Here is a 72089-nt window from a genome sequence, read left to right on the forward strand (position 1 = left end):
AGAATAACACAAGAACCTAAAAGTAATGGCATGTAAAATACTAACATCGAATAACAGTTATTCAACTGAAGAGTTAGTGAATAACAACGGTTTTTAATATGAACAATATTTAATAATAATTAATTATAAGTTACCAACATATTTACATATACATCACTATCATTGAAGTCATCATTGAATTAATAATTAGTCTAATATCACGCCAATAAATTTACATAACACACCTTCACGCTCACAATCCATCTCGGCGCCCAACGTAACCTCAACTCCCTACACTTCAACAACAAGAGTTACGGCACAACTCCAAGGACGGAAAGGCGACACACTTTCCCATAGCCCAAAGCCTAACACCCTGAAACGACAAGAAAATCTAGATCTAGCGATGCCGCTACAAGAAAGAACTTTTAAATAGCGACACCCGTACCGAAAGATCAGCCTACTTAATAAAATTATGTACTTACGTACCCTTACAAGGGGAAAACAAACAACCAGCTACCTAGCTCACAAAAGAAGCTCTCTCTCTTGCGGGAACTAAGGATGACGTAAACACAATATTCTAGACAACAAAACGCACTTAAAAGAAACTACTTCCTATACGCTAAAACACCAATATAAAATGCAAAGAAAACTTCACGCGCGCACGACAATACTTAGGCCGACCTCTCTCCAAAGCTGCCAAGAGTATTCTATGCTAACGTTCATTACACTTCAATATCTAGTCTTGTTTCTTACAGAGCTTAACTCAACTCACTCTGTCTGTCTGTATGGTAAACATTGTAGACACGTTATTTCTCCCACGCCCAATCTCGGATCAAGCTGAAATTGTGTACATGTATTTCTTTTACCCGAAAACACAAGAATCATTTTAAAAAATAGTTAATTAACTATTGGTATTTTGAACAAGGGAAAAAAAGTACTTGACAGGTGGTGGTACAAGTACAAGGACTCTTGAGCCCTAAGTGACCATTTTTATGCTTAAAAAAAACGATCACAAACATTCACAAATATAACCTTCTTCTTCCCTCCCCCTTTCCCAACTGGTCCTGGCAAGTAATAGGATCATAGGGCATTGAGAAAACTAAAGGCTAATTAAAAAAACAATTTGGTAAAAATATTTCTATCAGACAGATTTATTATGTCTAGGTCAATTTAATTACATGGTTGATCCAAAGTAATTGATATACCATTACATTTACTATAAGCTTAGCTTTTTAAAAAAGTATTTTCTTAAGATTTTATTTTTTAATAGGGTTTGTTCCTGAACATAAAAATTCTATATGTGTCAGACGCAAATAGCCCAATTTTCAGTAAAAGAAATTACAAAAGTCATTTCTCTATAGAAAAAGTTACGAAGGCTATATAAAATACAACCACAGACCTATATATACTACAATAAATATAGGTTTTTGATTGCTAGTTACGATTTAAGTAGGTAGGTGCTGTTTTACTATTACATACCAAGAATTAGAGTTTAGAAAAACCCAGGTTTGTTTCATGTGCAACGCTATTAGCTAACACCTCATATCATCTCTCCATTAGTATATTTAGATCTATAATCTAATTCTAGTCTAGATCTATATATAAAAATCGAATAGATCTAGTAATAGTATAGATTCTATCTTGAGACTAGATTGCCGAGTCTAGCCTATGCTATGCCTATAGTCAGTTTTATTAGAAAAAAGTCTAGATATTAATAAAGACTTATAATAAAATTTCGAATGATGTCTCTAATGACTGATTATTTTTTTTTATAATAATAGGCCTACTAAATCTAGGTCTAGAGTCTAGACTCTACTTAAATCTAGTCTAAAATAATGACTGTCTAAGACTCTAGATGATTGAGAAGTTCACATAGAGGTGTTTTTAATAATACGGCATGTCGGCTGAAAGTATATAAAGTGCTTTTTTTTGTAAAAATAAAAAAGAGGCTCCGGTACTCAGTGATAGATTGCCTAACTTTCAACTAATAAAAAATTAACAATTAACGTTGAATTACAAGAAAAGTAATCATTTTTACCGACATTGAAAAAAGGTGCCGGTACCCCGTACCGGTGCGTACAGTCACAAAAATATATGTATATCTCAATCTTCTTTCATTTAATTTTTTGCGGGGTTATTGCTACTTAATACATTGATACCGGATTGTTTAAATAGGGTCTAAGTATACAAGCAGGATTTCGAGCATTGGATACATTTATTTTTTTAAGTACAAAGTTTTATGGAAGAGGCAATATATTAGTTGTTTGAAGTTTGTAACTTCTTAAATTCAGGCTAAAAATATCAAAGCCTACATTTATACAATCATTTCTAAACAATTAGAAGAGATGAACTGATTCATAGTGTAGCTTTTGTACATCTGCAAAAACACAAACTCAGACTTTCAAAACTATTAAAAGAAAAACTTAGTGATTATTTTCACTGTATAATTCTATTATTATTCCTTTTTAGAATTAGGATATAAACAAAAATTTGACCTATGACTTTATCTAATAGAAAAAAAATAAACTTAACGTCTATTTATGCGGTTATTTATAGTTACCTAGTAATATAAAATATATTGAACTAACACGTACATTCATCATAATGCAGCCATGCGATTTTTCGTTTATAAACATAGCATTATTTAGGACCAATATTTTACAAAGGCTGCTTGGAGAAATCAGGTATATCAATTACTCAAGAAAAATTTAAGAAACTAGAACAGACACAAAATAAACAGTGACATTCATAACAAAATAATATTCAAAATTGATTAGAGTAACACCTTTTTAAGTAATCATTTAAAGTTTAAAATCACTACAATTTTTTTCAACAATTATTTTGTGTTTGAAATTGTGTATCGGAAAATGCCATGTACATGAAATAAATTAGTCCTATAAAAACAACACAGATCTTGGGTAAAATACTCATCAAATAAAGTACTGTAAATGTGTAGTTTCACGCGCTAGTTTCAGGTCTTTTCTTTTTATAGCCTCTATTGGGTTATATCCCAACTACCCGTATTTTTATGCAGAATTCTTTTCTCTATCAGGTACACTTAAAATAATAGCTTAATAATGTCAGTTTAATTTAAAAAAACTGAACTGAAAAATACAAAGATATATAAGGAAAAAAGCGACTTCCGACCCAATACTTTTAAATCAAAGAAACGAAACGGACTAGTCCAACAAACCCTATTGTCGCGTCACTATCGCAATTTAAAAACCTTACCCTTTTGATGAAACCAATAACCTTCAGCACAAATTTCCTAATCGTGTCCTAACACTACACATCAACTGTTTCTGTAACTTTCATTGATATATGCAGATCACCACGTTATTTCTGCATATCATTTTCTCTTCATTTTTCAATTGTATACGTTCTGCTTACATGGATATTAAAAAGTAAAATGTAAAGGAAGAAAAGTTTACTGCGATGAACTTTTAGTGTAATATTTTAAATTCATTCATATATTTTTTTTACGTGTCTGAACAGATATGTTTCCAGCTCTGAATGTGTCTCCGAGCAACATAACGTTAGGTCTGACTGAAACAATGCGTTTGGAATGTTCCATTAAAGTTGTCAACAAGAGTCTGATAGCAATCGTTGTCTCACATTCCAGGGACACTGTTCAACCAACTTTCACATATATATCGTCTGTAAGCAGCTTTCAAGGAGTTAACAATTATATCAGTGATACCAGTATGTACGTTACCGGCGCAATTAACAGCACTGGGCTGTCCTACCTGAACATAACATGGAGTTACCCCCAAGAAGAGTCTGCAGGTTTGTATAAATGTGAAGTCAATGAGATCGATGAAATAGGGAAACCTTTAAGAGTGTCCAGCACGGCCACTGTATCGGTAGCTTTGCCAAGCATTGGGTCAGTCATCAGTGAAATCAATCATTTAAGGAAAGAACTCAATGAATTAAAATTCGAGTTTTCGTCTTTGAAAAACGTTGTATCTCTAGAAATTTCAAGCCTAAAAAATCTTTTTAACAATGTCGACAACAAAACTGAAACCTTGCAACAAAAAAATGAAAATGAATCAGCACATTGGACGGCTGTTGACAATCAAAATAAAATCAGATTTGCTAGCATAGAAAATAAAACAAACTCTGTCGTTCACATGCAAGAAAACTTTGTCAGAACGATAGCTTCATCAAGAGATGAGTTATTTATTTCGTCGAATAATTTTAAAGGGAAAAAGTATTTACTGACCAAGGAAGCTGCATTTTTCTACCCAAGTCTCGCTCAAGCGGTTTGTACTCTGTTCGGAGGCTATCTGGCCGAGATGGACACCAGTGAGGAGTTTAATTTTGTGAGAACTTTTGTAAGGTCACATGGATCTCAGTTCATGCAAGTAATGGCTGGGGGATCAGATGAAGGTCACGAAGGTCATTGGACTTACAGGCACAGTAAAAGTGCTGTAGTTTCATTTTGGGGTCCAGGAGAACCAGACAATTACAATGGTGAGAATTGTCAGAACTTTTATCGAAACTTAGATTATAGAATGGCTGATGGTCAGTGTATCGCTTTATCTTCAACTTCAGTAGGTTTTCTTTGTGAAGTGCCTGCATAGACTATACAGTCAGAAAAGAGAACATTAAAAATAGTAAATATGTCTTACAATATTATATAATCTATCACCTTTATCTATCTATCCATCCATCTATCCATTTATTTGTCGGTTTACCTATCATCTGTCGATCTATCTATCTATCTATCTATCTATCTATCTAACTTTCTATTTATCTATTTAGCATTATAATACAGCTTATAGTGAGCATAATAACAGAAGCCATGTCCTATGATGAAAAACAAATGAAATAAAAAACACATTTGTTTCTTCAGTGAGTACGTGCCAGTCACGCCTTCATTTTTGTTTCGTTGTATTATTAGCCTATAGTTTTATAAAGTCTGAAGGTGCCTCTGTCACGTTTAGATATTTTAAAAAGTAGAAGAGCTTTAAAAAATAATTTCATCACTTTTTGAGGCTTACAATTGTAATATTTGTGTTTTTAAGTGAAGAATAAGAGTCCTTGTAATCAAAAATTTCCAGTTAACAAGTCTTAGTCTTTACAAATTCGTTGTACACTTTTGTCGGACATTTTCCGGGTTTTAAGAAGTGACTGTGATCACTAAAATTGTTCCATGTTGAGGCTTTACAAATGAATTGTCACCCACTTCCAAACACCTAGTGACCATCTCTTCCAACATAAAAAAATGCCTTTAAATGCAGAAATACTTTAATTCGTTATTAAAATTGTGTACAAAAGTATTTCTTACATCCATGTACATTAGTAAGTGATAAATTAATAAAACCTCTTGGTAAACTAGAATATTTAGAACTATTCCAATTTCTGACTTTCACTGTTTGCTGTAGTGCTGTTTTACAATTTATATCATTTATATGTCTGCAATTTTTTATGATTTTTTACAAATTAGTTATCTACTTCATGCATTATATTTTTAATACTTGTGTATGCATAGTCTAGATATTAATTAATCATATTTTTTTTCTATATAAAGGTTGTTTTAAAAATGTGAAACTGTTATTACATTTGTTTTTCTACTTGAAATGTTGATTCCTACCTAAACCTGTAGAGCTCCCGTTATGTTAACCCACTGTGCACTCAGTTCGTTTTATCCATCACTTTAAAGTTTAAACCCTGCAGCGCCACTGCTATCTGGACATGTGCTGGTGGTGTTAGTATATTTACAGGAGTTCATACCAAAATTATTTCTACTGGCCCATTTCCCAACTAAGAAATGTCTGGAGCAGTGGTGGGGTTGGCTGACTATAAAACAATAAAGTTAAAGTTTCCCCTTTCAGACCTTGGGATATATGGGGCTGAGGATATAAAAGTCATCTGTTTCTATGGCCAACGGTTAACGAGCAGGGTGTCATGTGGCCAGCACACCGACAAACCGCCATTATTTTCCCAAACTAAACTAAAGTCAGATAACCATAAGAGATGGGTGGACTCCACAAAGATCGGTCACTGGCGATCACTGTAGCCTCTTCCCAACTGGTGTTCACTGCTCTGAAGTCCTTCATAAAAGTGTGGTGCCAAGTTATACGAGGACGTGATCATAAATGATTTCTACAATTGAAACTTATAGCATAATTCGTTGGCTTATTTCAATGATTTGGAAACTGATTCGAAAGCTGTTTACACATGTTTTATTATAATTGCATAAGAGCTGAATATAATCAAATATTATAACGCTACTTTGATTCTTGATTCAATTTTTGAAGGTAGATTTAAGTCATGATATACTTAGCCACTTAATCTACAGTTTAAAAACAACACACCGAAAGTAGAATGATTATCAACCTTATTTCCAGATTGCATAGTTACAACATTTATCTAACCAATGTCATAGTAATTGATATAAATTGTAACACGTTTTATTTTGTTGACTTTGGACTTTTTAAAGAAAAAAATATACTCACGTATGTAGAATATGTCTGTAACCAGAAAATCACTATTTTAACTCATTTTAACTCATTTAACTCATTATGTAGCAAATCTGAAATAAAAAAAAATCCGCAACTTAACAACCCATCCTTTTGAAAGAAACGAAGGATACAGTAAAAAGTCGAAATGAGCTATCTAAATAAAGTATCTACTTCTAATAGTTTGACTCGAGTATCACTAGATTACACAACATGAATCTAAAAAGAGATTCGAAAAACGTTTTTTTTTCCAGTGGTAAATAATAAATTAGTGTGGCGAGTAAAAATGTGGATATCAGCACTCGTGAACCAAAAGAAAAATTCTCTATGTCTGACTTGTTTTAAAAGTAAAAATGGTATTGTTTATTTATTTGTATGGTTTTATAAACATAGCTTAAAAATATAGCTGTAGAAACAAAAAACTGCAATTCTGTACGTATCAAGTGTTTGGATTTGATACAAACTTGTGGGTCACACTAGAGAGTAATGTTTCTCAACTTTAGAAATCAATTCATTCCATTCAGCTGCGTTATGATAGCTGACTCTCAAGGATCCCTTCAATTGTAGCATTCTATTGTTTGACGTAAGCTAAGATATATGATCTACTTATGAATAAACATTACATCTGATATAGGTGAGTGTTGTTCTATATGAAAGTGACTAAAGACACAAATTACATTCTTGGACACGATACATGGCCGCATTTCCTATATCAAGCATCGACACGCTCAAGTAACGAGTGTTTTTAGTTACCTCAAGGCTTAGAGCTTAGAAATTAGGGTTGGCTGAACGCCAATAATAAAATATATGTCTATGTTTTGTAGGAACGTTACAGTTTGACATTAACTTTCCAATTTAAATAACAGAACTGTGTCCTACTTTTATAAAATTACCTTCTCTATAGCGCATTTTTCATGCAATACAAAGCTCAGTGTGCCATGTTCCACTCTTTGTATGCCTGTAGATAAAATAGAAAGATTCCGTGATGCCTTTAGGCGCTCAGTAAATACAACTCAGTACTCTTGATTGGAAATGAGAAAAACAAAACTATTTGATGTCAACAGCTAGGCGTTACCTGATAAACACATTCTTTGATCAGCAAGGAATCCTTTTTATTGAATTATCCTCACAAGCTGTGTGATGTGTAATCATATAGTTTTCGTCTCTTCATCTATCAAATGATGTTTACCTAAAATGTTTTTGTCAAAGCTAGGTCTTACATTTAGTGTTTCTATAATGAAGGACAGCTATTTATTCATCAGCGCTTTGCATCTTTCTTTATAAATATGTGTTTACAAAGGGATGTCTCATTCATTGAAAACGTCTTGCGCTTGCAATATTTATAACTGGACAGTGAAAAAATAAGTCCCCTCTTTCAGATCTTGCGATCAATGGGGCAGATGATGTAAAGTTCATCTGTTTCTGTGGCCTACGGTTGACGAGCGTGTCATGTGGGCTGCACAACGACCAACGTTCTTTACTTTTCCACAACTAATGTCAGGTACGCATAAGAGCTAGATGGACTAGAAGGCGCCCTAAATATCATGTAATAAAAAATCTTCACCAGGATTCAAATCCAGGACCCATTGGTACGGAAGCCAAGCGTTGCCTCTCTCTGCCACCGCGCCTCCGATATGAACAGACAAAATAGATATTGTTTATAAAGAATTGGTTGGAAAGATGAAGCACCGATGGGAGAGGAACATGGATAGAAACAAGAAAAACAAAAAACAAAAAAACATCATTTCAAATAAAGACAATACACCTTGAGTAGACAACGTAAAATGGAATAAAATATGTTTACAAAAAAATTACCTTAAATTGGGTTTCAAACTCGTGATGTTGACACCGTCAGCTTCTTGATCAAACGATTCTAACAGCGATCCTTGAATAAGATAACTATTATTTATTGGTATGTTTATTACACGTAAAATTCTTAAAATATTGTTACGTATTTCTGAATCTTCTGGCTAGATGTATTAGTTGGCACACAAATAAAAACACAGCAAAGAACTTGACGACTAAACTTTCAGTTGCATATAAATTTAATGACTATTAACTCTAACATTACTGTAACATGTAGCGTAGAAGACTGTACAATATCTGTCAGTTTACAGTTAGCTATACTTCGTTGCACTGCATCTCTTCACTTCGTTGCACTTCATCTCTTCTCAACTTGCATCGAGCCGTATTCCACAGAACAGACCAACGACACACTTCCCAGTGTCGCTCCAGGTCTCCCAAAGCTGAACCAAGTCGTACTCAAGTCTACCGAATCAGAGCCGCACACGTCTTACATCGACTGTATCGACTGTAACGGCTCAAGTCCACTGTAGTTCACTGTATAGACTTTAACGACAGTAGTCCACTCCAGTTAACTCTACCCTAGTTAACTTGCATCGAGTCGTACACATTTCTCTTCCACAGAGCCGCACACGTCTTACATAGTCTGTATCGACTGTAACGGCTCACTCACGACTCCATACGACTGACTTTAACATTAACTCTCTGGCTTATATAGAGTCCCTAATCGCTTGTCCAAAGTTGCACAAACAGGGCTAGTATCCTCTGAAATAACACGTGAGGAAACGTCACATCCTGTCTTTGTTTATACATGTAGATTCCAGAAAACATCGGCTGCAGTGTCATCAAGTTGGGGTCACACGTAGTGACCTCTATCTGTCACTGTTCATTAGTAACTGTCCCCCTACTTAGATCTGTTCGTCCCCTGGAACAACACGTGAGGGCACGTCACATCCTGTCTTTGTTTGTACATGTAGATTCCAGAGGACACTCGCTGCTGTGTCATCTCGCCGGGGTCATACGTTGACCTCTACCTATCACTGTTCATTTGTAACACTGCCCCCTTCTTAAATCTGTTCGTCCCGAACAGATTCTACTTCACCACGATACTGATGAAATCGATCGACGATCAAGTAGGAAGCTTTGGTGGTTGCCCCCTTCTCAGAGATGTTCTTTCAAACTGGCAGTTGTCCATCTTCTTTCCATAGAAGAATAGGAGCCAAATCCTCATTTTTCAGCAGTTCCTCACAAATGTTTTCATCAATCTTGGTATGGAAACATCGACCTTCAGATGACGACATAAGGCACTCTTGTCGAGAAAATTCATCAGCATTCTAACGAGTTCGTGCTTCACTGGCTAAGTTTTACATTTTCAAGCATCTTTTTACAGATGGGTTAGGGCTTTTTCCAGAGCTTCTTCAGAGATGACCAGGTTCATTACAGTACAGCAATATTCACATGTTCTTCTTACAACAGCAACTGACTTTGGGTTTGTACGATGCCTGTTGGGTTGATCTTCTCGCACAGTTTTATTTGTACAGTTCTATCTCAGATGGTTACTCACTTCACAGTTCTGGCATCTTAAACTAGTTCTGTCCTTCTTGCTTCTGACTTGATTATCGTTCTTCTAAAACCTCTGTTATACTTCATCAAACCTATTCTAATGAGGAATGTTCTTAGATTATTCTTTAGTGGCTTCACACTTTCAACTGATTCGTAAGGCTTTCTTCTTTGGTCTGATGGTTCTGGACAGAATCTTTCTAACAACATGGGCTATGGAGTTTCGTTAGTGAAAGGTGGGGGTCTATCAGTGGGAGAAGTGGTGGGCTTGTTTTCTAACAACATGGGCTATGGAGTTTCATCAATGCAGGTGGGGGTCTATCAGTGGGAGAAGGGGTGTTCTTGTATCTTGATCTTGTTGGAGCCATCCACGTTGCACTCTGCATATGTCGCTTTCTCCGCCTCCTCAATTTGATATTTCTTTGGTTGCGTTGATGTCGTTGTCGTTGGCTTGCTTTCTTGTCGATCAATGCTGATGGCAGCCTCTTAGCACATAGGAAGGTATGGCATTTCATAGCTGTAGTGATCAAGACTGTTGATCTAACAAGTTGCTTCGGCATTATTCTTCGATGGGTGCTTTGCGAATGAGCTGCAAGTCCACTTGAAGGCAAGGTGTCAAACACGTCATCACCTTCATCCGAGTCTGGAGGACTCGACTGTGGGGCAGGTTGATAACATTCAACGTGCAAAGGTCCATCAACTTCAGCATCAGATTCTATTGTGTTTCCTTGACTTTGACCAGGGCTTCTCGCGCTGATCTTGACAGCTGGACAAGCTTCTGTTAAGTCCAGACCTTGCTGGTGTATTTCTTGGCATTCACAGTCTTCTTCTAAAGCTACGTACGTACAGTTCTTGTCAAACACATAGTTGCAGTAATCAAGCTTCGAGTTCCTCTCGTAGACACTGGCAGATAGAAGACAGAAGTCTTTAAGGCCCACAGCAACAGGCTTGGACACAGACCCAACGTTGTCTTGATCTGTTTGGCTGGTTGAGGTACTCATATCAGGTTTATCTGTAGCTAAAGCTTCGGTCAAACTATAGGTCTCTTCTATTGTTTCTTCAGCGGTCTCATTCTGCTTTTCGTTGAAACAGAAACAGCTATCTTCTCTTTTCATTTCTTGTGGGCCACATTCGTTTGGTTTGCTATCACAGTAACAGACAGCACAACCATCACTAGCATCCCTATCGTAATTGTCTGTATCGCCACGTCCTTGGTTGGACAATTGTTCGCTATTCATCAATGGTGTAGCTCTTTCATCAGTCGACTCAATCTGATCCTGCAGGGTGTTCAGCAGCTCATTCATCATGATTCTCGTTTGATCTTTTATCGTATCTCTTCGTTCTACTGTCTTGTTGGGCGTGGTTGCTATTTGTTCATTTTCATTCATGGCTTTGGTCAACTGGTAAAATGAAGAAAATCTGGTGTTGATTTCTGATTCTATCTCCTTAATGCTCTCTTTCACCGAGTTCATTTTGTATTGCAAAGTTCTCAGGAGCTCCATCGTATTAGGTTTGATTTCAAATTGGCAAGTGTCTGGATTCTCATCTTCCTCCAACAGGGCTTGTCTGAGACGTGCTGTTAGCGTTTCCTTATTTCCGTTAAGCTGTAGACCTCTTTCTCGAAGCTCTTGTCTAAGTTCTTTCATGTCAAGTTCATTAAGAAGTTTGATGGAACACATTCTAGCCAGAAATATCCCACTTCTGACACCAATTGTTACGTATTTCTGAATCTTCTGGCTAGATGTATTAGTTGGCACACAAATAAAAACACAGCAAAGAACTTGACGACTAAACTTTCAGTTGCATATAAATTTAATGACTATTAACTCTAACATTACTGTAACATGTAGCGTAGAAGACTGTACAATATCTGTCAGTTTACAGTTAGCTATACTTCGTTGCACTGCATCTCTTCACTTCGTTGCACTTCATCTCTTCTCAACTTGCATCGAGCCGTATTCCACAGAACAGACCAACGACACACTTCCCAGTGTCGCTCCAGGTCTCCCAAAGCTGAACCAAGTCGTACTCAAGTCTACCGAATCAGAGCCGCACACGTCTTACATCGACTGTATCGACTGTAACGGCTCAAGTCCACTGTAGTTCACTGTATAGACTTTAACGACAGTAGTCCACTCCAGTTAACTCTACCCTAGTTAACTTGCATCGAGTCGTACACATTTCTCTTCCACAGAGCCGCACACGTCTTACATAGTCTGTATCGACTGTAACGGCTCACTCACGACTCCATACGACTGACTTTAACATTAACTCTCTGGCTTATATAGAGTCCCTAATCGCTTGTCCAAAGTTGCACAAACAGGGCTAGTATCCTCTGAAATAACACGTGAGGAAACGTCACATCCTGTCTTTGTTTATACATGTAGATTCCAGAAAACATCGGCTGCAGTGTCATCAAGTTGGGGTCACACGTAGTGACCTCTATCTGTCACTGTTCATTAGTAACTGTCCCCCTACTTAGATCTGTTCGTCCCCTGGAACAACACGTGAGGGCACGTCACATCCTGTCTTTGTTTGTACATGTAGATTCCAGAGGACACTCGCTGCTGTGTCATCTCGCCGGGGTCATACGTTGACCTCTACCTATCACTGTTCATTTGTAACACTGCCCCCTTCTTAAATCTGTTCGTCCCGAACAGATTCTACTTCACCACGATACTGATGAAATCGATCGACGATCAAGTAGGAAGCTTTGGTGGTTGCCCCCTTCTCAGAGATGTTCTTTCAAACTGGCAGTTGTCCATCTTCTTTCCATAGAAGAATAGGAGCCAAATCCTCATTTTTCAGCAGTTCCTCACAAATGTTTTCATCAATCTTGGTATGGAAACATCGACCTTCAGATGACGACATAAGGCACTCTTGTCGAGAAAATTCATCAGCATTCTAACGAGTTCGTGCTTCACTGGCTAAGTTTTACATTTTCAAGCATCTTTTTACAGATGGGTTAGGGCTTTTTCCAGAGCTTCTTCAGAGATGACCAGGTTCATTACAGTACAGCAATATTCACATGTTCTTCTTACAACAGCAACTGACTTTGGGTTTGTACGATGCCTGTTGGGTTGATCTTCTCGCACAGTTTTATTTGTACAGTTCTATCTCAGATGGTTACTCACTTCACAGTTCTGGCATCTTAAACTAGTTCTGTCCTTCTTGCTTCTGACTTGATTATCGTTCTTCTAAAACCTCTGTTATACTTCATCAAACCTATTCTAATGAGGAATGTTCTTAGATTATTCTTTAGTGGCTTCACACTTTCAACTGATTCGTAAGGCTTTCTTCTTTGGTCTGATGGTTCTGGACAGAATCTTTCTAACAACATGGGCTATGGAGTTTCGTTAGTGAAAGGTGGGGGTCTATCAGTGGGAGAAGTGGTGGGCTTGTTTTCTAACAACATGGGCTATGGAGTTTCATCAATGCAGGTGGGGGTCTATCAGTGGGAGAAGGGGTGTTCTTGTATCTTGATCTTGTTGGAGCCATCCACGTTGCACTCTGCATATGTCGCTTTCTCCGCCTCCTCAATTTGATATTTCTTTGGTTGCGTTGATGTCGTTGTCGTTGGCTTGCTTTCTTGTCGATCAATGCTGATGGCAGCCTCTTAGCACATAGGAAGGTATGGCATTTCATAGCTGTAGTGATCAAGACTGTTGATCTAACAAGTTGCTTCGGCATTATTCTTCGATGGGTGCTTTGCGAATGAGCTGCAAGTCCACTTGAAGGCAAGGTGTCAAACACGTCATCACCTTCATCCGAGTCTGGAGGACTCGACTGTGGGGCAGGTTGATAACATTCAACGTGCAAAGGTCCATCAACTTCAGCATCAGATTCTATTGTGTTTCCTTGACTTTGACCAGGGCTTCTCGCGCTGATCTTGACAGCTGGACAAGCTTCTGTTAAGTCCAGACCTTGCTGGTGTATTTCTTGGCATTCACAGTCTTCTTCTAAAGCTACGTACGTACAGTTCTTGTCAAACACATAGTTGCAGTAATCAAGCTTCGAGTTCCTCTCGTAGACACTGGCAGATAGAAGACAGAAGTCTTTAAGGCCCACAGCAACAGGCTTGGACACAGACCCAACGTTGTCTTGATCTGTTTGGCTGGTTGAGGTACTCATATCAGGTTTATCTGTAGCTAAAGCTTCGGTCAAACTATAGGTCTCTTCTATTGTTTCTTCAGCGGTCTCATTCTGCTTTTCGTTGAAACAGAAACAGCTATCTTCTCTTTTCATTTCTTGTGGGCCACATTCGTTTGGTTTGCTATCACAGTAACAGACAGCACAACCATCACTAGCATCCCTATCGTAATTGTCTGTATCGCCACGTCCTTGGTTGGACAATTGTTCGCTATTCATCAATGGTGTAGCTCTTTCATCAGTCGACTCAATCTGATCCTGCAGGGTGTTCAGCAGCTCATTCATCATGATTCTCGTTTGATCTTTTATCGTATCTCTTCGTTCTACTGTCTTGTTGGGCGTGGTTGCTATTTGTTCATTTTCATTCATGGCTTTGGTCAACTGGTAAAATGAAGAAAATCTGGTGTTGATTTCTGATTCTATCTCCTTAATGCTCTCTTTCACCGAGTTCATTTTGTATTGCAAAGTTCTCAGGAGCTCCATCGTATTAGGTTTGATTTCAAATTGGCAAGTGTCTGGATTCTCATCTTCCTCCAACAGGGCTTGTCTGAGACGTGCTGTTAGCGTTTCCTTATTTCCGTTAAGCTGTAGACCTCTTTCTCGAAGCTCTTGTCTAAGTTCTTTCATGTCAAGTTCATTAAGAAGTTTGATGGAACACATTCTAGCCAGAAATATCCCACTTCTGACACCAATTGTTACGTATTTCTGAATCTTCTGGCTAGATGTATTAGTTGGCACACAAATAAAAACACAGCAAAGAACTTGACGACTAAACTTTCAGTTGCATATAAATTTAATGACTATTAACTCTAACATTACTGTAACATGTAGCGTAGAAGACTGTACAATATCTGTCAGTTTACAGTTAGCTATACTTCGTTGCACTGCATCTCTTCACTTCGTTGCACTTCATCTCTTCTCAACTTGCATCGAGCCGTATTCCACAGAACAGACCAACGACACACTTCCCAGTGTCGCTCCAGGTCTCCCAAAGCTGAACCAAGTCGTACTCAAGTCTACCGAATCAGAGCCGCACACGTCTTACATCGACTGTATCGACTGTAACGGCTCAAGTCCACTGTAGTTCACTGTATAGACTTTAACGACAGTAGTCCACTCCAGTTAACTCTACCCTAGTTAACTTGCATCGAGTCGTACACATTTCTCTTCCACAGAGCCGCACACGTCTTACATAGTCTGTATCGACTGTAACGGCTCACTCACGACTCCATACGACTGACTTTAACATTAACTCTCTGGCTTATATAGAGTCCCTAATCGCTTGTCCAAAGTTGCACAAACAGGGCTAGTATCCTCTGAAATAACACGTGAGGAAACGTCACATCCTGTCTTTGTTTATACATGTAGATTCCAGAAAACATCGGCTGCAGTGTCATCAAGTTGGGGTCACACGTAGTGACCTCTATCTGTCACTGTTCATTAGTAACTGTCCCCCTACTTAGATCTGTTCGTCCCCTGGAACAACACGTGAGGGCACGTCACATCCTGTCTTTGTTTGTACATGTAGATTCCAGAGGACACTCGCTGCTGTGTCATCTCGCCGGGGTCATACGTTGACCTCTACCTATCACTGTTCATTTGTAACAATATAGTCTAGATATAGACGAACTTCTATACATATAGTTTGGATCTAGATCTACTTCTATATCTAGAATCTTGATGTAATGTGGTGATTGTGTTTGTATATAGCATTATAAACAACACTTTGATAGAATCTTGAATGTAAGATTTAAGGAATTCTATATCTATTTATTATTATTTCATTGGTCCATTGGTTGGGCCAGAGTAACAGCGCTTGAAGTTTATTATTGTCGCTTGAGGCCTGAATTTTAGAGCCTAGTCGTATAGTAAAAATAATATAGAAGTCAGTTTTCATAATTATGTATATTTAATAGTTAACATTTGATGCGTTGTGTACAACTACTGTAACCCTGATTACTTTTGTTAAAGCTAAGTTTTGTTGTTAATTCATCTCTGGCGTCTCTTTGATTTATTTATGTGTCATGTTTAAGCACTGGCGGATCCAGGGGGGGGGGGGCGGTAGGGGCGATCGCCCCCCCACTCGGCCGACCCCCCCCCCTTCGGGGCGGACGAACTTTATTATAGGATTCACACAATTTGTATACGAATTTATTACTTATGTTTAAAATATATACTAATTATTTATATTTCAACCTATTTTTAGATTATTTCGCCCCCCCTCTAGTATGTTGGCCGATTTGGTGGGGTCGGGAGGGGGCGATGGTATCAATCCCGCCCCCCCCCCCTTTAACTTTCGAGTGGGGGGGCGGTCCAATTTATTGGTAGAAATCACAGCCTGCTAACAAAATCAATTAAATATCTATATCATTGTAACTTGTTATTGATATTTTAACCGATCTTTATATTATGTCGTTCCCTGTTTGCCGATTGGTGGGGGGAGGGGACGAATACCTCTTCTGCCCTTCCCACCTAAACCCTTTGAGTGGGGGGGGGCGGGCCGTTTTTATTGAGAAATCATAGTTTGTGAACAAAATTAGTTGAATTAATATATAAATTTTATATTATGTCGCTCCCTTTCTGGTACTTTGGCCGATTCGGTGGGGTGAGGGGGGGGGGGGCGGCGATTGCAAGTACTGCCCTCCCCACTCTAGCCCTCTGAGTGCTGGGGGGGCGGTCCTATTTTTGTGGAGAATCATAGTTTGTGAATAAAATTTGTTGAATATCTATATAATATAAACTACGTATTGATATGTGACCCATTGTAAATATGTCGTACCACACTCTAATCTCAAATTGTATCATTAGAAAATTTAAATGAAAAAGGATTGTACCAGGTGGGAGGGGCGATACATGCAATCGCATTTCCCCCATCGGACAAATCAATACTTTTTCTTTTTGTATTATAGTTAAGAAATTACAAAATTAAAAAAATCTGTCACTAATATAATTTATATATTATATAAATTAAATTCTTATATCGAGTCGCCCCATACCTATTCTTTAATGCCAAATGCAATCTTTAGCAGAAATTAGTAAAGGAGCGAGGATTAATCGTTTTCACTCTACCGCCATTCCCATTTCCAGACAGAGTTTTTGTAATTTCACATGAAGTTATCATAAGTATTTTAAGAATGACTTTGCATTGGAAAAGTTAGAATTCAAACGAAATTTTTCAGTATAAGAGTCATGATTGAGATGAGTTCTAGACTCAAATAACATTTTCATAGTCGCCTTTTCCCAACCTTTACTCAATCTGATATTTTTCTAGCTAAATAAATTTGGGACTATAACTCACAATTTATGCTAGAGTTTTCTTGAATATTATTTATCGAATAAGTTTTTTTTCGGCGGCGAACCTCAAAGCAAAAATCTAAATACGTGGGGTATCCTATCTTTTCAAGGAACAAATCGGTTTTATTTGCAATGTATTATGGGTCTATAAATTCAAATTAGAATATTTTTCAAGTACAACATTATTCGAAAGGTCGTTTTTTAATAGTATGAATAATGAGCTTCAGGTCAGGAGAATGCGTTTCTGCAGTGAAGAATGCAAGAAAACGCTTTTGGCGTCGGGGCTTCTCCCCGAACTCCATTTATGAGTAATGAGTTGTAGATGTGAGGAGATTACGTTTCTGCAGAGAAGAATGCAAGAAAACGCTTTTGGCGTCGGGGCTTCGCCCCGAACTTGATTTATGGGTAATGAGTTGTAGATGTCAGGAGAATGCGTTTCTGCAATGAAGAATGCAAGAAAACGCTTTTGGCGTCGGGGCTTCGTCCCGAACTCCATTTATGAATAATGAGCTGTACTTGTCAGGAGAATGCGTTTCTGCAGTGAAAAAAGCAAGAAAACGCTTTTGGCGTCGGGGCTTCGCCCCGAACTACATTGTGAAGAATGAGCTGTACTTGTCAGGAGAATGCGTATCTGCAGTCAAAAAAGCAAGAAAACGCTTATGGCGTCGGGGCTTCGCCCCGAACTCCATTGATGAATAATGAGCTGTACTTGTCAGGCGAATGCGTTTCTGCAGTGAAAAAAGCAAGAAAACGCTTATGGCGTCGGGGTATCGCCCCGAACTCCATTGATGAATAATGAGCTGTACTTGTCAGGAGAATGCGTTTCTGCAGTGAAAAAAAGCAAGAAAACGCTTATGGCGTCGGGGCTTCGCCCCGAACTTCACCAGAGAACCTTATAGCGCTGCCCCAGTTGTTTTGGTTTACGCCGAAGGTTGAGAAATGCTGCTTTTTTTATTCTCATATATATATATATATATATATATATAATATATATATATATATATATATATATATATATATATATATATATATATATATATATATATATATATATACATATATATGTGTGTGCGTGTGTGTGTGCGTGTGTGTGCGCGCGCGCTGTATGCACGTTTATGCGTAGGGTTAGGGTTTACTGGGCGTTAGGGTTAGGGTTTGGAAAAAAATCGCCCCCCCCACTCCAAAGTTCTGGATCCGCTAGTGTGTTTAAGCCAAGTTTGGAGTTCTCAACAAGTAATCTATATTGGATTCACTTAAAAATATAAGCGAAGCAAAGGTAATATATCAATAAACTTAAAACAACTTAAAATTTAATTACAAAAGTTGTTTTTTTGTTTTTTGTTTTTTAAGATGAATAATCCCAGCGATATATATTTATACCTTTTGACATAGACCTGGAATACGATGCGCAAAGTTTTCCTGAACATTAATTGAATCAATAATGCCTTACATTTGGAAACGCGATACTCTTTCAAAAACGCAATAGTCCTTTCAAAGGCGAAAGTTGAATAGAGGTATTGTACACACACACAAAATTCTATACAAAATGTTTGTTAAATAAAAAGAAAAAAAAAAGACTTTTTTTTTGTTTTAGATAATTGTCTTTTTAGAGAGGAAGAGAAAGTAAGCTGTTATTGGAACCATGTCTTAAAATGAACATAAAAATGTATTACTACAGACTTTGTTAAAAAACATTAGAATTATTAAAACCCTAACCCTAACATTATCTTAATATGTTCTGGTCGTATGTTAGTTTTGGTACACGTGTTAACCCATTAACTGGCACGATATCCAGAAAGGGATCTTGGACTTTTACCCAACTACAAACACCATCTGTCGTTGAAAAATAATGATATTCTATCGCTAGATCAGGATGTCATAGTTGATTAAAAACCTCAAACGTATCGCGTGTACGAGTCACCTTGCTCACAGTTTTACAGAGCAGGTAACATATTTTGTGAGTCACAATGCTATTTACTTTAATCGCAAAATTTAATGCTAAACATTGCAAATGGTTTCTAACCCTGAATGAGTAATGCATGATCTAGTATTTTTTATGTCATTTTAATTTATCTTATAAAATAAAATGAAGATGTTAATACCTATGTCAATCTAGTCATGCATGTTAACCAATTATTTAAATTCTAACAAGTCATTGGTTTTCCTGCCAGACTCAGGCAACCACTTCCATACTCTAATAGCACTAGAGAAAAAAGAGCATTTGTAAAAATATGTTCTAGTATATGAAAAGAGGAATGTGCCTTATCTTTGTGTCTTTCTGAGTATTTTATCTAATTTTATTTTTGTATATGAAGATTTTGGTGTTTTATGTATAATTGCTACTTTACTTTTAAGTCTTCTATCCTGAAGGCTTTCTAAATTTTAGTGATTTTACTAAAGGTGTTACTCTAGTCAAATGTGAACGATAAGTGAGTTGTGACCAAATATGTTAGGGCTACATTATAGGTCAAGTTTCGTCCATATCCGTACGAAGCTCTGTATCATTCATTATGGTTCTCAAACAAATAATTAATCGAGAAAAGAATTGAGGAACTTTTAATAATAAAATCGTTTTAAAGGAAGTTAAAGAGGAAAATATGTTTAAATTCAATTCACATTCTTAGTTTCCAAGTATATCCGCTGTTAAAAGACCATGTAGCAGGATTCTCAAACAATTTATTCAATGAAGTTACGAATCATATTTGAACTCTTGACCTTCTAGCAAGATATTCAATTCTTATATAATTCAGAAGAATGACTTTAATGAATATTTTGAAGATAATTTGTTAGAAATGGGACATTGTTTTGTATATTTAGATAAAAAAATTAAAGTTTATTTACGACAATGTTATTTTAGTCATGATTTTGATAGACAATTAAATTAGCTTAACCTTAGTTTAATAGATATATTTCAGACTTTTGTTTTTAATAAAAATAATTAACACCCAAAACAAACTATTTTGGATAATTATTTGTTATATTTTATTGACGTTTTAGAGAGAAAGTTAAATATAATGTAAATCAGATGAGTCATTTCAAACAGTTTTTGGGGATAATTTGGTTTTCATAAATATCCAAATCAACATATTATCGTGAATGAAATTTTGCTACGTTTCAGCAAGGGAATAAAATATAATATAAGTCAAAAGAGCAATTTTTAAACGTCATTCAGCATTTTTAGCGGCCCCGAAAGGGGAAAAGACGCTATTAGTTTTGTGCGAAATGTCTGTCCGTCTGTCCGTCCGTCCCGTTTAGATCTCATAAACTAGAAAAGATATTTAAAATCCGACATCACAATATTTTAGACCATTCAAAGTTCTGATGCAACGGCTACATTTTTTTTTCTGAAAGCGAAAAATCTAATTTTTAAAATCAGTTATGCAAGGAGTTTTTTTAAAGAGAAAAAGCTAATTAATATGCATTATAATTTAGACAAAATTTAAAATGAATAGTGATCTTATAAACTACATTTTTCTGAACATTTTATTTATAGCGGAAATTATTATTATTTTTTTTTTTGAGGATAGGAATAAGGGGTTGAGCCTTTTTAAAACAATTAGATCAATTTTAAGACATCATTTAGGCCAGGGGAGGCGCGGTGGCTGAGCAGTAAAGCGTTTGGCTTCCGGGGTCCCGGGTTCGAATCTTGGTGAAGACTGGGATTTTCAACTTTGGAATCTTTTGGCGCCTCTGAGTCCACTCAGCTCTAATGGGTACCTGACATTAGTTGGGGAAAAGTATAGGCGGTTGGTCGTTGTGCTAGCTACATGACACCCTCGCTAATCGTAGGCCACAAAAGCAGATGAACTTTACATCATCTGCCCTATAGACCACAAGGTCGAAAAGGAGTACTAGTTAGGCCAGGTTCACATCTAACTTAACATTCACTTACACCTATCCTTTGATCTGCGGGACCGTTGGGACACTACAAAAGATCAGTTAACCTTTTTTCTCCATTCTGATCTCTCATTTGTCTTTGATATAATTTCATTTGAATGTTCTTTTTGAAAATATTGAAGCCTGCCTGGGTGGACCACTTTGGGAGCCGATTTTGAGTTTGTGTTTCCACACAAACTGTCTTTTGTAATCTTGTTTTGTTTTTAGATAATGCACAAACAACGGGGGAAAATATCGATAATTAGAGTTTTATGACATTTTCACAAGAAAATTAATTGTAATCTATATATAATTATCTTCTTCCCTCAAGAGTTTGGACGAGAAGCAAAATGTAAAGTAAAGATTACTCTCTTATTTTTGCGGAAAGTTATTCCAACAAAAAAAAAACAAGAAAGGGGGGAGAACACGTTTTCACAGCTCGCTGCGGATGGCTGCGCGCTGGACTGTTTAACCCTGCCCCCCCCCCCATCCCCCTTCGTCCTGGAATTAAACTATCGTCAACTCTGAAGGAACATCCGAAACTTGTAAAACATTTTATAAACAAACATTTTACAAACACTAAATAGCAGCGCCGGACTTAACCATTGTGGGGCCCTATTCGAAACCGATTTCGCGGGTCCAAGTTTGGGTAGGGAAGCGGATATTAAATGAAATTTAATAGCTTGTATTAGAAAATAAATTCGTCTTTTTATTCATTCTTTACAACGTACAGCATTACTTTACGAGCCTTGCGTTTAGCAAAGTGATACAGTATATACCAGTGGTTCCCAAACTTTTTTGTCTCGTAGACCCCTTGCCATGTTTTTAAGTTTTCGGTAGACCCCCCAGCATTTTTTTGAAAATTCATTAACTTCAGATGTGCTTTTCTCACTGACTACTATGCGATATATATTTATTGATGACATTCAAAGCAAAATAAAGCAAAATAAAATTTAATATGCATTACAAGAAGTAACTAAACAACAACAACAAAAAAAAAAACGCCTATTGGTGGGCAGCTTTGATAATAAAATGTCAATCTTGGGCTTCAATTTAGTTCGGGTTAACATTCTATCTTCTCGATTAGATGATGTCTGACTGATTTAAATTTGGAAAAAGGAAAAAGGAAAGTAAGAAAATTTATCATTGTCATTGTATGCTTCATTAATTTAATCCTCACATGAAACTCTGAGATTATGCCTTCGTGTTGATCAAATTTAGGTTATCACATTGTAGCTGCAAGTTAACCTCATTCAATGTATGAAACAAGTTTGTGAAATAGACTATGTCCGATTCCATTTTAATTTCTGTGTTTTAAAATAGGATCTGAGCAACCAAGAACTCAAAAAAAATAGTGTCAAAGATAAGCCTTTCGAAAACTATCATACTTCAGCGTGAAGGAGCAATTGATCAAAATTTCAGGCAAAAAGCAATGCTTTATGAATTTCTTGATTCATAACAAACATATAAAAATACCACTACATTATCAGGCTTGTTAAAAAAGTAAATCGTAATAACACGATAACCATTCATTGTCCAAAACTCATTTCACCATTACACCTTTGAACTGTATTGTTACTTAGAGGAATTTTTAATGATATCAGATATAGGATTGTGTAAAACCGATTGTAAAACCTCTTCAATGGTAGTCAAAGACAATATTTTGCTTATAGTGTGCAGTTTTTTAGAGTTTGATATAAGCCTAAGTAAACATATTGTAAGACGCTCCCAAACCTATTCTGCTTTATGATGTTTAATCAACATTTTTCTACTGTGGCTTGATTCTGAATTTAAAAGTTTTCAAAAGTATTTCAAATCTTAATCTATTTTATTTCATGTTGACTTTTCTCGATGTTCCAGCTTCGATGGTTTCATAGCGACATAGCTTCAAACTTTGTTACATAAAAATAAAGAACAAATGCAATAGTTGTTCAACAAAGAAAGAATGAAACCAAATTTTTAATAACCAACAATTTACGGTCAACATTTTATTTTATAGACTCGGCCATTAAATTGTTACTTTCATGTAGACACAATTAAGGTATTTAAAATAATAGGCTACGTTAAAATTTTTAAATAAAAAAAAAATCATTCCACTAACAGGGTTAAAATTCAAAGGATTAACTAAGGTACAAATCATGTGTGAATGAGTCAATTTCATGAATGATCGTAGACCCCCATTAACAGGCCATAGACCCCCAATTTATTTTTTTACTTCCGTAGACCCCTTGGAAGTCCTCGTAGACCCCTGGGGGTCTATATAGACCACTTTTGGAATCACTGGTATATACTAAATGTTTCAATCTACCTTTGAGAATTGTTGACCTCGAGTAATTAGTTTGAGAAGCTTCTTTCACCAGATTACACAATTACGGCTAATGCATAATGCCGTTTTTATATATCTCGCGTAGGATTGGCGTTTTCCATATTGAATGACACCCCAAAGTGACAATTTTTGTCTAAATATTCCCGAATATTTTAAGTATTTTTTGTAATTTCTTGAGATTTCCGGGAGCTCCTGGTAAATCGACAGGAGGGCGCGGGAAATCTGTTTTAAGTTATAATACGGTTTATTTTAATAATGTATACACCTTGAATTAGAGCGGGTCCTAAGAAAGTGAGGGGCCCCCTGCGGTCGGATAAGTTGCAGTGGCCTAAGGCCGGCCCTGCAAATTAGCGGCGTATGCACCGGTTGACTAGTATAATTTAAAATATCAATTTTTAATAATCTTTCGCGTTAATATGTTTTCATAAAGCATCCGGAACAACCTTATAGTGCTAAAGAGATTTTGCAAAGTATTAATTAAAAGAAAATTAATGTTAATTTAAGTCAGAAGAATTATTTGAAATAATCATTTAACGTTAGTATGTTAGTGAATGACATTTCTTCTTCCAACAGCAGGCTTTTGCTGCTGAGCTGAGAGCTCTTTTGCAAGCTGTGCCAAGGAAAACAAGTGTGCTTTTTTCTTCAGTTGTTCGGCACAGCCGTACAGGGTGTTAGTTATGTTGGACTGTACTGGAAGTAGGGTCTGCCTAAGGTGGATTAGGAAGGGGCATTCATAGAGGATATTTATTCATAGAGGTTTACACATGTAATTTTAATATAACATAACTAGGCAGAGAGATATCATACTTTAATACTTATTTGTTGTTTTTTTATCCGGAATAGCTTATTTTTTATAATGATTTTTTTTTGGAGAAAATTAAGTCTAATTTAAGTTAGCAGAGCAATATCAAGTAGGAATTCTTTATCATTTACTTTTCATTTAAATCTATAACAACCAATTATCAAAAAAAAATTTGTCTTTGTTTTATCAAGAAAATAATAAGTAATATAGGTCAAAAGTTCAATTTCAAATATATATTATATGGTGTTAAATTGTTTTAAATAATCTTGTATTGATAATATAAAAAAAATCATTTTGGGTCTATTTCATTTTTCTAAAAAAAAAAATTTGGAAAACTATTATCGATATTATCACTTTTAAGCGTTTTGCGAGATAATAAAATAATAAAAAGGTTAGAAGAATCATTTTCACAATCAATGAACAATCAATGTTTTTTATATCATAAAACGATACAACCTATTGTCAAGAATGTCAATTATCTACGTTCCGGCAAGAAAATTAAATATAATGCAATTGTGGAGATCAATTTGAAGCAATCATGTGACTAAATGTGTTTTCTATTTGAAAATGTGTAATGTCTATTATTAACTCTTCTCTATGTAATTATTTTTCAAGTTCCAACGGAGTTATTCATTATAACATAATGTTACGAATCTCACTATGCAGGCTCTCTGCAAACTGCACCATACACCACCAACTGAAAGAACTTGACAACTCAGGGCTCCAAAATAACGTAATAGTTTAATGTCAATAAAATAACAGCCAATACTGTACAATTGGCAGCACCTAACACAAAACTGTACAAATATCTCTCAGCCGTATCAACTCTTGCACTGGTCTCTCTGTCTCGTCTTGGACTTGTACTGAGCCGTCGTAACGAACTGTTGATCGGGATGTTGTAACTGACTCGTCTCTGATACCTTCGCTCTTTATATAGGATCCCTTCTGGCCTTCTAGAACCTGGCAGAACGTCGCTCGACCATTCTGGGTGGTCATATGACTACATCCCTCGTGACATTCCTGAGCTCTGTTCACGATGCCGATCCTACTCGAACCATCATGTTGACACTCGTCTCGGCTGACCGTCGTAACTCGTCACGGTTGACCGCTCGTCTAGCGCTGGCCTGGGGCAATTTGCTACGGCTGACTACACTCACACCACTACCCCCATCTGTGCCACCACCAGGTGCCAATACATTTTGGGGTCAGTGTCGTCGCAGTCTCTTCCAGAATGCATCACAGAAAGCTGCAAACTGCCTTAGAGAAGTCGGCTCCTGATTTTTCCTTAGGGTTCGCTCTCGAAGACTTTCTCATGATTGGGTATAGCTGTAAGGCAGGCATGTCAAACTCATTAATGTGAATGAGCCGCATTAAAACTTACTATGACCTAAGGGGCCGCAGGCAAAAATCAGTTACAAAACAGCGTAATAGTTTTATGTAAATTAGAAACAATACAATAGAATACAATAATTAATGGCATACCAGTCCCTTAGTTAGCTAAATTTGTAGTACTATCTGTTATTGAAAAATTAATATGATTACGTGTTATTTTTTTGTTCTAATGCTTAACATCTTTTCTGGGATACAATTTTATTAATGTCATGTTGAAGTTTGTTTTCCACTGACACTTTCATCACTGAAGACAAATTTTGATGAGATAATATCGAACGGTGAGGTGCTTTTGTAGCTTTAATTATGGAAATAAACTGCTCACAGAGATAAGTGTTTGCAAACAGCATGTATTCTGGCTGCAATTTTTTGCAATTCAACGTACCGTTCAGGGTAAATAACTGTAAAATTTTGGCACAGCCAATTCTATATTCTTCGCTTTCAACAAAGAATCTGACTGCTAAACTATCAGCTCTAGTTGCACATTTCCAGCAGCATTTTCAGAAGCAAATGAGAATGGAGAGAATGGAATGAAAATTTCTGCTCGTATGAAACGAAGTCAAGAAAAATGTCATTGAAAGCATCTACTAATGATTACAGATGTAAGACATATTTACCAAATGTTGTAGCCGTATTTAATCTTTTTAGTTCCTGACACGTTCAGAAGTGAACAAGATTTTCTCTTCATATTTGGTTTATCCACAGTCGTAAGTTTGCTTGAAAGTACTTCACATGATTACAAGCAGTTGTGACAATTTTGTCTAGCAGGTGACCAATGAGATCAACTGCCAATGCCAAATCCTGAACCCATTAGTCAGTTTGGAAATGTTCAACAGGTTCACCTTTCATGTTCAGAAACAATACAATTTCCTTTTCAATACTTTATGACATGAGAGTCAGCGGACTTCTGTGTAGTAGGGAACACAATCAAATTCATGTCCAATGTCATCCAGAAACATTGACAATTGGTGTGAAGCGTGGTCGAGAGGCCAAGTGCGCTTGAACTTGGCTTGGCTTGGCTGCCTAGAAGGGGGCTCGAGGTTCGACACCCGACTCGGGCAAAGTTGTGTTTACTGAGCGCCTAAAGGCAGCACGGAAAACCAACTCCTAGATACCCCCTCCCCCCCACCGGTCCACAAATGAGATTGGACCAAAAGCGCTCTGAGCATGCTATAAGCATGAAAGTAGCGCTATATAAAAGCTATAATAATAATAATAATAATGATTAAAACTAAGGGAAATAATAAAATTGACAGCGATTGAAAACGGTATTATGACATGTTGGAACTGTAATTGCTGTGCGCAGAATGTTTCTTAGTGAATGATGCTCTCAAAATTAGCAGATTTAAAATTAGCTAGTCTCTCCTATTTTTGCAAGTAGCTTTGCATCAAAACCATTTCATTTTATGGTTGGTGCGCCGTCCGTTGTTAGACTAGCTAGCTTTACCAAAGGTAAATTGTACTGCAATATCATCACCTCTAATTTCTCAAAAACATCCTCGCTTGTTGTGGTGTTATGCAAAGAACAGAGCTCCTCGTGTATGTCAAAATTCCTGTCACAGGTCCTTATCAATATAACCAACTGTGCTACACCCGTTACATCGGTTGACTCATGGAGAGCAAATGACATGTCATTTATTCTATCTGCCACAGTGTTCCTAGTTAACGCTATTTCTGTGAATGCTTTCACCTTTCTGGACAAATTACTTCGGCTTTAACGACACATTCCATCATAAAATAACATTCACTAAATGATTCGCTATGACTTACAATTAAGTTTGACAAAATATAGCTTGCTATCACTACAGACTCACTCTCGTTGTTCAATTTAACAAATACTATTTTTCGATTCAAGTAGCTTGTCGTCTCATATTTTCCAGCGTAACAGTTTAAACATTATTTTCATGATTTTTAGGTGGCTAAGCGGGCCGCACGCAAAGTGGTCGCGGGACGCATGCGGCCCCCGAACGCCGTGTTTGACATGCCTGCTGTAAGGCAGCAGAGGTTTTAATTCAGAGTTCACACATTCATAACTGAAGCTAACTGGTTTAGCCTGCGACCCTTCTCCTGTTAGTGAAAACAGTTCCGCAGAACTCAATATCTGAGCCACATGTGTGGGTCAGGAGTTGGACTTCTTTAAGACGCATGCCATTAGGAAACATTTGATAGATAAGGGAGTGCTTACAAGCATTGCTACTTCCGACAATGCCAACCATACTTATACTTCTTATTAAAAGTAACACAAAATATTTTATGCTTCGTGATTTAAAAAATATTTATTCTGTTCGATTAAAACATTCATACGAAAGCTCAATGAATTTTCGTATTTAAAAAAAAAAAAAGCAGCATCTGTGTCATGATTTTCATGTTTTAATACAACAAACAAAAACAGAACACCGATAACAAAATCAAACAACAAAACCTCTTTTGTTCTTCTGGCTTTTAAATTGGATTGGCCACACCTACATCACGCACTCTTTTGTGCTGAAGAGAGAGGAGCCCCACTTTGTGAGTACTATGACTCTCGCCTCACCGTGGAAAATATCCTCGTTGATTGCCCCAGATACCAGGATGTCAGGGAGAAATTTTTTAGAACACACACCTTGAAAACACTATTCGACAATATCCAACATGGGAAGGTACTGGGCTTTGTCCGGGAGGTGGGGTTGTGTACGAAGATCTGATTTTTGAAATGTGAGCATATAATATTTACATATGAATTTTACCAAATTATTAAATTTTTACGACCTTTACTATTGTAACTGTGAATAGACCTTGTTTTGAATGATTTAACTGTATAGAATTTAGCCCTTGTTATGTAAAGGGAGAGTGATCCTTAAAGGATTACGAGTACGACATGGCCTAAATTGTGCCGATGTGCCTAAACTCAAAACTCAAACTCAAACCCATTAAATCTTTAAAAACTATTTCAACTCTATGATTTCAACATTGTACATTTTGTTGTCTCTATGTCTAATGTTTTGTTTTGTGTAATGCACTCTTAAGATTAAGTCTATTATTATTATTTTTACATAGAATAACATGTCAAAAACACTTGAACATAAACACAATATAGCTATGTGTCCGTATGGGTTCAAATGTCTATTATTTCACTGGATAGCACTACCCAATAAACTAACTTCCGTTTTTCACATCTACCACAACCAAAGTAAAAAAAAATAAAATTGCCTGACCTATTTTCTGCTTTTATATATAGAAAAATGAAAATATGAGCAAATGAATGCAACCTATTTTGTATATTAAATCTTTTTATGCAATTTTGTATCAATTACAACTTAGGATAACTGCTTTTTTGCATAAAAATATGTCACTTTTGAATAAGAAATAGGAAGCATGCACAGACATATTTTGAAATCCTTATTGATAAGAATGGTTGTTTCTAATTCGTGTGACACAAATTGTAAGACACTTAGCTGAAAGAAAACCTCAAAGCCTTTTCAAACGTTCTCAGTTTACTTCATTATAGATATTCTCCAGTTCACTTAGAAGATTTTTACACATGTACCTTTTCCACTGAGCTTCCAATATTGTTGACTAGCTTTGATTTGACATAATATTTGGAGTTGACAAAAAGCTAAACATAGTATCACATTTTGTGTATGTTTTACCAATATTTATGAAGTTTGGTGTTCTTCACCAAGGATTAGGGTTAGGGTTAATCACATTAAAATATGTCAATCGCATGCCTTTTAGACCAACATTATTTAAGTTTAAGTTTAAGTTTCAAACTCCAAACAATACATTTTGTTTTTAAGTGCGCACGCTGGTCATGGGTCCGGAATTCATTAAACCCCTTCTCGCCAAGGTTTCAACGCCAATGTGTAGTTTAAATCTCTTGGCACAGCTGCTCGTTTATCGAGACATACATCTGTCTATATAAGCATACACTTTGTGATATATGTATTATAGAACTAAGAGATAAGTAATTCTGAGTATTAGTTCTTAGAGATAAAAATGAACTTCATAACTACTGTGTTGGTACTGTCTCTCCGTGTTACAAACACAAAATCAGGTAGATAGTTTAAGTTTTTAATGACAGTTTGAGAAATAGTAAATACTGTATGCATAAAAATGGTGGAAATAATATTGTTACGTATTTCTGAATTTTCTGGCTAGATGTATTAGTTGGCACACAAATAAAAACACAGCAAAGAACTTTAACAATTCGTTACTGTAACATGTAGCGTAGAAGACTGTACAATATCTGTCAGTTTACAGTTAGCTATACTTCGTTGCAATTCACCTCTTCACTTCGTTGCAATTCATCTCTTCTCAACTTTCCTCGAGCCGTATTCCACAGACCAGACCAACGACACACTTCTCAGTGTCGCTCCAGGTCTCCCAAAGCTGAACCAAGTCGTACTCAAGTCTACCGAATCAGAGCCGCACACGTCTTACATCGACTGTATCGACTGTAACGGCTCAAGTCCATTGTAGTTCGCTGTATAGACTTTAACGACAGTAGTCCACTCCAGTTAACTCTACCCTAGTTAACTTGCATCGAGTCGTACACATTTCTCTTCCACAGAGCCGCACACGTCTTACATAGTCTGTATCGACTGTAACGGCTCACTCACGACTCCATACGACTGACTTTCACATTAACTTTCTGGCTTATATAGAGTCCCTAATCGCTTCTCCAAAGTTGCACAAACACTCCTAGTATCCTCTGGAATAACATGTCAGGAAACTTCACATCCTGTCTTTATTTATACATGTAGATTCCAGAAAACACTCGCTGCAATGTCATCAAGTCGGGGTCACACGTAGTGACCTTTATCTGTCACTGTTCATTAGTAACTGTCCCCCTACTTAGATCTGTTCGTCCCCTGGAACAACACGTGTGGACACGTCACATCCTGTCTTTGTTTGTACATGTAGATTCCAGGGAAGACTAGCTGCTGTGTCATCTCGCCGTGGTCATACGTTGACCTCTACCTATCACTGTTCATTTGTAACAGTATATTACACATTTATTATTATTGTACAGCCGCTTTCATTATGTGTGGTATGTCCGTCATGTTTAGAGAAAAAAACAAAACATTTCATAATATTTTGCCATGGCGTGAACAAAACCGTATGACGGACTTGGACTTGACCGATGACGTGGCACTACTCGGGGCTACAAATAAATACAAGAAATGACGGAGAGCCTAGATAGAGAGGCACCCAAAATTGACCTCCGCATAAACTTGGATAAGACTAAACTTTTGCGAGTGGGATATAAGGAAAAGGATGCCCCCGTCAGACTTGGCGAGGCAAAGCATGAAGAGTTGGACACGTATCTTGGCAGCATCAGAACAAATGATGGGGATGCCAACCTGGATGTGGCATGCCGAATAGAAAAGGCAGGGAGCATTTTCCAAGTTGGAAAAACCAAGCCATTGGAGTCGAGACAAAAATACACCTTCTCAACACAATCGTTATCCAAACTGATACTTATGCATGTGAGACATGGACATCATCTGCCAAAATAGAGAAAAGATTAAATGTGACTCAACAAAAATGGCTGAGACGGATTTTGGGAGTCATTTACACAGATCGGGACTCTAACAAGGAAATCCTATGCCGAACTGGGACTCGAACACTTAGTGAGGTTGTGACAGAGCGTCACATGAGGTTTGCGGGACAAATTGAACTTCGATGACATTGAGGCCAATACGAGGAAAGGGCAAACAGTAACGTCCTCTTATAACTTGGTGCCACACTTTCATGGAGGACTTCAGAACACGTAGTTGCCTCCCTTAAGTTATTACAATATATATAGTTTAGACAAGTGTCTTTTGCTTTTCCCAAGCTCTGTTTAGTTTTTTTCCTTTATTCGTAATACTTTTACAAGGTGAGAGTGCCTTGTATTTTTGTTTTGAATTTGTTTTGCCACGTCACAAAGTCCGGTGACATTTATTCTTTGTCGTGAGGCAGTCCTCCCTATGGATTTGGTTGAAATGGACGGTGCGTTGGTCCGTAAAAGATTATTAGTCTGTGTAAACAAGTACTAGTTCCTTGGACTTGTTATTTAGCACGATTTTTAGACCCCTGTTTAGGGTGAGTTCTTACCTTTGCGATATCTCTTATTGTATAATGCATGAGGTTGTCACTACTTCTAGGTTATAGAGTAGAAATTTAGTTTTGTGTTTATTTCGTTTATAGTGTGCCAGTGTTGAGTTGTATGTACTGAAATCGATTCTATGCCAGTGTGGGCGTCGCTTGTCTTCTCAGAAGTATATATTACAGTCTTGAGTGTCACTGTCAGATTGGCGTTCATTGACGGCATTGAGTGTCAGGGCCGTTACACATCAGTTGGGGATCAGTTGAGGTCTAACTTTATTATTGCCGATGTTGGCAGTATTGTGACGTCAGTCGGTCAGCGTCTAGTTTACTATGAGACAATGGTGACAAGTTGGTAGCAGTAGCAAGGTGCTTATGTGTAATTATTGAATAATATCTATCTATATTTATATATTATAATAACTTAAGGGAGGCAACTCAAAGAGGCAATGATATTTATTCACAGTACAACACAAATACATGTAAAACAAAATGTCTTGATCATAACATCTTTATCTAGGCTCTCTACTTGGGCAAAATCGTTGGTTCCTAATGTCAACATCCTTTTCTAGTCTGGTTACTAGAAGTGCGTATCACTGCAGTAGCCTAGATGGCGGTGAGCATGGCAGAGTTATAACAATATTATCTAGTAATCATTCTATCATTCTCATTGTACATATACATGTATCAGTATCATGGGCGTAGCCAGGATTTTTGTTCAGGGGGGTTTGGGGGGGGGGAATTTTCTCCTCCCCCAAACCCGCCCCCTCCGAAAAAAATATGTATATGTTTGTATGTGTGTGTGTGTGTATACATAATCTTTATTACATTCTGACCCTTAATTCTTTCGGAAGACATTTATTGTGCCCTAGAATAGGTTCTTCCTGGAGTTAGTCGAAAAATTGTAGACTCCCCGCTGTTGCCAGCAAGGGGGTCTGGGGGAGCACAGGGAGCTCCTCCAGCGCGCGGCAAAGCCCCGCCGCCAAGCACTATTTCTGGTATTGAAAGCCAACAAAATGCATGTTTTGATGTATCTACAGTGCATTTTCCTACTATTAAAAAGTTTTATTTTAAAAGCGTAATGTGCTATTCTTACTGACTTAGACTACAATCTTCCAACTAAGAACAGGACACACACCACTATTAAATTACCACCTGAACAAAATAAACTCCACACAACTACCCCTTGGCACAGTCTGCAAAAGAGCTCACAGCTCAGCAGCAATAAAGCTGGCTAGAAGAAGAAGAAGACCCCCTCCCCGCGCCATTCGGCGCATTAGCCTTCAAGTTGCTTCCACAAAAATATGTCAATGGTAATGTCTGAAGCCTCTTCCCACCTTCTCTGAGGACCTCCATGAATGTATGGCGCCAAGTTGTACTTAATAGGATGTCATCGCAACTCTTATTATGCGTAATTCATTTTGTCGGAGAACATGTCCCGCAAACCTAATGCGACGCTCTGTCACAATCTTACTAAGGGGTCGACTCCAAGTTCGGCATAGGATTTCCTTGATTTAGACCCGATCTCTATAACTGACTCCTAAAATCTGTCTAAGCCATCTTTGTTGAGCCACATTTAGTGTTTTTCAATTTCGGCAGATGACTATTCAAAGCACTCTAATAATCCCTCCACTGGTAGAAATGTGTAACCTCTCTTGGAATTAAGTGACTGAAGTTTGCTTTAGATTTTATGCCGATAAGGGAAGTTTTATCGTCAAAATCACCTGTTGGGGGTTTTAAACTAAAAAATCTCTGGAGTTTTTTTTTTTTTTAAATTCAAAACTCCATTTAGCTACGGTCATAGAATTTGGGAACTGTAGTTAGCTTTGGAATAATTTATGAAAATAGAGGTTTTTTACCTCAAAAACGTTCTGTAAGGGGATTTTAAACTCGAAACCATCTGGACGGGTTTTAAACTTTAGAAAAATCTCATCTGTAGGAGAGGGGTTTAAACACAAAACTCCCAAATGGCTTGGCTACGCTCAAAAATTTTAGTGTGTAATTTGCTTTTTTATATTCAAAGTTTTGAAGAAACAGGCAGAAACAAATGTAGTGCCGATGAAGATTGTGCTCTCAACGAGAACGAGAAGCAGAAGGAGACCGAAGAAGAAACGAGAAAAGAGAACAATAGTTTGATCATAGGTTGTGCTGCAGATATGAGCACCTCAAACAGCAAGACAGATCAAGTGAATGTTTGCTCCGCGTCCAAGCATGTTGCTGAGAAACGTTTGCAAGTTGAAAGTGGCCTACAAAGTTTGGACCCTACTTACGTTTGCCCAGATTCTAAGACCAGCGAGAGAAGCCCTGATGGTGACCATAAGAACACAATGAAATTTGACGAAGCTGTTGATGGACATGTGCACGACGAAAGTCATCGACAACAAACAAGCGATTGGCCCGATACTGAGACGAGAGAGAAGGGTCCTGATGATGAAGAAGAAGAAAGCCGAATGTAGTCTGAAGCCGAAGACGAGGGACCATTGCACTATTTTTTCTGTTTCTAAAAGAAAAAAATTGCATCTCATATATATGAATAAATATCAATTTTGAAAAGAAAGCTCACGAATACAATAACTAAATACAAATCATCTCTTCTATACAGTGGCTGTTGGTTTCTCTTCACTTTTAAATCTGGAGCGTCCGATTGCTACTGGCGAGAGAATCATTTTTGACAAAGTTCTCACTAACGTTGGAAACGGTTATGACCCTAAGTCTGGAAACTTTACCTGCCCAATAGTAAGTTTTTTTTTGTTTTTGTTTTTACAGAGAGCTTTGAGTTTATTAGTCACTCACACTTGTTTTTTCTTTAAATTAAAAACTAATTTAAATATGCATACATTATACAATTTAAAAGCATTAAGCAAATAATGAGCTAAAAGCACTTACTCAATTATAACAAAAACAAGATTACAAACAGAGTTTGTGTTACCATATTCAAGCCTGATCTTGTTTTTATCGTTTAAATTAATACTATTAAAAATAAATATTTAGCGTTTTTTTTACTCAAAAGCAAACAGGACAATCTTTCATCAATAATAAGACTCTTCTAACTATTCCGTAATAAAGACTTCAAATAGAGCTCCCTCTAAAGCAGAGCTGCGTTAACTAAACACAGAAGAACATCGTGGAACTTACTTTATTCTCTACATTGTTTTATTACATCAAAAGTGTAGCTAAATCAGATGTTTATCAAGGTTACAAAGACAGTTTGTGTCAAAACACAAACTAAAAATCGGCCCAAGATGTGGTCTACCTAGAGTCATCATCAGTATTCGAACACGGGACTTCTGATTCCAAGTGTTTTATCACTCAGCCACAGCATCTCCATAAATTCATTTAGCGTACACATTTAATTTTTTAAAATAATAATTATTAACCTTATCCATACATTCAAAATAAATAAGATGTTACATTTAATAAAGAAAAACTACAAAATATTTATTTTTTACAAAATTAGATAAATTGGCAACACCAAAAAAAATAATTCTTGACCTATTTAAGTTAGGTAGTGAGCTAGATAGAAATGACTTGAAAGACTTGGAGTAGGTCGACTTGGACCAGACATTCTCCTCGCAAAATAAAAATTAATATCTCCATTGGCATTTATCATACAAACTAGACATAGATCTAGACCTTGTTTTAGATCAAGATCTAAGTGTAGATCTAATTCAAGATCTAGATCTAGAACTAAATATAGAATCTACTATATCTAGACTAGAAGTCGTATGAATTTAAATGTTTAATCTTAAAATTACTAGATCCAAGCCAATGTTATGATCATGAATATTAGCCCTTTAGCAACCGGGTAATGTCATTTCGATTACTAATTTTGTTATATGCTGTTCCTATCCGATTCATTTCTTAATGTGATATTATTGTTTATATAATAAATAAATCTGCACCCCTAAGCTGTCAGAAGATAAGTTATTGCCTTAATAATTAAAAAAAAATTGTTTAAATTATAAATACATTTATTATAAATATATCTAGATCTGGGATTTTTTTTAGTCTCATTTAGACTGTCAAGTGAGCAGTTTCGCCGGGCTAAATATCTAAGCCACACGAGTAGGCCAGGTGCTGGACTTAGTTGTCAGAGGCTATTTGAGACGCATGCCATTAGGAGAATTTTATAGACAATGGGAGCTTAACCCCATTGACACCCCTGGCCATGACAACCTTTGAAACCAAACTGTCAAGTGTAGGACCCTATAATGAGGATATGTCAAAATTGCACGCTATAAAAATAGTTCGTTATTTTAAAACTTATAACTAAAATCATGCGATGCGGATTGAAAAATACAGGTGCATCGGATACTTTTTGGTTTTCTAAAAGCAAACCGTTTAATTTATAAAATTAATTATGCAAGCGTTTTTTTTCTCATAAAAATACACCAATTCTAAAACAATTACATAAATGTAAGGGAGATAATGCTACAATATGTTATCAAAGTACGACAATATTTTGTGTATTTTCAGTATCACTAAGTCAGATATAGTTATAAAATGTACACAAAGTTTTCCAAAAAAATATAACTATTACAAATGTTTTTTTTTTCTGGTCAACTAGCTGTTAAAATTAAAAGAAAACATGTATGTTTGTTTATAAAGGCTAAGAATTCACTTTGTACGTAAATATCAAGTATTTTTTTTTTTAAATTGATTTTTAATGCAGCAACTTTCATGCAGTAGCGTAACAAGTAGCGGCCAAGCATGCTACATTAGTTTCCTAAAAAAAAAATAATTATCAGATTTTATTTAATGTTTGTTTAGTTCCCACAAGAGGTTAAAAGACGATTGTTTTTGTGCGTTTTGTTTTTGCCGGTCTGTCACGTTTAGGTAACAAAAACAACTCTAAAAGCTATTAAAAATCTGATTTAACCTTTAATGTTCCTTCCGAAACATCTCAAAAGTTTTAAGTATATATAATAGATTATTCCGGATGTTTTTGTGAAAAAAAAATCAATGACAACCAATGTTTGTTTGCTCTTCTACTTAATATTACATTTAATTTTTATGCTTATACGTTGCAAAAATACATGATCATGTGTTGTTCCGTTTTTTTTTTTTAAATGTAGATAGCATATAAATGTTAAATGAAAATCTCTATACTGACTTATATTTCATTAACTATAAAGTTGCTTCGGATATTGTTTAAAAAAAATAAATTATGTCAAATGATTGTTTGCATTAATAAAATTGACTAATATTACACTTATATTCTTTAACAATACGTCTCTATAGTTTATTTATCAATATCAAATTGTTCCATATTTTCAACTAAAAACAAATTTATGTCAAATCGACAATATGTTGTTCAGGATTTTAAAATAATGAAGTAATTTACTAGAAATGATTATTGAAAATAACTTTTTAGACTTTTTTTTCAAATAATTTTCTTGCCGAAACATAACAAAAGTTGTTTTATCAGTAAAGAATGTTTCGGATATTAGTTTGAAAAACGGAATCGACCTACATTACTTTAATTTTCTTACAAATCGTCGCAAAAATGTTCCGAATTTTATATAAAAAAATATACTAACGCCAAATAACTGTTTGAAATCCCTCTTCTAATAAATAAAACAAATAATATTCTTATGATTTATTAAACCTCGTTATCTTACTCGTATTTGTTAAAAGGCATAATAGCTAGATTTAGATCTAATCTAGATTTTTTACACTAGATCTAGATTATTTTTTTTTACACCAGACCTATATTTTTTAAACTAGATTTAGATTTATATTATATATAAAATTATTGTAGATTCTAGATCTAGAGTTTCTTACTTAGTTAGACTTAGGTCCTCCCGTGCCATTCGGCGCATTGGGCGGTAAGCTGTCTCCATAAAGATCTGTCATTGGCAATGTCTGAAGCCTCCTTTCACCTGGTGTCACTGTTCTGAGGTCCTCCATGAAGGTGTGTCGCCAAGTAATACGGGGACGTCCCTGTTTACGCTTCCCTCGTATTGGCTTACATGTTATGGCAACGCAACTATTGGTGTGCGTAATTCATTTAGACGTAGAACATGTCCCGCAAACTTCATGCGACGCTCTGTCACAACCTCACTAAGTGTTCGAGTCCCAGTTCGGCATAGGATTTCCATTTTTGAGATCCGATCTGTGTAACTAAATCCCAAAATCCGTCTCAGTGTGACAGGTGGGGAAATGTGACGTGTGTTTGGCACGTTTTATGTCTAGGGGATGATTATTTTTAATGCTATCACACCCCCACTTATCAGCATATGAATCGGGAGCAGACACGCAACGAGACAAAGCAATGAAAGATAGATACAAAAGTTAAAATAAAGGATATTTATTTACATAAATATACATATAATAATAAAAAGGGGGAGGGTTTGCATCTATCTCTAGTATATTCTATGTTTAATCATCACTCTTGCACATAATAAGAGAGTATGTCACTTTGTCCTCTGACTTAGCTGGTTGTCCTGTTGATGTCGCAGCTGGCTGTGTCCTGGCTTGAGGTTCTGCAGCTGGAGGTGGCGCTCTAGCGGATAGAGGGACGCCGGCGATATAGTTCTTGTGGAGTCTCAGTCCCAAGTTCTAGTATCTGTAGTGGGCACAGTATGGCGGGTGGCCGGATACCGTGGGCACAAGGTTACTGCGGGCAGAGCTGATCTGCCGTGGGCAGTGTAGGTAACAGGATATGTCCAGTGAGTTGCAGAGGGTTGGCGTAGCTATGACGTCTCGCACAGATCTGACTCTATAGGGACGTCGCGCCTAATAGCTTGACAGGTGGGCTGTCGAATAGGCGGGCAATGCTGATAGCGCCAAGTAGTAGAGTTGAGTAGATCTCCGTAGGCGGTAGATGATGCTCAATAGGAAAGTGCAGTGCTGAATAGCACTAAGCACATAGATAGGTAAATAGATCGTTGATCCAATAAATAAATAGGCAAGTGCAGCGCTAAATAGCACTAAGCACAACTGCAGATAAATAGATCGTTGATCCAATAACTAGGCAATAGGCAGGCACCTGAGGGAGGCTGCGGATAAATAAAGACAAGTTAGGACATGTCTCTCATACATCTTATCGATGCCCTCGACTGAGGTGCATTCGTCAGATTGATATAATTGCTTTAGAGCACAATGGTGAGCTGATGACAAATGGGATTTGGAAAATAGATGGCAGATAGTAGCAATATAGAAATGTACATAGAAGTTGAAATAATAGTCTCAAATAAACAACACAGGTGGATAGAGAAAGAAGGGGGGGGGTTGAGTTGGGCGGTGGTCAGCGACCCAGATGATTGTTTACATATGACCGTGGGTCGAGAACAATGGAGCGCGCTTGAATGGTGTGTCCGTTCAGCGGCGCAACTCTCATTAGAGTAAAATGAGTAAAGGGGAGATAATTCAATACAGGGGAGATAACTCATATCTCCTTTCTAAGCGCAGTATTAGTGCGATAGTGAAATTATCAAGGCTGTCAACCGAGATAAAGGAAATAAAATAAGGTGTACAAATATATACATAGTTGCATCAACCATCAATTGAGCAACGTAGCATTAATAGATTAATGCAATACATAAATAAATACATAGGGCATGTTTATGTTTTCTACTTACGCCAGTGAGAAATACACAATGCACTAATTAAATATAAATGAACTAAGCAAAATACACATGATAATATCCAATGGAAATTTACACAGAGTAATTAAGATGGAACTGGTGATTAAGTTCGGCTTACCACCAGGTATTCCTCTAGGAGAAAGAATAAGTGATATAGTCCAGACTCGATAGCTCAGCTCGAATGAGAAAGAGAGGGTGATTTGAGTTGGTTTACTATATATATATGCCTGAAAAGTGTGGGCGGACACCGGAAATGTCCTAGGCTAAGATTTATCTTACACGTGGGTGGATTTGACTCGAGGTGGGAGCCGCACCTTGGAATATCACGCGGTGTGTCGACCAGGGTAATCTCTTAGATCAAAGAGAGACGTGAGAGAAGGGGGGGAGAAGGATTAGCTTGCATTCAAACCAAGGTGGTGTGAACCGCGACCGTCCTTCAGACATCCGGCGGGTAAGACAAAAGAGATTGTGTGTTTACCTTTCCCCGATCAAGGGCAGATAAATGAAAGGACGCGCCTTAGCTATCTCCAATGTGGTAGACTAAGTCTAGCCTGGAGCGGAAAAGGTGTGGCGGGTGAATGATTTAGGGGTTGGATGGGGAAATAATTAAAATAAAATAAATAAATAATGAAAAATAATAATTAATGCTGTGATAATTTAGAGTGACTCTGACAGCGAGTTTTTGACTTGTCACACTCAGCCATTTTTGTTGAGCCACATTTAGATTTTTCTCAATTTTGACAGATGACTTCCACGTCTCACATGCATATGTAGCAGTTGGAATGACGATTTTGTTGAGAAGGTGCATTTTTGCCGCCAGTCCAATGGCTTGGCTAGTCCAAATAGGCTACAGCTTTTGGAAAATGCTCCCTGCCTTTCCTTTTCGGCACACTACATCATGTTAGGCATCTCCATCATTTTTATGATGCTGCCAAGGTACGCGAACTTGTCCAGCTCTTCAAGCTTTGACTCGCCAAGTCTGACGGGGACACTCTTTGCTTTATATCCCACTCGCATAATTTTAGTCTTATCCAAGTTTATGCGGAGGCAAGTTTTGGGTGCCTCTCTGGCAAGGCTCTCCATCATTTCTTGAATGCATTTTTTGTAGCCCCGAGTAGTTCAACATCATCAGCAAAGTCCAAGTCCGTCAATCGGAGTTGTTGACGCCATGGAATACCAAAGGCAGTCTGGTTCATTGCTCTCCTCATTATGTAGTCGATGGCTAGGAGGAAAAGGAAGGGAGATAAGATGCACGTCTGTCTCACACCTGTCTTGATGGTAAAAAACTTTGTTTTTAGGTCTAGTTTATAATGTTTGTTTATTTATATGTTTCTGATGTTCTTTCAGAGTTGAATATGTTTACTTCCTAGTTCACAACTCCCGCATGAAGACGGGAGATGGGAATGAGCAGTGTTTGAACAAGGGACCATCGATAAACCCAAAACGACAGTACTGTGCGCAAACCGCAAGACCAAGCAGCCATGATTTAGATAAGATCAAGATCTTTAATTTCAATTTCTAGATTTTTATTTAAATCAGGAGGCGCGGTGGCTGAACGGTAAAGCGTTCGAATCCAGGTGAAGACTGGGATTTTCAATATCGTGATCTTTGGGCACCTCTGAGTCCACCCTGTTTCAATGGGTACCTGACATTTTTTGGGGGAAAATTAAAGGCGGTTGGTTGTTGTCCTGGCTACATGACACCCTAGTTAACCGTACGCCACAGAAACAGTTGACCTTTACATCATCTGCCCTATAGGCTGCAAGGTCTGAAAGGGGAACTTTACTAGATTTAGATATGGGCTTAATTCGGTCTGATTTAGTTTGTCATCAAGTGTATAATGAAGATATGTTAAGACTACGCGTTATAAAGTAGTCCTTAAAAAAACTTATAACTACAGTGAAATTCGTATTGAAAACCTATTTAAAAAATTAAATCAGTTTTTCAATCAATGAGTTAGTTATAAATGGAAAATATATTTTAAAATGAGCCTTTCATACTTTGTGACCTTAAATGCAATTTTTTGTATCAGTGCGCGAATCTATAAATGAAGCTTAAGTAACTAATAAATAAGTCTACGACCTTTGTTTAAAAAAAAACAACACTTAATTCCTAATCAAGACGGACGGACAGACAGACCACACAAAAAACAAAGCTGCTATTCCTCTTTCAACACAAACAAACACGTAATAATTGCATTACAGATAATTTACAGTTCAATTATAATTATTAAAATACATTTTTAATTATTCTAGGAATCGTGGCAGAGAGGCAAAGTACGATTGAACTTGGTTTGGCTTGGCTACCTACGAAGGTGGCTCGAGATTTGATACCCGAAATGAACAGAGTTGCGTTTACTGAAAACTTAAAGGTAGCACGAAAAACCGTCTCCCACAAATAAGTTTGGACCATATGAGCATGCTCTAACATGAAAGTAGCGCTACATAAATGCTATAATGATGTATATATGTTTCTAACTTTTTTTTTTGAGTTGCATACAGTTTACAGAGTAATAATAAAACAGGTGAAGTACATATATCATATCTATGAAATTTTTCTATATATTCTGTATAATTTAATATTTTCACTTCTTTTATTTTTCAATACAGCGAGGACTTTATTCTTTCAGTGTGGGCGTGTTACCTATGCCAAATAACCTTGTAATAGTGGATATTTATCAAAATAAAAACTACTTAATTTCAGTTCACGGAAACGATAATGCCGTGTTTACCTCTGCAAGTAAGTCTTATAATTAATAGCAATACTAATTATTACATAAATATAGTTTGGGCTTAATCTAAGTATGCAAATTAATCAAATAAAACACAACAGAAATACAGGCAAATATTTTTAGTTTACTAAAAACGTATATATTGAACCTAGTGTCTTATGATATATCAATCACTTTCTTTATTTCTTTTAAAGCTTATATCAACTCACTCTGTCTTACTTTCTGTTAACAAGTGTGTGCATGTTATTTATCTCTCATTCATTCTAAGATCAAACTAAACTTTGCACAATTATTTATTGACATAGAGAAGGCATGAATCCATTTTAAAATGTAACCAATTAAACAACTAATTACTGATATTTTTTTTTAAATAGCAACAAAGGAAACTAATACTTCAGCATTCACAGTTATGGCTAAATTTTAGGGTTTAGTCCGTTTAATTAATTGTTAACACCATTTCTCCCTAACGCATTATCCGATCAGGTTGATACTTAAAAAAAAATATTTTTTATACATAATAAAACATGAATCAATAAACAAGACTATTAAATTAGTTATTTAATTGTTGGTAATTAATTATTTTGTTTTATATCGAATAAGGGAAATAACTTTTACTCATTTCTGTTCTAACTAAGTCCTCGTATGCTTTGGGGATACTATAGGCTTTTGTCTTAGTTGGTAGTGCTTTGTTGAGTTTTATTGTGTGTTCTATCAGATTGGTACATCCTAGCTTTTGTGTAATTACATCACTATATTTAACTGTCAAATTCTGTAACATATCATTTTCAATATTTGCACTACTGTTGTGTGTGGTGTTTATGGTGCTTGCTATATGTTCTTGTATGTTGTGTTTGGTTTCTACATCAAGTTCAATAATATTTGTCTCTTATCCAATTTTACAAGTTTATCAATATTGAGTTTGCATTCTCTACCATCTTTATCAATGATGTACACTTTGTTATTAATTATCTCTATAACTTTAAATGGTCCCTCATTCTTATCCTTACAGTGTTTATTTTCTATCTTAACAAAAACTTGGTCACCTACATTTAGTGTTCTTAGTTTTCTATTTCTGTTTTTTTATTTTCCTATGCCTTTCTAGATTTTTGTCCATGTTTATCTCTGCTAGTTTTATTCCTTGTCTAAGCTGTTGTTTGGTCTGAATTATCCAAGGATGGTACTGTTCTATGGTCTCTAAGTTTAACATGTTGTCGGCCCATAACTCTAACGGTCCTTTAGGTTTTCTGTTAAATACAAGCTCATAGGGGCTGAATTTGGTGGTTTCATGGATGCTAGTGTTGTAGGCAAATATAGCATAACTAAGGGTCTGGTCCCAGGTGCTCATTGAGTCTCTTTCTAGCTTATATATCATCTGTTTTACAGTTCTGTTCCATTTCTCTATGACTCCATTTCCCTGTGGTGAGTAGATAGTGCTATGGACTAGGCGGATGTTAGTCATTTCTGCAAATGCCTGGTTAAGGTGGGACTTAAAGTTTGATGCATTGTCTGACAGTAACTTATTAGGGAATCCAAATTTAAGAAAAAAGTGTTTTTAAACAATTACATATGTCAATAGCCTTTATATCTTTTAGAGGAAATGCCTCTGCCCATCTAGTGGACATGTCAATGATACCCAAAATATATTTATTCCCTTTACTGCTGGTAGTTAGGGGTCCCATTATGTCCATGGCAATTTTGTCCCAAAAATAGTGAGATTTATCTGATTTTTCTAATGGGGCTCTAGTCACTGTTTTTTGTTTGGCACATTCTGTGCAACTGTTTACATAGTTCTTAATGTCCTTTCCCATCTTTGGCCAGAAGAATTTGTTGGCTATCTTAGCATATACTTTTTTTTTCCTAAGTGTCCTGCTGTGGGGTCATCATGTGCCATATTTAATATTTTAGCTCTTAACGTTTTAGGGATCAGGATTTGAAGTCTAGTACAGTTTTCTTTCCTGTTATATCTAATGGCTAAGTTGTTAATTTCTATATGGTGGTTATTTAAATTTATCTTGTTATAATTTTTGTTTAAGAGGTCTTGTATTGTGGTGTCATTTTTCTGCATAGCTATTAGTTCCTCCCTAGTTATGCCTATTTCATTAAGTAATACAGTGGGGCATTCTATTTCTGGTGTTATTTTTTTGTGTGATCTGGTTTCAACTAATAATGCCTCATGCTTGAATAGGGAATACTTTTGTCTATCTTCCGCCCATTGCATAACTTCTAGTGTTGGATCTTTTACACCTTCTACATTGCCTATTATTAGATCTTGTGCTGGGGTGTCCATGACTATGGCTTCTAGTTCTCCTGTAATCCAGGGTTTTTCACGTGACCTTTTCTCCCACAATTATAACAAGTCTTGGTGTTAGACCATTTGAATTTATCATTGTTGTTGTTGTTGAATGTTGTTGCTGTGGCTACAAGTTGGTGTAGGTCTCTTTTGTCAATCGTGTGTCCAGGGTGACTGTCTTTAAATAAATTTAGATTCGTTATTAGTTCAGTCTCTGTCTTGATCTTTTTTTTCTTTAAGGAAAGTAAATACTAAGTCTGTCACGTTGTTGAGGACATTGTCAATAAGTAGCATGTCTAGGATTTGTGTCGGGTCCTTGATGTCACATTTTGCTAGCTCTAACCATTTTATCATATTAGTCCTCATGTAGAATATTATTCTATTAAAGTCCCCATCTTTTTTCAATTTAGTGTCCCTGAACAGCTTACGATAGAAGTCTGAATTTTTCCCGAAGTGCTCTAGTAATCTAGTCTTTACTGCCGCATAGTCTTTCTTTTGGTCTACAGTTAAAGTGGAAATGATGTTGAGGGGTTCTCCCGACAAATTTGCTAGTAGGTGTTTGGCCATGTCCTCATTGTTAAGATTGTAAGTTGAGGTAATATGCTCAAATTGGACTAAATAGTTTTCAAGTGTTTCATCTTTTGAATTGTATTTATGGAATTTGGAGATGAATGGCTTTGTTGTAGACTGTTGGGTTATAATGTTGGAATTTGTTTTGGCAGCTTCTAGTTCTAGTTCTTTTTGTCTAGTTTCTAGTTGTTTTAATTCTTTCTGATGGGCTCTTTCAGCAGCTCTTTCTTCCCTATCTTTTTCCTCCCTTTCTTTCTTTTCTATTTTAGCTAGCTCTTTTTCTATGAATTCCCTCTTTTTATCCCCCTCTAGTTCCATGACTTTCACTATCTCTAAAATTTTGTCATAGGAAGACATGTTTAATGCTTTGTGTGCTCAGAATAATTAGTTAATTAAGTGAGGAAGAATGTACTGTGTTATGCTTATTAATACAGTGTGTGTCAATTATTTTACATGTGTGTATTATACATTAATGAAAAGAAAAATTTCAATCAATGGTTATAATGTAATGAAAGAATTTAATGAGAATTGTCAAACAAATGTATAGATCTAGATCAAAATTTACTCAGTTACTCAATTATAAACTATTCAAATTCAATAGTCATAAATATCAATATATGTTATACATGTGTGCTGTTGTGCCAGAGTAAAATAGTAAAAAAAAATGTAAATTAGTAAGAGAAAGAAAAATATATTAAAAACGACTAATACAGAAACGATATAGAGAGCAACACAGTCTGCTTTTAAAGAAATTAATAAAAAGTAGAAATGTGACAGGAGAAATACAGATATATGGATACAAGACTTTTAAACAAACAACAATATAGATACAGATTAAGTACACTGACAGAAATACAAACAAGACTCAACAGCTAAATAAATATTTTCACACTATATTCTATGACCTCCGTACCAACAAGGAGAGCCTCAAACGCATTGGGCCTTATAGAGGTTAGAGAACAAATAGGATAGACCCTAATAGATCCTATTGTTATGATAGTTCATAAAATAGTCCCTCTCCAGCCACCCTTAAAAAACACTTAGAAAAATGAAATCAAAATATGGCTCTAAGAATGCCAAGAGTTATCAATTACTAACTCTATTAACAATCAAGTTTAATTACTGCTATATCAAAGCAGAATCCATGTATTTTATAATCATATGCATGTATTTAATTTGTTAATAATGACTTACGGACTCTTTTCTTGTTGACTAGTGTAGTTTAATCCTCTTCTCTCTTGTAGCTTGTCTAATGCAAATACAGCTTGGGTGGTTGACTAATAATCCATGTATAAGTAATCCATTTTAAGAATACACGTCACTATGAGCATTAAAGTGGTAGTAGAAAAATAATCCAGTTCAATGCCATAAGATGGCTCGCATGCTTAAATTTACAGTTAATACAAGTTCTGTCAAGTACTCCAAAGTAATCCACAAAATAATCCACAGTGGTTAGGAAGTTCACAACTAGGTAATCCAAGATAGTTACTTACTAGGGGCTTCTGTTAGTTCAAATTAATATAATCCAGTTCTTGGAAAGATAGAACTTGTAAAGGTACTTGTATATCAGGCTATATATATAACTCCTCAGTAGCCCATTAATAACATAAAGTTAGGATATCCATCAGTATGCTGAAAAAAAATATTGACCATAAGTAGGAGAATGTCTCAGATGAGAGCTATTTCTCTACAAGACCTGAATGGTACGACCATGTCAAGGTGCGAGTGTGCCAATGATGAATAGTGGCGAGCACTACTGATGAAGCGGTGTATCTGTCATCAAACGATGTCTTGAATGGTATGGCTCTTTCTTTCAGACGACACCTGTAGCTATAGATAGGAATCGAGTCGTCTTCTGTTTTCGGTTTCACACAGGACAGGTGTCAGAGGTAGATCTAGGAACAGGGTTGGTGTTGAATGGATCTCAGCATGGAGATGTATAATAGCTTTGGCAAAGCTATTTAGGTTACTTGAATGGTTCGGTCTGCATGTAATGGCTTGACTGGTGTTGACGTGTAACTAGTTTTTGATGACCTAGATCTAGTAGTTAGGGATGACCTGAATTTCAATGTGTTGGAATCTTGTCTAGCCAGTGGCGATCAGGCAAGTGTGTTCTGTGGCGTTTTGACACCGAGTTCAAATCTAGATCTAGTGATGTTTTATGGCTTGCTTTATTACAGGTTGGACAGTAATGCCTTGTAAATACCTTAATTTCCTTGTAGATCTTGTGGGCAGGCTGGATTTGGTACTTGTTTAGTTAGACGCCATCTTGAGAAAAAAGTACCGGTCTAAGGTGTAGTCTTGCGCTGTTTACTATAGAGGCGATTGAGATCCGTTGAGAACGTGCAGGTTCACTTGTCTTTTAAGACACCTTTACTGGCCACCAAATGTCGCTGCCTAATTTTAGTTGTAGGAGTGACGACGCAAATGTGTCCGAATGTTGTAGATATTGTTCCTTAAGTAGATACTCTTTCATACGCACTATATTTGCAGGTGCGTGCGTATACTAGCGTACTGAACTCTTCAAGCACAAACGTTCCGAAACATTAATAAACGCTCTTAAAGCAGACGATAATTTTATTATACATAATGTTACGTATTTCTGAATCTTCTGGCTAGATGTATTAGTTGGCACACAAATAAAAACACAGCAAAGAACTTGACGACTAAACTTTCAGTTTCATATAACTTTAATGACTATTAACTCTAACATTACTGTAACATGTAGCGTAGAAGACTGTACAATATCTGTCAGTTTACAGTTAGCTATACTTCGTTGCAATACATCTCTTCACTTCGTTGCAATTCATCTCTTCTCTTCATCTCTTCTTCACACTTCCCAGTGTCGCTCCAGGTCTCCTAAAGCTGAACCAAGTCGTACTCAAGTCTACCGAATCAGAGCCGCACACGTCTTACATCGACTGTATCGACTGTAACGGCTCAAGTCCACTGTAGTTCGCTGTATAGACTTTAACGACAGTAGTCCACTCCAGTTAACTCTACCCTAGTTAACTTGCATCGAGTCGTACACATTTCTCTTCCACAGAGCCGCACACGTCTTACATCGTCTGTATCGACTGTAACGGCTAACTCACGACTCCATACGACTGACTTTCACATTCACTCTCTGGCTTATATAGAGTCCCTAATCGCTTGTCCAAAGTTGCACAAACACGGCTAATATCCTCTGGAATAACACGTGAGGAAACGTCACATCCTGTCTTTGTTTATACACGTAGATTCCAGAAAACATCGGCTGCAGTGTCATCTTGCCGGGGTCACAAGTTGTGACCTCTATCTGTCACTGGACATTGCTAGTACCTTTTGGAATAACATGTAAGGACACGTCACATCCTGTCTCTGTTTATACATGTACATTCCAGGGAACTGCCGCTGCTGTGTTATCTCGTCGGGGTCACACGTTAACCTCTTCCTGTCACTGGTCATTTGTAACAATAAAATATAATTCACAAAGTATAATGGCGACTTCAGCCGTCACAAAATATAGACCAATAAATACTGGCTGCTCATGCCATGTAGAATAAGTAATCACATCAATAAAATGTTCACAATATAAGTCCGAAGAAATCTCTCAAGTTAACATAAGATCAAATTCATTAAGGTACATATTACAGACAGAGAAAATCGTACCTCCACTCTCTGCTGGAGTTCTTCACTAACTAACTAACATTGACCCTTATTTCAGAGTCCTTTTACTTATTCACATAACCTCATGCTTGCCCGCACGGAATATTACAATAGGTGACTGAGTGTCACTTCATGTCACAGAGGTTCTAAAACTGGACTGTGACAAATATTGGTAGATATAGTTTTCAGGATGTGGTTCTTTCCCGTTTAGATAAGCTTAGTTTTTGTTAGTGAAGATTTTTTTCTATTTTGCTTGTTTCACGTGTTGTTATATTTTAGTTTTCTTAACACATTAACACATAAGGAAAAATTTAGGAGCTGGTGACCCTTAGGCAGATTGTGGCACAAGTTGCTACAGCCGGGCCGAACCTATATAGGATATGCCGTTGCTTTGTTCACATCAGCGCGTAGAGAGGGGGGAACTGCTGTTTGGGCGACATCGTTCCTACTATAAACAATGTTCTGGCTTTCATCTGGCTTATTCTACCAGATAAACCATAGGTGTTACGGCTGAAGAAGGTCAACTACCCATCAAGGACGCTTGATTTAAAAACCGGACTAGCGCAAAGTTGTTTTTGCTTATATGGCTCGGAAACATTCTTCCAGATACCATTCCCAAAAAGAAATCGTATCATGCTATAATAATCAATGATGCGCTGTAGAAAAGCAATTAAAAGGCTTACGGAATTAACCATGAGGAAAAAACAGGAGCATAAGAAGGTCCTAAAACAGTTAGCAGCACACATTACTACACCCTGGTAGAACATGCGCTGTTGTTGATGCCAAACTGTATCGGAACTTGGCGTTCCTCTGTATATTTCTAACTTATAGCTAATGCCCAGGTTTTTATTTAATGTCATTTGTTACTGATAGAGCAATGATTTCGTTTCACGCTATGAACATAATTTATTCTTTACCTAACCACTATTGTAAAGTCATATTTATTTACTAACTGCATCCTCATTGTTACTTATTAATATTAATACACTCTTTTCTCAACCTGTGGGTCGCATTCCTTATGGGGGTCGTATGACGATTCACCAGGGTCGCCTCAGGCATTCGAAAATATGGATTTTTTTCTTTTTAAACGTGTACAGCTTGACATTGCCCAATTTTGTTTTATTTGAAAGTTACAATTTTATAATTGTCATGTGAGGATAGGTATTCCAGACAAATCAATGTGAATGACGTTCATTCTTCTAATTGTTGCCGTATAAATAGTTTAACAGTTTAAGTGAATGTAAATTGTTTTGTTCGTAAGATGACGTCCAGAAATAATTAAAAAGTTTTTTTGTTTATAAATATTTTATATATTCTATATACATATATATTATAAATATTTATACGCCATCGTTTAATAGTCTATGTTATTGAAAATAATATATTTATAAAAAAAAGTACACGGGAACAATACATTAACATAGATCTCGATCAAAAGAAAATCAAGAAAACAAATAATGATTTCGACTTTATAGCGGTATGGTTTTACTTCAATTGCTTAATCAGGAATTCGAAAATCCAAATGTGTCAATTATAAAGAAGTGCTCTAAGGCGAATCTATGACACCGAAATAACTGTAACGTCGTTTTGATAGCTAACAGTCTTCTCTAGGATTTCGAACCCGGGCCCCTTGTTCGGAAGCCAAGTGTTGTACCTCTCAGCCGCCGCTCCTCCTTTATCATGTTAAGCTAAAACGTAAAGTCTGGACTTGTTGAAAAGGTGACAGAAAAAGCGAGTATAAAATCATTTTTAGTAATTTTTTTTTTTTTTTAGAGTATAGGGACTTTTTCTTTTTTTTTTTTTTTTTGTTGAAAATGTATTAATTCAATTTCTCAATTTTATAAACTTTTTTTAAACAGGTAGAACAGTTGTCATTAAGTGTAACAAAGGCGACAAAATATATCTTGTAAATAATCGAGCTCCATATCAGATATATGCTACCTTGGATTTAACTTATCAACATAACATCTTCAGCGGGTTTCTAATTAGCCCAATGCTCTAGTCATACGAGAGCTGACGGGATCAAGTGTTTGGAATATTAATGATTCTATACTGACATTAAATCTAAAAAAATGTTTGGTCAATATTGTCAAATGTTCCATATCTAAACATGTTTAGTGATAATACTTTCTTTAAAAAATATCTATTTGAAATATTTTCAGACATTAGTATCATTTAAAAGATTTAAGACTATTAAGAAAATAAATTAATACTGCTCATAGATACACATTTCTTGATACTTTCTCTGTGTCAGTAAGCGCTTGTATGTTTTTGTTAGTCCAATATTTAGTGTTTATTAAAGTTTCTATACATGTAAATAAATCCTTCAGTAATTACAGTTATAGCTAAACGTGCAGGATTTCGTCCCCTTAGAGAACTGTTGGTTTGTATGTTTGTGTATGTGCATTCTCCTATCATATTAATTATTTAAGTAATTATTTATTGTATTGTAACTAAAACAGGTGAATGAAAAAATAAATGTCCAGGACAAATCCTACATGCTTTGAAGTGCTGTGTAGTGGGCAAATAAATGTTAGTGGTTCATTCTCATATAAGTACATATAATCTATTGTTGTAACTCTCTAGGTTAGGCACTCAACGAAAAGGCAGGCTGTACGGGAATTAGGGGTTATTCACAGTCCACAAATGTAAAGGACTGGGGATGAGTTCTTTACTACAGACATATAGCTCTATGTTCTAGGGCATGATTCTCACATGCAGACCTTTACAGGTATCAATATTACAAAGTACCACTCAACGAAGGAGTATAAAATTAGTATTTATTTACAGCCAACAGCAAGTACACATATAATATTGAATGCATAATCATCAATAACTGAAATACTAAAATTTTCCCAACTTACATACTACAGGGCGCTTAGACTAGATTCATTTAACAAAGGCCATCAACGCCACACATAATATTATTCCCCAAATAATCCGTTTTATAGACAAGCAAGAATCGTAATATTAGTTACAACATCTCCTTACACTAGGCATAACAAAAACTGATAATGATCACAAGCACCCTACTCAGACCAGGTCAGCTCTCCAACTGCTAGACTGACCGCTAGAAAACCTTTTTGTCCCCCCTTGAAAATCCCGTGATAAAAACAATTCACAAACCAACTAATAAAATAAACAAACACACACATAATCTCACATCTTACACACCCCCGCTCTTGACATCTCTCCCTTACTTCCCCTGAAAATGTAAGTATATATTATGTACACTAAAAAAAATTATTTAATGACATTGATTGTTGAAGTACAACAAGGTTTAAAAAAATACTTCTAAAAAATACACAGTACATCTTACTGTGTTTACACAAGTAATTTGTTTTAATTCAACAAATTACACCCATGAGTTTAAATATGAAATAATGAATACTTTTCTTCTATGCATCAACATTAATAGTATACATGAATTATCTTTCCATTACCAAACAAAACAAGTTCATCAATAATAATGCATATGTAATGATAAAACTAATAATACAACTAAACTAATCTTCATCTGTTCCACTTGTCCAGTTCCATCCTTGTGACTTCAGGTTACAATGTAATGTTTATTTTTTGAAAATTTAGAGCTTAAGACTTGAACTCCGCTGCTTCTAAATCATGGATGAGACGACGCTTCTTGTGCAAAGTACAATTAGAAAACAAAGAGATGAACAGTTCAGTTAATTTCATTGAGCAATAATACTAATAATAGTAATAGTAGTAACTTCTCTGACGAGACGATCACAGTTGAAAAAGTTGAATGTACATACAGGATTGCTGAGACGTGCACAGTCTGAAAACGTTACAATACTAGGTATGCTTCTGACAGAGACAGTAATGTGAGTTCAAACTGTCAGCCTAGACAATGGGTCAGCCCAAAAGTTGTCTGTACCTTTTATATGCTGAATTTCAAAGTCAAAGTCCATAAGGTATAATATCCATCTAGCAATACGAGCATTGGTGGTTGCAGACTTGAGATACTTGAGATTCAGGTGATCCGTCCTAACAATGAACTTACGTGAATACAAGAAGTGTTCCAACTTCTTAATTCCCCATGTTAATGCTAACAACTCCCGCTCCATTATGCTGTATTTACATTCACGTGGGAGTAATTTTCTGCTAAGGAAACGAACAGGATGCAATTTGTTTCCCACGTACTGTAGAGCAGCAACTGCTACAGCCTTGTCCGAAGCATCACACTGTAGATAAAAACATTTATCTGGTACAGGCAACATTAAAATGGGGTGAGAAGTCAAGTATCTTTGTATACGCTCCAATGCAACCTCCCCATCCACAGTCTTAGCAACTTTAGAAGGGTGCCCTTTTTTATGAATTTCAGTAAAGGGAGACAACAAGCTTGAAAGGTTTGGAATGAAGAAGCGATAATAATTGAGCAGACCTAACAATGATCGGGTTTTCTTCTTTGATTTAGGGTACCGTAACTGCAGAATCTTACTGATATTGGAATTTTCAGGCTGTATGAGTTCTATGTATGTATGAGTTCAGTGTATGCATGAGTTCAGTGTACGCATGAGTTCAGTGTATGTATGAGTTCAGTGGATGTATGAGTTCAGTGTATGCATGAGTTCAGTGGATGTATGAGTTCAGAGGATGTATGAGTTCAGTGGATGTATGAGTTCAGTGAATGTATAAGTTTAGTGGATGTATGAGCTCAGTGGATGTATGAGTTCAGTGGATGTATGAGTTCAGTGGATGTATGAGTTCACTGGATGTATGAGTTTACTGGATGTATGAGTTCACTGGATGTATGAGTTCACTGGATGTATGAGTTAAGTGAATGTATGAGTTCAGTGGATGTATGAGTTCAGTGGATGTATGAGTTCACTGGATGTATGAGTTCAGTGGATGTATGAGTTCACTGGATGTTTGAGTTCAGTGGATGTATGATTTCAGTGGATGTATGAGTTCAGTGGATGTATGAGTTCAGTGGATGTATGAGTTCAGTGTATGCATGAGTTCAGTGTATGCATGAGTTCAGTGGATGTATGAGTTCAGTGGATGTACAAGGGTGAAGAAAGGGGAAAATAAAAGGGGGATACTATAATTTTCTAGCCTGAAGTGATTGAGCTTGTTTGAAAGTGTGCTGATCCAATAAAAAGTTACTAAAGCAGAATTATTGAAACGCGGGTGGTTGTTTTGGAAGGTGCACATAATACAATGTTAGGCCAATGTATTATGTAAAAAAAAGTGTTCATTTAGGATCTAATGGTCTATAGAGGTGAGAATGTAAAGGTCATCTGTTTATGTGGTCTACTGTTAGCGATGGTGTCTTGTGGCCAGAACAACGACCAACCGTCTTTACTTTTTTTCAACTAATTTTAGGTACCCACTAGAGCTTGGTGAGCTCAGTCATCACCAGGATTCAAGCTCGGGATTCCCGGTTCTAAGCCAAGCGCTATGCCGCTCAGCCACCTAGCCTCGATGTAGAATGCGAGCATGGCATAATATTTTATATAATATATTACTATACCCTGCTTCTACGCGGACTCATATAGTGCACAACATCACGCTGTTCGGCTCATTTCATTAACAATCTAGAGATGCATGTGGACAAAAAGAACAATAGAGTTTCCCCTACGACATGAGTTATAGCTGTGATTAAGGCAGACATAAATGTATTTGTGATGAATTGTAAATAAAGGCCTGTACTAGTTGAGTTGTCCCAATTAGATTATTGCAATATATTGAATATAATAAATAAATATACATATATTGACCCTACATTTGTTTTTTAACAGCGCTTTCTAAATATATATATATATATATATATATATATATATATATATATATATATATATATATATATATATATATATATATATATATATATATATATATATAAATATATATATATATATATATATATATATATATTATATATATTACATTAATATTACTACAAGACTTAATTTCTTGAAAACATAAACAGACAGCCAGTGGTATCCATACTATGGTTTGTGTGTTAATTTTGATTATTTTCTTCCAACAAAATGCGAAATAAAAAAAAATATTTAAGGCTTGATTTAAAAGTAAAAATGTATTAGTACTAATTCAAGATTAAATGATGTACTTTTAACTAGTTACTAATTACAGATACTTAATAGAGAACGTCTGTAAAAAACGTATCCTGTAGACCTTCCTCCTCAATTATTATGCTAATTGTCCTTTGAAAGGCAGCATCCGTTTGTCACTACAAAAGGGATGCGGCAAAACTGATAAAGGTTTCCGCATGCCTCTAACGCCGTGTACAGCTTTTCAACATCCCTGATAGTATCTGGTGGTAAGCGCTTTTGAGGTCAAATGTACTGTACATTGAGTATTTATATATTTCCTTTACCAGTTCATCAACTTTTGGCACGGGATACTCTTCGAGGTAAGTGAATCGATTGATGGTTTGACTATAGTCGACTATCATTCTCTTTTTTGCCTTTCATTAGTTGATACAACTTAAGATAAAAAGAACCAGACTGAACTATAGGGTATGGAGTTGTTTTTCTATAGCACTACTTTAACTGACTATATAAACTTCTCATATTACTGATACTATAGTTTATGTTTACTTACTACACTATTTGTTATTGTTTACAACAGAAACTAGTAATTGTTTATCAATCATACTGCTGATAACTTGTTCTTATGTTTATTCTGTGGAAAAGGTTGCTTTGTCATTCGGGCAAATTCCTGGTGGACCGGCACCAAATGGTCGGTTGGGTTGACCATAATTTAACTCTTCTCAACGCCAGCTTTAGGAGAAATGTAGAGAGCAACATTTAAAACTCTTTACAGCATTCATACATCTGATCAGAGCTTTTGATAATGTCAGTCGTGATTGTTGAAGGCCTTTGGATAATCATTTCCACATTTGGCTGTCAAGATTAATTCATAACAATGGCGCTCATTTCATGATGGCATGCAAGCTAAATTCCAAGACAATGGACACTACTCCAATCCTTTTCCTGTCTCAAATGTGCGCTGGCTTCACGATTATTCAACTTAAAGGCTTTGTTCAAAGATGCCTCTCGCGAAGAAAGCGTTGCAGTTTACATACTATATCTCACTAACGCAATTCTATTCAATGTTTTAAGACTCAAGTCGAAGACCAAAGTTAAATATGAGTTCACCAGAGACCTACTACAGACCTACAGAGACTTTCGCAGTTCATTGTGCTCTAAATGCATACACCTGATTTAAATTTGGCCTCAACATCAACGTACAAAAGACAGAAGTGTTGCGCCAACCTCCTTCAAATAAAATCAGTCACAGAATCAGACATTATCATACATGTCTAAGAATAAGCAAATGTCCCAAATGTTATCTATTCGGGAAGTAGCATATCAACAATCTAGATGACGATATAGACTTCTGTGTTGCAATTGCCAGAGTCGCTTTTGTCAGACTTCAAGATTAAGTATAGCAACGGACAGTACACATCATATTTGTAAAACTGAAAATCTACAGTGCTGTAGTCCTCTCTTCACTCTTATATGCTTCAGAAGTCTGATCGATAGGTATTTGCCCTCCATAGAGGAGTCTGCTCAGCCATCTCATAAACCTTACACAAGCGGTACTGCAGCGGGGCACTAGAAGACACATACACACAGACACACAAAAAGATGACATCACATACTCTCAAAAAGTACCCATCGGATGCCATCTTCTGCTACATAGATATGTCCGTACTTAAGGACCCCGCGAGAGCCAGGTATGTTATATGTTACCCGAACCTTAGCCCAGACAAGCTGTCAGGCTCATGCAGCCTCGACGCATGTAGCTTTGACGCTGAACTCACAGCGATCATCACGACATTACGCCATATAGGAGGAAATCTAAGTAAAAAGGAAACCATTGCGACTTCTGATGTAATGATTACCGATTCTAGCTCCTGCCTCCAATGCATGGCTAGCTTACGGGGGAAAATCACCTATGGTAGAAGAGGCATTAGGGGCCGCAAAAACATTTGCTTTTTTATTGGCGCTGTCATCTTTATGCAGTGGGTGCCCTAGCACTGCGACGCGGGGGGTAACGAGGCGGCTGATGCTCTAGCACGAGAAGGAGCGCTGGCCGTGCCCACTGTTGAAGCCCCGAGTACATGTAACCAAGCTACAAAATTAATCCGAGAGTAAGAAAATGGCAAGTGGTTGAAATATTCTGGGATGGCTCCAACAAAGCCCGTGGAGTATGGCAGCATTTGCGTCGCCTGGACCGCGACTATCCCTGGTGGAGGCTAAAAAGGTCGGAACAATCCATTATTGCGCAATGTAGAAGAGGGCACTGCCCTGTTGGTGCTTTTTTTGCCTTGTTCCGGCCAAATTTTGATACCCGAAGCCGACTCTGTAGAGAGTCGGTGGAAACAGCGGCGCATGTCTTGCAAGAGTGTTCTCAGCTCAGAGAGCTGCGGGATAGTTTGTCTGCAGAGTCATTTGGTTAAAAGAACTACGCCTAACTGCAGAGTTTTTTCCCAAGGCTAATCCTTCCAGCCTGACTACCTATTGGAGTTCATCTCATGTAGCTTATATTCCCGCCAAAACTAAACATCTTCCACCTAAGCAAAGAAAAATTCGTCAACAGGAACTGGTTTTACTACATATCAGACGTTGAAAACCTACAGTTGTCACATATGAACAGAATGAATGCCACAACAAATTATGTCCCAATTCGATGTGTGAGACATGTAGTCATTATTCCAGAAACAGTCTAAGTGTTCAGGAAAGCCCTCTTGAAAATACTAGCACTCTTGGCGTGAATCTTTTAGTGTCTGGAGTCTCAAGACAGTCGAGTGCGGCCAGCATGGAAGAACGCAAAGGCTGATAGAAGAAGCAAGCTTAGCTGCATTAGACCCAACTTAGTGTCCAACTTTTCAAAGCTAGGATTGGACTTTGTAGCCATCTTCGAGTTAATAAGGAGATAAGAAGTGTGCAAATCTTCTACCAAGAATAGGTTTTATGTGAAGGCCAATGAAACTAGACTAAAGAAAATGTCTAAAAAATATTGTGCCTAAAATTTAAAATCAATTACTTTGCGTTTCCAGCAAAACTTAATTTTTGGTGCAAAAAATATAGAACAGTGATGCCCAAAATAAGACACGCTTGCCAAATCCGGCCCGAAGAAACGTTGGCACAAAGTGGAGAAATCCCCTCACCCCAGCTGTAATAAAAAAAAACACTTAAATACTCGGTCAAGGCAAACACAACTAGCCTATACAAGTAACTCAATACAAGTCAATGTTCATTCGATAGGCCCCAAAGGCTCTGGGTATGTCAATAGGCGTGTATATAGTCACATAGAATACGATGTAGTCATTCCTACAAAGTAATAGACACACAGTCTATGTTTAGGCACACAGTTGATGTTTTAGACACACAGTATACATTTAAGACACACAGTTTACATTTAAGACACACATTCTTAGTTGAAGACACACATTCTTAGTTGAAGACACATAGTCTTATATGTTACTACTTTCTGTTCTATCTTGTATAGAAACTACCTTAGGTTCTCGCCAAATCTAGATGTCCCTTGGTCCAGCTGTAATCAAAACACTGAATAACTTGGTCAAGACGAACAGAGGCACGTTATTTTTCTTGATAGCATATAGCACACACTGGCCTCTGTCCTTGTCTTAAATCTAGCACACTTCTGGTCATTCTCGCATACGTTCCAACTAACATATATAATAAAAAAATAGATAACGCACACATACACTTTCATCTGTAACAGCTTGAGAGTGATATAAAGAGAATCTGAGAGAGAGACAATTAGGTAGAAAGATGTACAGGCTGAGGGAATGAGAAAGAGAAAAAAGGAAAAGAAATACGAAGTGTGTGTGAAAGTGAGTGAGAAAGAGAGAGAGAGAGAGAGCGAAAGAAAAAAAAAAGTGAGAGAGTAAGAAAAAAAAGTAAGGCTAGAGAAAGAGAGAAAAATATAAAAGAGAAAGAAGGAGAGTCACAAAGATAGAAAAAAGATAGAAAGAGAAAGAAAAAGCGAGGTTAAGAATGATATAGAGAAAGGTTTGTAATATATCAACCTTTAATCTTTAAAAACCTCATTGCTTAATCGTTATTAGACTTTAGTCTGTATCCACTCTGTATTAGTGTGTACTTTCTTAGTCGAATCTCAATTCAAACACATTTCATTAAATAGAACACAATCTTAGTACAACGTTCACCTATGCACATTCAATGAAACCTTTTTATGTCAATCTGAAGTACTGTGAGCTATAATAATAGTTAACATAATCGGTGCAATAATTTAAATTTCAAATTTAAAGTTAGAGAAAGTAATTACGAACATTATATTTCGTTTTTAACCTATCAATTATTAATATTACTTTTTATCTTATCACTTACCTAAACGAGCAGCGAATGTTAAAGAAAGTTATATTTCATAAACTCAAATGATGTGTTTATTCCTCTTCTCAGAAATACTTTAGCTATGTTCTATATAACTGCTTTTATACGGGAATGCTGTAGATTTTATCTTTAGGCTTGAAATATTTGAATATCTAATCTATTTCGTGTTCTGTGAAAGACACAAAAACAAACACTTTGCCTCAAGTACACTTGTCAATAACAGACTTGAAAAGAATTATTGTATAGTATTGAAAAGTTTCTGAAAACTACAAAATAAATAAAATGGAATACATGCTAATATGACGTCTCTATCCATATTACTAAATGTTGTTAGCATGAAGCTTTGTCTGTTCTGTGCTACTTATTAGATACTAAGTAGCACATTGGCTGAGTGGTGAAGCGCTTGGTTTTTTGAACCGATGCAATGGTCCTCGTGTATGGAGTGTATGAGTGGCTTGTTTGGTGTCTTAAAGATGATTATTTTGAGTTAGCCACACACTGGGCCATCATAGATATATTGGAAGCAGGCACTCAACAAAAAAAAACAATGGAGAAAGATATAAAAACTTTAAAGAAATAATGGATATTTATTTACATAAAATGTACATTGAAGAATAAAAAAAGGGGGTGGGGGGAGGTTGCATCTATCTTTTAGTAATATTTAATCGCCACTCCTTGCACGTGATGAGAGAGTATGTGTCACTTTGTCCCTGAACTTATATAATTCTACTATTGATGTTTTTTTTTTGTTAACTCGACTATTCATTATAAAGCTTCAGCGTAGTTTTACTTCATTACATGACAATGTGCTGTGTACCTTTTTTTTTCTTTTAAAGAGATGACATACGTATGTAATAACATTTGACCAATTACATTTTTATTCAAATGTCATAAAAATAAGGAAGATAAATCACATGTTATATGGAACATACGCTCGAAAATAAATAGCTGATGAAAGTGTCCAACTAAAACAAACGATATAAAGCCAGAATAAAAGACTTAAGTCTCAAAAAATAGTCTTTCATTAAGGACCTGATTATTAAGTCATTATACATTTGAAGCAATTCTTATCTTATCGTATTCTGTTTTGAGGCCCAATAAAACCATTTGGTCTTTGACATTTTAGTTGCTCTACATAATCTATTCTCTGAAGATCGGTTTTATTATTTGATACGATTACATTTTTGTTTCTCTGTATTATTTAAGGGAGTGTGCCACTTGAAACCGTGCAATGCACCATTTTTTACCCATGCGCTATAGGTTGACCGCCCTTGTATTAGAGGATATAATGAGTTGCATGAAACATCAAAAAAAAAAAAAACAACAACAAAGGCTTATAAGAGTTTAAGTCATTGGTTAACGTGCATGACTAGATTGACATGTGAAAAGCGTAGGACGTAATTATCTTCTTTTTTAAAGTAACGCCTGTAAGAAGAAGAAGAATCAAAATAGAATATGCACAATTATAAACGTTACAGGCAATACAAAGCTAATATATGTCATCCTTACCCAAGTAGGCAACAAAAGCTATCTGCAAGAGTAAGACAAGACCAGACATTTCTCCTAAAACCGTGCAGTACTTTGTTGACAATATCAATGTACAAAACTCTGTTCTTTATCTTAAGTGACGAAACAACAAAACAGGTTTTAATAACATTTTGTTCTATGGCGACTGAGGAAAACAATGTTTCCATAGGCGTAAATAGTAAATATTTTACATTTATACTAGTTATAATGTTTTTTAAAGGTGCAAACGAATGATTTTTTTTTTTATATTCCCATTAAAAGAGTCAGACAGCAAAGGATATGTAAGATATGTATCAGTGAGTAAATGCAATCATGCATTTTATTGCATCTACTGAATAATGTTTGCTTACAAATCGTTATATACGTCCAATAGTATCAGAATATCATTTATTTGTACAGACACAAGACTAGGTGTGGCCAGGTGGAAATATTCAAGCCTCGTTTTCATGTCCATTCAATTGTGTATGGCCTTGCGTCTTTGATATGACTTTTACTAAAGCATAAATTATACCTTTAAGAAATAAACGGTATTTAGCATCATCCAGCTAAACAAGTTTTTATCAGAATAGATTTAGGCGGAATGTTTGTGTTGAACAATACATTTTCTTTAGCAAAAATGATTTCATAAAGAGATCAACTTTTCGTTCGCTTTCTAAATTATTTTTTGTTTTCACCATTTGATATTCTTTGAATAGAAAGTTTTCTGATGTCTCCGGTGTTTAAAATATGAAAGTGTTCAACAAAGTCATTCAATTGACTTATAGATCTGAATTGGCATGCTCTTTACAGTACTTGCAGAATCAAAGGTATACATTTTCCTTTCTGGTACTAAGTTTGTATTGATGTTAAGTTAATAGAATTAGCCATCTTTTAGTGCCTTTGACATTGTAATGGTGTCTAATCGTTCTACAAAGTCTTCCTCTTTTTATTAATTTTACATTCGTTTTCCGCCAACCACCCCACCCCACCCCCTTTTCTTTATTTTGTTTTATTTTGTCAATTTCTTTTTATATTTACTACATTCTCATACTACAAAATATAAATACGATGTTACGTCATCCAAATGGAACCTTGAAATAAGGAACTGTAATGAACTTGAGTTGTGACAAACCACAAGGTTATGTCATCAAACATTTATTGAAACATCTGTTCCATTTAATAATTATTATTAGGTGTTCAGTGATAAGAAAAGAAACTTCGGATAACAAATATTTCATTTTTAAATGTGCTGAGATAAATCAAAGTTTTAATTAAAGTATGAGACATAGCTCAAGAAGATTTATTGTTTTGTTCTTATTTCATTTATGTCATAAATAAATGCAATTATTTACTACATTATTATGAAATTAGACGTGTAATTAAAAAGCAAATTAGACAAACTTAAGTTAGCAAACATCAAGGTAAACGCACCTAAGCAAAAAAATGTTCATACTAATTAATTTTTTCCCATCTGTCGGTGCGTAGATTATGGCATTCTAGCACCAATGTGTACAATTTTTGAACGCAGTTTCTTTTTGTTGCCTTGCTTGTAAGCTGATGGAGTGTTTTTGTGATTATGCTGGTGAAACGTTTTCTTTGAGATTCTTCTGTGTTTCCCTGTTTAGGGTGAGTATCTAAGGCATGACTGCATTTCGCAGTTGTTTTCGATGTCATAATATACTAGACTGGTTCTTTTAGTTTCTCTTTATTTATGTCTCTACAGGGAGTTAGTATGGGAGTGGAAGTCTACGCTGGTGACTAGAGACAGCAGTGTGTTGTGTTGTGGTTTCGAACATTAATGTGTACGTTGTGGGACAGCAAGGTGTAGAATTATTATTTAATTAATAGATCCACAATATTATAATGTTCATCATAACTTAAAGTCCTATCATTAAACATTTACATTGTCAACAGTTAGTCACTAATTTATTGCAAGCACGAAGGTGCCTGGTTGAATGTCAGGGGCCCGGGCAAACGAGCTAAGGTCTTAACACAACCCTGACACCATCTGTTTACAAGATTTATGTTCATTGATAGTTAGGGGTGAAAAAGTTACAAAGCCCATCTAAAGCACATATATTATTAGTCTTGTATAATACTTGAACTGCTTATTCTTTACATTAATTTTATTTTTATTAAAGCTTAAGACAACACAAATTCTATATTATATGTAATATTCTCTAAATGTTTTTAAATATATGTATACTAACACAAACTCATATTTAAATTCGATAAGCTAAATCACTATGTAAATATTAAGCTAAATGCGCAGGTCAAATACATAACATCTATATATTTCAAAATTGTGACTATCTTTAAAAAGGTAAAAACTGGGTGAACAACTCCTATTTAAAAAAAAAAAGAATTCCTGGGCAATTTTGATGAAATGACGTTTTTCAACATCCATTTATAAACCGAAAATTAGGTACATCATGCAGATGATGGGTCATTATCATTTTAAAAAGCCTTATGCTTTAGCCTATGTGGTTTACCTGGTGCGTGAAAAATAATGGACGATTCCACACCTGTCAACTTTAACCTGGAATCCAAATAAATGTTCTGCTGTGAAAAGAAAACCCTTATATTGGAAATGTAGAGAAATGGACCATGCGCACTACCGTTACAGTAGTTTAGCAGAAGATTTTAAAATAAAGTAGATTTTAACTAATTTCGACGAGCTGTTCCGCAACCATGCCTGTTTTGCAATTGTGACTCTACTATATATATACATAGGTCTGTGAATTGATCAATTGTGAATAAGAATTTGATTCCGGTTTCCAGTCTATATATAATCTATAAGTCTATGGTTAGAAGAAAGAGAAATAGTTCCGCCCAAAGTCTAGAGGCAGACGTTGTCTCTGTATTTCTAATGTAAAGAAATATTGTTGTCTCGTCGACTCGCCTCCTTCAGTTATTACAATATTTTAAATTAACAATTATTTATATACTAGCTTTACTGACCAGCTATGCCCTTTCATTTATCCCAGGCTATTGCCATGAACTACCCTTCGTTATGTGTCTTACTAATACCTTAGAACGCCCGTACATCGGAGTCTCCATGTCTCTCATTCCCCGCAACTCTTCGCCTAAATAAATAGTCTGCCTTACAGTATCTGAATATGCATCTGCTATTCAGTTACATTAAAATGTTTGAAAGGCTCTATGATATTCTTTGGGATGGACCGTTTTTAAGCGGCCCCCGAAAAGTGAAGAGCCGCTATTAGTTTTGTGTGGTCTATCTATCCGTCCGTTCGTCCATTTGTCCCGTTAAGGTCTAAAAGAAAACTAGAAAAAATATGTTATATCCGATATCATGATATTTTAAGTCTTTTTAAGTTCTAATTCCACTGGTATTTTTTTTAACAGCTAAAATATATATTTTGTGGCTCTCTGCCCCGAGTTCATCTGTTCCCGCATAACACTCAAGAACTCCAACACATCCGGTTCTATTTCGTACAAATATGTGTCTGAATCCTCATCTTATTCCAACAGGGCTTGCCAAAGACCTGCTGTTAAGGCATATTTGTTTCCGAGTAGTATCAGCCCTCGCTCACGCAGCTCTCGCTTCAGTTCCTTAACAAGAAGCTGTTTAAGAGGTTTCATAGAAGCCATCATAATGTCGTGTGCGAGTGAAGTTTTCTGTTCGTGTTGAATAGTTGTGTTTGAATGTCTAGGAAGAAGTTTGTATTGGGCGTGTTTTGTTGTCAAGAATATTGTGAGTGTTTACGTCAGGCTTAGTTCTCTTATTGTTCTTGTAGCTGAGAGCTTTCTAGCTGTAGAATTGAGTTACGCTACAGTTTTACTGTTTCCCCATTTTAATGGTTTGGTTGTTAAGCTTGGGGCTATGGTGTTGCGTGTAGTTTTGAGTTCGCCCTTGGAGCGATCGAGAGCTAGTGCTTCCCAGCCATGAATGTCGATACCACATTTCTTGAAAGAGCTCTTGAGAGAGTCTTTATAACGCTTGTATTGACCTCCCTGGGAGCGCTTTCCTGCATACAACTCCTCGTACAGAAGTCGTTTGGGAAGGAGATTGTCTGTCGTGCGGACTATATGTCCCGCCCATCGAAGATGGGACCTTTTTACTTACTATCGCATTGATACTATCATGTTGGACAGCTTTAAGATTTCTGTGTCTGGTATGTGGTCGGACCAACGCACCTTAGACAGTGTAGGTTAAAGGAGTTCTTAACTTTTTGGTGTGGCGAGAATATGGAGTCCAAAATCTGATGCATATAAGATTAACGAAGAACTACAGCACTGTAGATTTTCAGTTTTGGGAACATGCTTAGACCTCTCCGTAGCCACACTTGTCTTTGAAGTCTTTGGATGGCTGCCTGGTCGTGCGGTTTGCACGCTGGACTGTCGTTCAGATTTATCGATGATCCCAGGTTCAAACCCTACCCGCTCCCATCCCCCGTCGTCCTGCTGGAGGTTTGGACTAGGAAGTAATTATCTTCAACTCTGAAGGAACATCCGAAACATGTCAAACATTTGACAAACAAACAAACAAGTCGGCTAAAAGCAGCGCTTGCAATGAACTACTTGACACTTGGCATTGGTCAATATAAGAAACTGCTTGTACTTGAATATCATTCTTGCCTTTAATCTCCTGGTCCTCTACTGTGTAGGACTGACTTGACCCAACCTTTTCAAAACAACACATAGTCCATACGCAGATAACCATATCACTGTTGACCTACACGGATAATGTTTACATCAGTCTCTTTTAAGTACACAGGCCTGTGTCATATAATATGTTGAATAGCCATAGGACTTAACTAACTAAGCAGCAACACACACACAATAAAGATTATATATATATATATATATATAAAGTTGCTTAAATGTTATTGAAGACTACATGTGTTGCATATATTTTTGTAGGTCTAATTCTGTAAACGATATTTTATTGTTTCTAAAGAACTTCTATGTATTTAAAAAAAAAAAGTATTAGCCGATTAAATATTGATCATTAATTACTTTGTTTGTTATCTATCAATTTAACTAACTTCTAAATTATTAAGAGATATATTTTTGTATAATATTCTTCCTCAAGAGTCAGTTTTTTTTAAATGTTTTTTTTTTTAAATAATGTGCTTATTATAAATTTCACTCACTCCTTCAAGGTGCTGATTTGAATTTTAGGAAATGAATGAGATAGTCGTGATGAAATACACATGCAATACAAATAAGAAGAAAGTCTGAAAGATAAAGAAACATTTTGTTTTTATTTCTCAGTTAGAACAAAGACAATTAAGCACTTTTTCTTCCTTAGTATTACTAGAACTATAAACTGGTTGCCTAAGTCAGACAAAATGAGTACGTCTTTAGCAGTACTTTAAGTTTATACTACACATTCTTAATTGATTAAAATTTATAAAAAGGCATGGGAAGTAAATATTTTCAGATATGAGTAAACTTTATTAATTGTAAGCATTTAAAAGTTAAATTATACGATAGGCATGTAAAATCTAGCTTATAATTTAAACAGATGAGATTAATTGGGTATAATAAGTATATACAATTTCCTTAAGGACAATAAAGATTATTATTATTATTAGTAGTAGTAGTAGTAGTAGTAGTAGTTTTACAATAGAAAATATCGATATAAATATTATACAATAAACACATTTTTAGAGATTAATTCTTTATTAGCATATTACTCAACAATTTTGTTCTTGGTTGGAGTGACTGATAAGTGGCCATGTTGATTTTGTATCTATTTCACTTTTTCACAAAGGTATTTATTAATTGTTTCGCAATTACCGTCGTTAATATTATGTGGAGCTGAACAATATATGGATGCATGTAAACAGTCTTCGGCGTCATTCCAATTGTCTGGCTGCCCTGTAAATCATTGATTGAAATGTAAGAAAGATGAACATTAAAAAAAAAACACTTTTAACTGCATATTCACAAAGCTGATATCAACTTACTCTGTCTTTATACTTGTTAAATTTTGTTACAAGTCTCCATTTCAGGATCAAGCGACAACATTTATTTGTTGTATCTTACAAAATGTGGTTTGAACGAAAAATTAACCAATTAAAAAAAATCAAAATTATTGGGAATTAAGTATTTCGTTTAGTATTGGAAAAGCGACTTCCTAAGAGATGTGTGGTTATAAGCCTAACATCGTTTTGTACACGTTATTTCTCCAACTTTCTATTGTCTAACCAAATTAAAGTTTTAAACAATTATTTGCAGTCGATGACATTACATAAATCAATACAAAAAATTAGTTAACTCATTATTAATAACAGATTAATTTGTATTTAACAAAGAAACAATTGACTAATCTCTGCATTATTGAGTTATATGTCAGTGATTTATACGGCGTTCCCACTTAACTCCAATTTTAAGCGGCCACCGAAAAGGGAGAAGACGCTATTAGTTTTGTATGGTCTGTCTATCCGTCCGGACATTATACTTTTTTAGATCATTTAAAGTTCTGATGCAAAGGCTCTTTTTCTTTTCTTTTCGGAAAGTAGACCATTTAATTATTAATGATATATGCAAGCATTTTTTAAAAATATACAATTTTTAATAAAAACCTTAGGGGTGGAAAAATTTTAAAAAAGGACACATACTTCTACATTAATAACTCAAGCGATCCTCCCTCCTATCAGGCCTTCTGCAAACACTGCTAAACACAACACAATACATCAACACATCAAGAACTTGACAACAAGTGCTCCACAATATTGGGTACTTTAATACTGAGTGAATAAGTAGATAACAGCCAATACTAGACGATTGGCATCAAACACATCAACAACTAAAATGTCACTCTGTACATCACCGTACAAAACTCTACTGTCTCTCTTTATGGACTTTTACATCAACACCTGAGGACTCAACCAGGACCGACTTCATGGCCGACTAACAGTCCCGGTCTCGACGCTCTCCGGTCTTGAACTGCCGCTTTCCTACACAATGTGTCTCTCGTACACGCAGGCTTTCGATCACATGACCATAACATTGGTCGTGTAATCGTAATACTGTCCCTTGTCCATGGCCCCGCTGACCTGAGTGATTCACGTGTGTGTCAGCTGAGCCTAAAGTTAACCCCTTTGCGCCATAACAATAGATTCGCGCATTGGTACAAAAAAAATTACATCGAAGAACACAATGGAAAAGGTGTGAACATGATAATTATAAAATATATTTACCATTTATTTACTAACTGATTGAATGGAATACTGATTCAAATGTTTTTTAATCAAGAATTTCTATCGGAACTTCGTTTTAGTTGTACGTTAAAAAAGACCACAACTTTTAAAGCGCGCAGTTTGACATATCCAGATCACACACTTGACAACAATCTAAATTGGACTAAATAGAATCCAGATATAGATCTAGTTTTGATTAACTGTATTAAACAATTTGAATAAAATGTACATATATAATCTATTAAGGATTTAGTTTATCTTCTTACAGCTTAAGGGTGCTGATTTATTTATTATATTAGCAGAAGTATCACATTAAAAAGTGAATCTAATGCAAACAGCATAAGTGCACTATTACCCAGTAGTGTGTCAACTAATCCTGATCATACTATTGACCTAGCTCTAGCTCTAGATCTAGTCTAGATACTAGCCTAGATTTTAGATCTAGTTTGGATTCTAGATTTAGAAATCTACTCTAGATCCATAACTAGTCTAAAAATCATGTTCTAGTCAAGATTCGTTCCTATTCTAGATCTGTTTCTAGATTCTAGTTTTAGATTCCAGTCCTAGATTATAGTTCTAGATGTAGATCAAGAACTAGTCTCGAAATCTCGAAATCTAGATCTACTCTAAATTACAGTTCTTGATCGAGTCTATATGTAGATGTAGATCTAAACTACATATAGAACTAGTCTAGAAATCTAGATGTCTAGATGTAGATTTTAGATTTATAATATACTCTGGATCTAGTTTCGACCAATAAAGTAAATAGAGCGATTATTAATAAGATTATTAGGTTTATTGTGGGTAGGCTAATAGTGTATTAGGCCTATGCTGTTCGCAGGGGAAACATGTTTATTTGAGAGGGATTATTTTTTTTTTAATTCGTCAACCGACTTTACTCCAATATATTAATCGAAATTTTTTGAAAAAGGTATCTTGGAGCAGTGGCATGACTAGTGGGTGAGGCATGCGGTCAGCACCGGTCGACATCTTTTTGGGGTTACAACTAATTTGGAAAAATCATATCTTGGCAAAAGGAGAAACATCGAAAAAGATAATAATAAAATCTCTAGATAAATCTTGGAGTAGTGGCGTTACTAGTTTGGTGCGAAGGGTGCGGTATACACCGGTTGACACCATTTAGTGGGAGACAACCAAGTTGGATAAATTGGCAAAAGTAGACACATCGGAAAACAAAATAATAAAAACATCTCTAGATATATGCCCAAATATGCATCTAGATGGTAGTTTAAGTGAAATTGACACAGCACAACGTTATTCCGTTTCTGTCATAAAGCATAACCTAAGAAACCTGTTCGTATAATGTTTATGATTTTAATTAAATACTATTGTAAAATTTGCAAATACCATTTGAATAAATGTCATAAACAGTGGGATGTTACATTTCAGTAAAAATTTTTAAAAAGTAGATTATTAGCTCACTGCATTGGTTCAACAAAAAGAACTAACTATCAAAAGTGTTTATTAGAACATATTTCAAGAAAGTTGATGGAGGAGGGGTGACACCCTGAGCTACCGCACTAGGTGTCACCGACACTGTATCTAGAGGTTTGAATGCTGATCTTAGGTGATAAGTTAAGGCTACTCTACTTATTCCAGAAGAGTTATAAGTCTTATCTAAGACGACGTGTTGCACTGTTCGATTTGATGTGAAAGATAACGACAAATGATTTTAAAATTGTATTTCTTTTAAAAGGGTCCAATCTAGACTATGGCTTGAATATTTTTCTGGTCCATTAGTTAATTCGATGAGAGCCACCTCTGAGTTTGTGTGATAACACAAACGCTCTTTGTAATCTTGTCTTTGAAAAAAAAATTTTTTCAAAAGTTTCATACCATGACCAAAACTCCGTTGCAAATTTCGCATACAACTAATTTTATTTTTGCCAACATTTTATACTATTCTGCCCAAACTAGACGTATTTCTATGAATTAATATTTTCAAAAAGTAAGTAAAGTTTTCCGTTCAGATTTTGTTATTTTGTAAATTTATATGTATTTCATATTGTTATCTTGAAGGTCAAGTACATTACTGAAACACTAAAATTGTAACTTCGATTCTATTAGGATCTGAGAAATTAGATTTTCTAGCCTCTGTTGCCTAAGTGCATGACAAACTTCTTCTTCTTCTTAAACTGTCAGGTAGAGTTGAGCCTTCAGCTCTTGGAACAAGGAAAAATGAATAAGAGCTCCCTCTTACCGGCCTGAATAAGAACAGTGTACATTGTTCTGTCTGGCTGGTGGGTCAGACTCGCGGCAAGAGACCGCGTACACTACGACTCCCGCCATTTTCCTTTTTCTATACCAGGCTAACTGTGCGGGACACGCCATTTATGTAACGGCCCCTTGAGGAACAGCGCCTGGATTGTAACAAGGTTGTGGGAGCTTTTTTACAACTCCGCACAGTGCTATGAGGATGCTCTCGCACCTCTTAGGTATCCCCACGGGAGTCTTGTTTCGCTACCCTTCCACCCGGGCGCCACTATGAGGCAGGGTAGCATGCCCAGGGCATGATATACATTTTTAAATAAAACAATTTTTGTTTGATACTTTCTTTAGTGTCTGATTGTAAATGTCTCTATTGGAAAAAAATGTATGGCTTGTAAGTGTTAGCGAGAGCTTAACAGAACACAGAAATATAAAATTTAGAAAATCTAGAAAAATAAATATAAATAATAAAATGAACAACGTTTTTTTAAAAGTATATTCATGTGCAAGACTTCAGAATTTTAAAGAAAGGGTATTATGGCTTATATGTATATTTATATCTATCTATGTATCTATATATCTATTATATATTAGATAGATAGATAGATAGATAGATAGATAGATAGATAGATAGATAGATAGATAGATAGATAGATAGATAGATAGATAGATAGATAGATAGATAGATAGATAGATAGATATAGATATAGATATAGATATAGATAAAGTACCGTAACAAAAAAAGTCCGTTCTCTGGCTGTCAGTTAGTTCTGTCCCATCATGCCACATATATCTCCCTTCGATTTGTCTATCATCCAAGCCGATCCAGGTATCTGATTTCCCAGCTAATAAATTTCTCTTTTCCGGCGTATTTACAACAGCCAATCTGGCACCTTTTCCTTAATTCAAATGACAAAGCAAATGTTACCAAAAGGAGGCTGACCCGACAAAATAGCGCGTACAAAATAGCGCGGACAAAATAGCGCGTACAAAATAGCGCGGACAAAATAGCGCGTACAAAATAGCGCGGACAAAATAGCGCGTACAAAATAGGGTCCACAAAATAGCGCGAAATTTCCCGACAAAAATAGCGCAAGATAAAATTGCGCTGACTTGATGTGTATGACAATAACGGGATATTAGTAATTGAGTGTCCTTGGCCGCATTTTGGTCGATGTTTCTATCTTGTAATAAATCTGAAAGTTTGAAATATTTGCAACTAAACGAGAGTAATTTAAATTTTATATCATTCCACTTTTTCACCAATGTTTAAATACATAACTTGCTAAAAAAAAAAAAAATTCTGAAATGTTGAATTCCAGCAGGGAGGACATTTTTACGTGACATTTCCTACAATTTAGCTTTGTGAAAGTGTATGTGTGTGTGTGTAAATCTGATAAGTATCTGTGCTGCCTGTTTTCAAAGTACACTTTTTGGAATGTAAATAAATTATATATTTTAAAATTATTCATTACAGCTTATTACAATTTTTGCATACTGTTTGCATATTTATGTTTTAAGATATCTAAAGTGTTTCCTGCAAAATGACTGAAAATAATAACATTAAAACAAAAAAAATATTTTCTCTATTCATGTTTTACGATATCTAAAGTGTTTCTTTCAAAATGTCTTAAATATATTTCTCTGCTCTATTTAAATCGGCGCTATTTTGTTCGCGCTATTTTGTCGGCGCGATTTTGTTCGCGCTATTTTGTTTGGCGCTATTTCTTCCGCGTTTTTTTGTGTCAGGGTACCCAAAAGGAGATAAAGTGTATACACAAAAATTATGTTAATCGCAAATTCATTAGTGGTATTTTTTTTTAGTTCGTTTTCCTAGTAAACATCTGAAATCTCTGCTGGTTTAATTTTTCTCACTTTCCAGCATTTCACGAGCTATTGTAAACTTTATAAGTAGACGAAACGTGATGATCGGTTCATATGTAATAACTGCTACGAGTGCAGATTTGTAGGGATTGCACTGCAGCTCTAATTATTGGAGCTCAACTCGTTTTAAATTTAAATTATTGCCGATATTTAAAAAAACAACATTTCATCTGATCAATATAATGGTTCTAATTTGAATTGTTGAACTATTTGATAAATAAACATTAAATGTCACGTCTAGTAGCTGCACTACAAGGTTGAAAAGAAAAGTTCAATGAAAGTATTGCGCATGAATACATTCTAACAAGAATCTAACCACTTACATCCAAAACTTAAAGAGATCGAAGTACTTACATTTGATCTGACCTTCAATGTTCCATAAAAGG

At 36.0% G+C, this 72089-nt stretch overlaps 3 protein-coding genes across 5 annotated transcripts in view; 2 read left to right on the forward strand and 1 right to left on the reverse strand.

Moving 5' to 3' along the window:
• Positions 1-6215, forward strand: part of LOC106051637 (uncharacterized) — an 8381-nt gene extending 2166 nt beyond the window's left edge. For all 3 annotated transcript variants that reach the window (XM_013206839.2, XM_056010277.1, XM_056010276.1), the window contains one exon: positions 3475-6215. In XM_013206839.2, coding sequence (XP_013062293.2) covers positions 3477-4562 — 1086 coding nt within the window. In that variant the 5' untranslated portion in view covers positions 3475-3476 and the 3' untranslated portion in view covers positions 4563-6215. The remainder of the gene's footprint in view (positions 1-3474) is intronic.
• Positions 6216-29544: 23329 nt separating this feature from the next.
• On the forward strand, positions 29545-50751 carry LOC106051636 (cerebellin-1-like). Its single transcript, XM_056011407.1, has 4 exons — positions 29545-29675; positions 34314-34447; positions 41910-42039; positions 50399-50751. The coding sequence occupies exons 1-4, from the start codon at positions 29618-29620 to the stop codon at positions 50539-50541; spliced, it is 465 nt and encodes a 154-aa protein (XP_055867382.1). The 5' UTR covers positions 29545-29617; the 3' UTR covers positions 50542-50751.
• A 15128-nt stretch (positions 50752-65879) lies between these two features.
• Positions 65880-72089, reverse strand: part of LOC106068730 (collectin-12-like) — a 7865-nt gene continuing 1655 nt past the window's right edge. The window contains exons 3-4 of the mRNA XM_013228187.2: positions 70551-70718; positions 65880-66265 (exon numbers count right to left, since the gene is read on the reverse strand). Coding sequence (XP_013083641.2) covers positions 66138-66265; positions 70551-70718 — 296 coding nt within the window. The 3' untranslated portion in view covers positions 65880-66137. The remainder of the gene's footprint in view (positions 66266-70550; positions 70719-72089) is intronic.

This window comes from Biomphalaria glabrata, chromosome 14, assembly GCF_947242115.1.
Source record: "Biomphalaria glabrata chromosome 14, xgBioGlab47.1, whole genome shotgun sequence".
Lineage (NCBI taxonomy): Eukaryota > Metazoa > Mollusca > Gastropoda > Planorbidae > Biomphalaria > Biomphalaria glabrata.

Excerpts from the sequence above, each read along its gene's own strand:
- LOC106051636 (XM_056011407.1), top strand. The coding sequence starts at position 29,618 with ATGAACTTCATAACTACTGTGTTGGTACTGTCTCTCCGTGTTACAAAC. Across the intron at positions 29,676-34,313 it reads TGTTACAAACACAAAATCAG|TGGCTGTTGGTTTCTCTTCA; the intron begins GTAGATAGTTTA and ends TCTTCTATACAG. Across the intron at positions 42,040-50,398 it reads TGCCGTGTTTACCTCTGCAA|GTAGAACAGTTGTCATTAAG; the intron begins GTAAGTCTTATA and ends TTTTTTAAACAG.